This window comes from Lytechinus pictus, chromosome 12, assembly GCF_037042905.1.
Source record: "Lytechinus pictus isolate F3 Inbred chromosome 12, Lp3.0, whole genome shotgun sequence".
Taxonomy (NCBI): Eukaryota; Metazoa; Echinodermata; class Echinoidea; order Temnopleuroida; family Toxopneustidae; genus Lytechinus; species Lytechinus pictus.
Window position 1 is genome coordinate 27,233,299 of NC_087256.1, and position 72,089 is coordinate 27,305,387.

Consider the following 72,089-nt stretch of genomic DNA (forward strand, 5'->3'; position numbering starts at 1 on the left):
GGGAACAACTACAGTACATGTACAGTAATACAAAAAAAATGTCATTTCTTCTTTATGTATGTACTGTACATGTACCAACCGAGTTCTCACTAGTGCGGGTACATGTAGTCAAGGATTTTGCACATTGGACCCGACTGTAGTGTAAACCTGACTGTACATGTATTGAAGACAGGAACAATAGTACAGATCATGGGTATGCATTAGATTGGTGGTCCCAACGGTACACAATCTATATATGGACATATACATGTACAAAAGTAAAGCGTACATGTACTGTGCAGTTACATGCACAAGGATTGTGGGTCATAAACAGAGGCCACAGGTTTATTGTTTACATTATCAGACACTGTCTGTTTTATGGAGCTTTACAGTATCTCCAGTATATTTGGTGTGATGCCAATTACATTGTAAAAAATGAGGATTGTTGACTTCATACAGTGTACGGGGAAGAGAAAATATCAGGATAGGCAGAATTTTTTTTTTCTTCAAATTTTATACATGTTCCATCCTGGTAGTATACATTCCCACGTAGGCCATGCTTGTAACAAACATGTATCATTTGTATGACACAATTGACAATTGGCTTTGACATCAACTTCAAGCTGTCAAAACAAAATTAGGAAGTTTTCCGTTAAACAGTGCAAGTTCAATTTGTGCGAACTAACAAGTAGGCCTAATATGTGTAGTTTTGCATGCAAACCAAAAGCATTTTCGGTCATATAGATCTTAACTTAAAAGTGAACTATTAAAATTAAACTATGGAAAAAAAAAGGAAAATCCAATTGTTTGAAACAGAAATCTCTGAAAATTCATTTCCCCCAATTGATTGTGGGCCCGTCAGCCACTGGGCAGTGCAAGATGAACGTTGCTAGATAAAAAACCACAATGCCAAAGAGGGTAGCAGCAACTCCCATCTTTTATTAAACTTCTTTTGGTCTGACGCAGCCGGGGCTTGAACTCCCGACCTCCCACTTGTGAGGCGGATGCTCTCCTACATTGTACATGTCATTGCGCCAACACACTGCTACGTGCTACATACATGTACAAGACTTTTTGTGTAGCACTAGCAGTCTTCCAAAAAAAAAATGGGAGGCTGTACCAGGAAAATTATTCCCTAGCAAATTTCATCAAATGCAGATAGCAACATGAAGAAAATGTGTGTGAAGTACACTGCACCTGCAGTATAAAGTATACATGTACGCCTGCAGGAATTGTGTACGTGTACATGTAGGCCTGTACACACAGCATACATATGTACACATAGAGCATGGTTATCTTTGTGGGTACAATTTCCTACCAAAGTGTATATGACACAAAGTTTTGTGATCAAAATCTAATGTTTGTTCCAATGAACTCAAGTACTCAACTTAATCACATACAACCATTTTTTTTAAAGTACTGTACATGTATGTAATGGATGTTTTTTTCATCCAATGTGAAAGTTAATTGAAATGATTAGGCCTCCATGTAGGAATGATTAAATAATGTCTTGGGAACATTAACAAATGTTCTAGATGAAAGAAACGGGTGTTAAACCCTAAATAAATGTATACAGTATTCATGTCGACCATGTATTATTTTTCAAGTAATCATGTTGAGCATATATATACACCTACTCTAGCAGGCTTCAGGTTGTAAAAAAAAATTAACATTCTGAATAAAAGATGAAAACAAATTTGGTGTAAACTATATGATGTCATAAAGGCCTACATGTATGTGTAGATCTCACCTTGTGAACTTTGCCAAAAGAACCATCTCCAATCTCAGATAACAATTCCCAAGTATCATTAGGGTCTCTGTCTCGAATAATATGCAAATACTTGTCCCTTTTTGTCTTCTTTCGCTTGAAAAACTTGCTCATGGTGAAGTCTAGTCTCTAGGTCTTGGAACAAATGCCGAAAATATAAATCCCTTCTAATCCTCCTCAATGCTTGAAGTAAAGTGCACAGGGGTGCAGACATGTAACGCTGATAGGGCGTTCTTTATTTTGTACATTGACCCCATCTCAGAGATAATAGCAGAAGATGGCAAATATATGTAAATGGAAGTGGCAATATACACGTTATAAAACAGATGCCAAACGCACGTTGACAGATTACATAATAGTCTCTGCCACACTGATGCTTAACAATCGAAAATAAATTAGTGCAGTACAAGTGGGCCTACAGTATGGATGTTTCAATTTTCATATCCTTTCTCTTTCCTTTGTTTAATGCTTAAGATTTTTTTTTTCAGATGGCTGTTCAGGAGTCCAAGAGGGGGGTCAAGCAGAAGCAGAGTGGGGCAAATGAGGACCAGAAGGGGAGGAGGGGGGGGGGGTAAAGGATGGGGACAGGGAGGAGAGGATACTACATGTAGGAAGAGGAGGAAGGGGATGAGGGGAGGGGGAGGAGGAGGAGGGGGAGGAGGGAGGGGAGGAAGAGGAGGGAGGAGGGGAGGAGGGGGAGAAGAGGTGGAGATGGAGAGTGAACAGAGAAGAGAGGTGGGGATGGGGAGGGAGATGTGGCGGAGATGGGGAGGAGAATGTGGGGATGGGGAGGGGATGAGGAGGAAGTGGGAGGGAGAGGGGGAAGTGGGAGGGAGAGGGGAGAGTTGGAGGGGATGGGAGAGGAGAGGTGGGCGAGGGAGGAGGGAATGAGTGGGAGTAGAGATGAGAGGGGGTAGAGAAGAAAGGGAGATGAAGCAGAAGGAAGATTACAGTACATCCTCAATTTTGTTTATTTTTTGGGTCAAATGTGTGTACTTTTTGTATTTTTATTATGTAGGTGGTGTTTTAGGTTGAGAATCCACCTTCAAGATCAAGATTAATTTTTTTTTAAAGGAAAAAATAGTCTATATACATGTATGTGAAGGCAGAACAAAAAAGAAACAGACAAATGTGAAGTCAATACACATGATACAGTTTATAAAAGATTTTTGACCAATGCCATGGCCATTGGCATTAAAATCAAAGTATCCAGATTGTTTTAGGCTCTACTACATCAGTATGAACATGTTCAGTACATGTGCATGTTGGGTCAATAGACAACAAAAGTAATTTTTTATAATGCCTTTTATGGATGGACAATTATTATAAAATGCAATATTAAACATGCCATATGAGCCCACCACCCAACACAAGAACAGATGTACGTGTACAGGACTCCTACACACAGATAAGGCTTTATCTTTCTTGTGTATACTAAAAGTAAAAAGTTGTTGAATGTTGTATCTCAATTAAAGGTTAGAGCCTCTCATCAATCTCACCTTGTAAACTTTTCCAAATGCTCCATCCCCAAGTTCTGATAATAATTCCCAGGTTTCATTTGGATCTCTGTCTCGTATGATGTTCAAGAATTTGTCCTCCTTCCGCTTTCGCGCAAAAAATCTGCTCACGTTTTTGAACATTTTGAGTTAGTCTTCGTGGGGCACAAAAACTGTGCCACCGAATCAAGTGAGATATTCAAATTACAAACTGTTTTATCAGTGTTTATAAAATTCAAACTAAGTCAGTGTGGTTCAAAAGAATTGAAATGTATATTTCTAATTTCGATATGGATAATAGTACAACACAACATCACTCCAGCAACAGTTGGTTTTTCACTTTATTCCTTTTATTCGAGGAGATGCCGTTTACCACTGCGCCATTGATATAGCACATGAGACTCCGGAACAGGGATGCGACAATAATACGGACACTTGACTTGCACTTTCTACCGGAGCGGCGTCGGGCGAGGCCGGTTGCAAAAGTCCACCACGTCCACGGCAAGGGCTGGCTCAGCCACGTCTACCGGTACGGTACGATAATTACTGAGACAGTTCAAATAAACTCCGTTATCTTTAGGAGATAAAAATCCTCTGGAAGTCACATCGAAGACGGAGCGACGATAACATCCGATTTATATCCATGAACGAGACCGCTGCAAGTGACGAACAAATTAATTATTCCTCATACTTCAAAATGGTACCACAATAACTGGTAGACAGCCTCTGTGCACTGCGCCATATTGTGAATGTACATGAAAATGTAAACCTAGTCTTCTTCCAAAACGTTTTGAAATATGAATTTCTAATAATGCAGCCATTTTATTCACCTTTCAACTACCCCACCCTTACTATGAGTTGAATCATATCTGGGGAAACTAATCACATTGTATATTTGTTTACGTTAGTTCCTCATTATCGGGTATTTTCGTACATTAGCGTTGACAGTGTGACGACAACTAAACGTTAGTGGACTAAACATGGGTGTGGTCATAGGGCGTGGCAGGATCTGCCAGAGCCATATCTTTAGTCTGCTTGGGATGAACTTGGACCATCGGAGCGCATCGGATGCATGCTGTCCGTGTCATAGGCGGATCCAGAGGGGGCCGAGGGGCGCGCCTCCCCCCCCCCCCCCCCATCGGCGGAGCAAAAAACGGGGGGAAGAAAGAGAAAAAACAAAAAAGAAGGGGAGAGAAAGGAGGAAAAAGAGAAGGAAAATAAGAGGAGGGAGAAGTGTGAATAAAAGAAGGTCAGGAGAAGACTTGGAAAATTATTTAAAAATATATATTTCATGTCACTTTATTCAATTTTCGCTCGATCACGCTTCGCGCTCGCATAGCCTGTTCGATGAGATACATATCTTGCTCAGTAGGCTGATATGTATATAGCTTAAAGTATCAATATTTTAAGTCAATATACAAAACATATTAAAGCTCGGACATCGAGCTTTTATTTTTTTTTTGATTTACAAATTGATTTTTTAAAAGTGCTCTGTAAAATTTCCGTTTCATGGTGTAAATATCATTTGCAGCTTTTTTTGCGCTGTGCGCTCGCATTATTTGATTTGCCAAGTAGGCCTTCATATTGTCTTTGTTTATTCCATAGGTTGATTCTATAACAAACTACTTAAAATCTCCCTTTTATGACAGTTTATCAAAAATTTCGTCGCGCGAATTGCGCTCGCATTAATAATTAAAAATATATCAACTCATAAATCCTATTCATGATTACAAAAGTACTTAAAATATCCAGTTTTCAGGCCCCAAATGTCCACAAATTTCACTCACGCATTAGGCTTATTACATTAATAAATATGATAATAAAATTTTCATGAATTCCTAATAACTAAATTGTCCCTTTTCAGAAAGGAATATCGACAAGTTTCATATCGCGCTTAGGAACTTAAGGAATATAGGAAGATAGTCATCATTTTCATATGATGACAAAATGTCCTTAGGCCAAGAATGTCAAGATCCTAGGTCAAAATAATAATAAAAATATCAGCTCGCGCTTCGCACTCGCATCATTTATCAAGTGCTATCCACATACACTTCACAATTTCCCTACATAGTCCTTTAGATAATGCCTAAATTCAACCTTTTCATACCGGAATATCAAATATTTTCCTCTCGCGCTTCGCGCTCGCATTATTGATTTTCATGATAAAAATGAAATGTATTCAGAATGCCCAGATAACTCTAAAACACGCGCACACATGTTTATTGAGATACGCAGCTTGATCTTTATTCATGACATGAACAGAGTGTCCCATTTTTAGGTCTGAAACACAAGTTTTTTTCGCTCGCGCTTCGCGCTCGCATCAATTGTTTAGTTTTATATATATACCGTTCATTTAAAAAAGTGCTTAGAATGTCAATTTTTTAGGTCGGAATGTCAAAAAAATCAGCTCGCGCTTCGCACTCGCACTATTTAAATAGGGCTTATGAGATTATTACATTTTTTATGTTGTTTTAAAAGAGTAAAGCTAAGAAATGACTGTAAGGACATCGGCGTTTTGCCCCCCCCCCCCTCCAATTTTTCACGACCAAGAAAATTGGGAGAAAAGGAAAGGGATAAGTGTGAAATATAAGCCTATAATTTTTCAAGTGTTATGTCAAAATCTATCACAAACTTTGATTTTTGTAATTAAAATGTCAAAATTATTGCTTGTTCCCTTTGCTCGCTCGCTCGCAACTTCTTATTAATTTTACGCGATATGCCGCCTATCGAGCCCACTCAAAATTTTTGGCTCATTACAATACTGAGACAACCCCTTCAAAAAAACAAACAAAAATCAACTTTGAGCGGCCGATCGGGGAAAATATGGGTGAACAAAAAATTCGCCCCCTCCCTATTGGCGGGAGCTGGATCCGCCCCTGAGGGTTAGTTTTCTCCTAAGGGTCACAGTTTCTATCATCTTGGGGGCGTAAATATACAAGATATTTTAGGAGATAGAATTAACCTCTGAAATTCTGAATCGATAAAGCCATTTAGGTCCATAATTTACCATGTTAAAATCGCTTGTCAATTTGTCAATAAGAGTGCAACATTGCCACTTCTTCTGAATACATTTTTAAGAAAGTATATAATGTTGACCCACTCTGGTCCGTTTTTATTTCATCACAATTTTATTCCCATCATTTGACAAACTGGTGTTTCTCTTTATCTCTTCCCTAATATCGTTCTTCAAACTTATCTTATACGATTTTAGTGAAAGGGAAACGAGGATAAAAGGGTAAACAAAGTACAAAAAATGAAGGTGCAAAAAAGAGAGTGTATTTATGTAATTGCCTGGCCCTGGGTTTTTTTTTTCGATGTCCTATTTGATTTGATTTGATTTATTTATTTCCGTTTCACAATTGTACATAATATGATAAACATAACATAACAAGGTCGAAAATACTACAAGACAAAATATAATATATACAACATAATCATAGATTTAAGGAACACAATTCAGTAAATAAAGATATCTCAAATGACATTTGTATTTAAAAGTAAAACGGAGGGACTTGCCGAAAAAAAGCAAAGCTTGTACAAGAGACAAGCCCCTATCTTAGTTACATGACAAAATTACAACAAATAAATATTGGGTCTTAATAATAATTTTGTTTAAAAATGTATATAATATGAGCGCATATAATACGCATATACACAAAAGTCGAGTATAATTAAATTAGTTATTCAGCTTGACCTGTTTGCGACGAGTATTGCAGAATTAACATTTTTTTTCAGTTTGCGTTTAAAAATATTTACATTGGGGGATTCTTTGAAATCTTGAGGCAGAGAGTTCCAGTAGGCAGGCCCAGAGAAGACAAATGAATTCTTTGCAAATAAAGTTCTTGTTAAAGGGAGATGATAATATTGTCGTTGCCTTGTTGGGTAGCAGTCTTACGGATGTATTTTTACGGAACATATTAGAGAAAATGGCGGGAAGGTCGTCCTTGCTTAATTTGAACATAAATTGACTAAGTTCGAAAAGATATAAGTCACTTCCTTTAAAATGTTATTTAAAAAAAAAAAGATTTAAAAAAAATAAGATATCAGTATGTGATCTAAAGTGTGTTTGAAAAATTATTCTTAGAGCTTATAAGATTACTGCCTCTACAAATTTGATTAAATCTCTGATTGAAAAGAGAAAACGGGCAAATAATAATCTGCAAATCGCCGATGTTGATGTTTCATCTGTTTGTGCGCCGGAGTAAATGTTCCGGAAAAACATAAAGGCCCTATAACTTTTCAATTTTTATAAACGATTTGGATGAATAATTCTTGCTGGATCGTCCAATTTAGCTCAAAATTTTTATGTTTGGAAATTTATTCATCATAGGCATAAATGACTAATTCGAAGTACGATCATGGTAAAATAAAGAAACCCCTCTTTTTTAGTTCTCTCTTCATTTTGTTTGGAAACTGGGGATATTGCAGTTTCCTCTTTCTTATCATTCCAATCAACAATGTTCGAAATTCGGATTGCATTTTATTGTCAAGATATCAGGTTCCTATTTTAGTTCGGGGTCTAAACTCTAAATCAATTTTTTTTTTAGTTACCCTCGTCACTTTTTCGTCAAACATAGTTTCAAGTTTATTTAAATTTCTTCCAAATTGAAATGAAGGCAGAAAGGAAGAAAGAAAGAAAAAATAAAAACAAAAGAAGGTAATATAGAGAGAGTTCCAATAGAAAAAAAATGAAGACATAAAAAGAAATATGCAAATTGTTCTTGACGGTCCGAACAACATATACTCAGTAATCTGAAAAATGAAAAGCCACGAACGAAAGAGGACGCTACAGCACTTTCATTTCAAGTTCACTTTAATTTCAGAATACAATTCTCCGGGACAATTCTCTCTGAATCCCGAGCTCGTTTGAGAAAAATCTTGGTTATTACAACCACCCTTATAGTTTGATAGATTGATGGATATAAAGAAGGGACAAAATAAAACATATTGTTCTTCTATTAGAAACTAAAATGTTTATGTGCATTTATTCTTTTCAATTGTGTTCTGTAATGTTTGTGAGGATTTTTCAATCTCTATGGTTACTTCGATTTTCATTTGCGCCTTCACTGTCCACTTTTCTCTATTTTCGCCCTCCCATTGACAATACATTAACATGTTTTTTTGTTATTTTTAAATTATGATGGTGATTATCCTTATTATCCTCACTATCATATTCATGATTTTTAACTCCTATCATAGCCATTATCCTCATTTCAAAATCAGCACTTCTATCATCCTAACCACCACCATTATCACTATCAATGAATGTATCCTGCTCATCCAAACCACCACCACCACCACCACCATCATCACCATCAACATCATTATCCTCCTCCTCCTCCTCAGCATAACCCTTCTCCCCTTATCATTATCAACCTATCAGCCATTACATCAACTTTTTCAATCTGCCTGCATGACCAAATAAAACTTGATAATTAGAAAATATTGATAGACTTCCAACTTTTTTTTTTTTTTTTTTAAACAAGTGCACACCTAGTTACCAATAATGCATATAGCATTTCCATTTATTTGAAAGCATGATAAAAGAGCATTGTAGATTAAATGCCTTGCTCACGGGCATAGGTGCCGCGGCCGGGGATCGAACCCCGGACTTTTTATGTATAGCCAGGTGCCTTAGACCACTCGGCTACGGCACCATCCATTAACTTGATGTATTTGATCGATTGTAAGCATTGTCTTTGAGATTCATCTCATGCCAGATTTCATGCTGTATACATTCTCAAAATGGTTGGAACCGCTTATGTTTCAATTTAAGTGTGAGTTTTATTAAGCAGCCCATCAGACTCAACAAACAAAACAAAGAAAGAAACAAGACAAACAAGGAATTTGGAATGATGAAAATAGTCTGTAATAATTCCCAACTCAACAGAATAAAATGAACATACAAATCGGTTTCTTCATACCAGGTTTCTAAAGATTCACATCTTATTTTAGTTTGATAACATACACATAACAAATTCATCCGGACATTGTAAACTCCAGTTTGTATTCATTTCTGTTAAGTACAATTGAAAATTAAACTCTTTTGAGACATTTCATCACTGCATTTTGCACACAGATGCATACACACAATAACCTTGTGCAAACATAATGTGGCACGTGTATAACTCGTTACAACATATCTTAAAATTCTATTTAGTTGCATACCACACAATTTATTTTTGCATCTCTAATTAATGCAGATAAAGCATAAAAGCTTTGGTTAATTGTCTATAAATTCATATCTAATGTAAAAATGTATACAAGGTATTATTGTATTTGACAAGAGGCTAGAAACCCAATTTCTGAATTATTTTAAGACAAAGGAGAGAAAAAAAAAAGGGGAAAAAAATGATTGAATCAAATTTCCAGCTCACAACAAATAAAGGAAAATTATTTTATCATACAAACTGCTTCCAAACAAACTTCTAGTTTTGCTTGATAACTGTCCTTCCAGAAATCATTTATTCATCTAACCATCATTTACAACACATCACTATGGAAAATACAATCATTAAAATTCAATCTTGGAAAAGAAAAACAGTAGATAAAAACAATGGAGATTTTATAATTCCCTTTGAAGAAAAAATAAATTTGAAAAGAAAAATCAGACAAATATTTCTTTCCAAGGCAATTTGTCCAAGCTTTTAATTCATGCAGTCCAATTTCACAAGAAACAATAACGTGCCATTTTAGAGAGGCATAGTAGAATATCATGCAATGTGGGTATACTACATGTAACTCTAGAGAATTATCAATTATGCACAAATTCAAATTACTTTTCAAGCTAAAAGAGAAGTGCAAAGGTACTCTATTACATAGATTAACACCGTACAGACATTTATTTAAAGTCACTTGGATCATCTTTTAAGATGGGGATTGACAATGTAAATAGCTATAAACTTGGTAAACAAAAACACACAAAAACAGAGAAAATAAATTGATTTGATCCTATTTCAGATTAAGGGTAATTCTATTACACTTGAAGGAGAGAGTTGTGACAAGATTATAGATAAATGTAAAAAATAATATTTCAATAATAATAATACATGAATATAATGAATATTTACTTTTAACTTTATTGTATAAAGTTTAACTTTTCTTGATTTCAGATGTAGGATTTTGTAATCTATATAATTTCAAGTACGTATTCAGGTCAGATTCTTTTAAATCTTCGATAGCAATGTGGTCAGCCATACTGCAAAATTGGTATTGAAACTGGTTATTTTGGTTGCACAATACCATGAAAATACCATGTCGCTATTGAATATTAAGCGCAAGTTGTATTTATGAATCAGTGAAAAGCTATGAGGGTTCGGTTCAAATTAATTTTGACTCAACAGGTAAACAAATGCAATCAAGTTTTTAGAAGACATTGTACAAGCTCATTTTAATGTATTGATATATTCAATTTTTATTTCCTTTAAGACAATAAAAGAAAAGTTTTCTACAGACCAATGGGTTAGTTATTATATCTTTCATATTTTAAAAAAAAAATCATCAAACCCAATACTGTAAAAAGTAACTTTTTAATACAATTACTTATAACTTGATGAATTATAGAACCATACACTAATTCATGTCATTGGTTATACATCATGAAATCAATTTTCTGTGCATATTGGGAAATCACTAAATCAGAAAAGGAGAGATCTACATAACATCAAGTTTAAAATGTTTCAAAAAATGACAGGATTGTGAAAAGGCAAGTTAGATCAATGTTACATTTAACAGTGACAATTAACAGGGCAAAACAAGTGAACATTAGATATATAAATCTATATATCTTTATATAAATCTCTTCCTTTTTTTTCAAATTCTTATCTAAAGTTGGTCCATAAGGGACATAAACATGCAATAACTCTACTGATTTCAACCTGACTGAATACAATTAAAATTGTTCTCAAAACATAAACCCTTTCCTCTGCTCCTTTAAATCTGCGATGCCAACCCAAGATAGTCTTACATTATAAAACCCCAATACAACCAGAACGTGTTCATAATCATCTTTCACTTACATCACAAAACTTGAAAGAATGAACACAAACCCCAAAAACATTTTTACAAAATATAAAATGGCAAAAGATTCCCTCAAAATTGCCCTTGCAGTCTCTGCCTTTCATAAACATTTGCATTGATATTAGAACTTTGTGCTTTACATAAAAGTTGAGTAAGAAACAAAATCAAAGGTGACGATGGGTGCAAGGGCTTTAAGGTTTGATTCTTGAGCCCGAAGGGCTAATGATTGGTCGATTGGTGCTGGCGAGAGGTATGTGGGAGGGGTGTCGGAAGAGTGCGGGCAGCAGCAGCAGCTAGCGGAGATGCATCTTATTTGTTGGAAGGGTTGGCTTTGTCGTAGTCGGTCATACTCCCAGAGCGCGGCTTTACAGACATCTGGTGAAGACCTGGAATACCAACGCTGCCGACTGGAAAAGGGAGGGGAGGAAGAAGAAAAGAAGTCTTTGAATCAGTCAAGATGTCAAGGTTTGCTTCCCTTGGTTTACACGGAGAGAGTTGGAGTGTGAATGCATTCAGGGAGGGGGGGGGGGGGGAGGGGGAGCTTTATTCTCCCTTCGTTAAGACCGGGTGAGTTAGGGTGTGACTGTATTCCAGGAGGGAGATGGGTTATGGGATGGTGTTTCATTAAGCTCTTCATAAGTTACGTACGGCTTAATGCAAAACTTACCGCATGACTGGCCCATGTTCAGTCTACTACATAAGGACGTATGATTTAGCAGAATAGAATGCCAAAATGTCACTGATCCGCTCTTTTTCTTTCTTTTTTTTCTTTCTTTCTTACGTCGGTATCAATAATGCATAACGCATTTTCATCTATTAGATGCAAGATAATAGAGCAATGTAGATAAAATTGCCTTGGTCAAGGGCCATGCCAGGAATCGAACCCCGGCCTTTCATGGTATAGTCGAGTGCCTTCGACCACTTGGCCACGGCACCTCGCCTGCGTAACTTACAAACAGATTTGTGAAACATCCCACAGGGCATCTGGGAAGACATGCATTTGCATAATGGACGGACAAACTAAAACTGGAGAATTTCTTGAAAATAGATATTAACACCAAGGAGGAAATATATTGGGATAAACCATGATTATACATTAATAGAGGCGTGAGATGCACAAGAGTAGTGAAAACTAGTCGAGTGCAGGAAGAAGTGTAGATGATTTACAACTAAATGCAAAGACCAATAGATTGTGCAAAGGCACAGGGGGCGGGGACCCTACTCCTCGATAAACACATTTTCAAATCTAACAATATTTATGTCAATATCAGGTAATAAGAGAAACATCTGAGGACCGCATAAGCAAAGGTATTGAGGATTTACATCTAAGCAAGTATTTGTGTCAAACTTTTCAGCAAGGATAAATAATTTGTGATGAAACTGTGAATAATATTTGCACAATGCTTCATACTCAGAAAATACAATTGCATCCAAAAATGACATTTATTGAAGAAAATCATAAGAAAAATCAACTCATGGATTAGGGACATGTCGATCCTGACCAAATGTATTATGAAGCAGTAGCAAGGAGATGTTAGACATCTTTAGAATAATACATTTAGAGGCAATTTTTTCTTTCTTTTCTATTTAAAGTAAATATCTTTAGATGAAAAAAATTAGGATAATTTTAAATTCTATAATGAATTACATTCAAAATATCTGATAAATAATTGTTTTTTTATTAGTATCCAATATTTTACTGAAAATTGTGTAACTAAAATATTAAAGAAAAATTGATAAAAGACAATAAGATTAATGGAGTTTGGATTAAAGCAGATTAACCAAGGTGTTAAGCCTAGACTATGGGGGGGGGGGGGGGGAAGGTGTCTGGCCTAGACCAGAGGGTGGGGGGCAAGTGGTGTTTGGCCTAGACGAAGACGGGGGGGGGGGGAGATGTTTTGCCTAGACTAGAGGACACAAGTACAGCAGATAAGATAAAGGCATTGAAAAGGAAAAGCTTAGTGAATTATATTTTTTACTTGAATATACTGATCACAAGCAAAGGACAATAGGAAATCAAGTGAAACTGTATTGTACAGTCAAAGTTTTACGCACATGTTTGATATGTATTTCATATGAAAATAATTATAAAACATTGAATGATCCAATCAAACAAAAGAATTTAATGAAGATGAATGACATGTAAAAGGTGAATTAAAGATGAGTCTCTATGTAATCTTTTTAAAGGGAAGATGAGAGACAGATGACAAGGGAGTTGAGGGTTAACACAACAAAAATGAATAGAACAAAACATGTAAGCATTATGCCAGCTTAATTGGAACATAAAATGAAAATATAAGAGTAAGGTCAAGTGTGTTTATTTCATATTTTGGGCACAATGTGTCTATTTCTATCCATAATCATTTTTTTAAATTCTGTTTTGCAATGGGGATGGTCATTTCGTGTTACTCTTCTTTCAATTTCAGATTTGCTAACATGAGTATCAAAATACTATCCATCGATCATGGTGAATTTACTGATTAATGAAATATGGTCTTCACTGTGGAATAAAATATAGAGACAGTTGAAAAATGATAGCAACTGTCACTGGCGTACAGATGGGGGGCTTTCGGCCATGGACCCCTTCCCCCCCCCCAAAAAAAAAAAAAAAAAAAAAAAAACGAAAGAAAAGGGAAAGGGTGAAATCTGACATTATGATCCGAATATTATGTCAAAAACCACCACAATATTACATTTTTGTATTGAAAAGTTAAAAAAAGATATTATTTTTTTTCCCATATGCCAGGTCTGGCTCATTTCAATATAATGGAGTCTTGGCAAAAACAAAGGAAAAATAGGAAAACATGAAAAAATCAAACAAACCCCTATTCAGTCATTTATTATTATTTTTTGTTTTCTAACATTTCTCTAAATGCCATGGTCAAAGCTCGTTTGTCTTCGTGGCACTTTGGATGTTTGCCCCAGAGAGGCACTCCGACCAAGTCTTGATAGAGGAATTGAGGACACTGTTGCCATGGCGATAGATACCAAGGTGGATTACCAATGGTTTTATAAGAATGATGGTGGTGCATAATTACGGTGTTGTTGAGGAGGATGGAGATGATAAGGTTGGAGATGATTATGTGTACGATGATGGTGATGATAATGATGATGATGATGCAGATGATGAAAATAATGATGAGGAGGAGACATTTACAATGGTGATGTCAGAAAATGAAAGAAAAAACATGATGTTAATGATAAAAGGAATAACAGAATTATAATGAAAGTCAAATGAATCAGAAATAGCATGACGACATGATGAATAATGATTATAAAGGTCAACAACCATGAAGACAATGGTAATGATCAAAATATAACATAATTGGGTAATAATGAATTTGATAATTAAAAATAAAAAAATTGATAATATGATATAAACATTTTTGTATGGCAAAAAACAAAAACAAACAACAGTCATTATTGAAAACAAATCGGGAGATTTTGAAAAAGTTGCTCAATTTATCAATAAGAGAAGTGAGAAATTTACAAAAATAGCAAGCAAAAAAAATCATAAATAAAATAAAAATGTGTAATCAAATATGACATTGATAAAAAGCATGATAAAAATGTGGCAAATGAAAGATTTCATCATTCATGAAACAGATTCAATAGTCACATTTTATTGTGGAAACATTATTCGAAAGGTGGATGTACAAATAGCACAAATAAAATTTTAAAGCAATGTATGTGCATTTTTATACAAACATAATGGTGATGATTGCAATAATAATATATTCAGGCAAAGTTTCAAACAATATTTATGAGTAATAATGAATCATGATGAATAAATTATAATAAATATAGAATGACATGAAAATTAATAATTAAATATTTTGATGAGGATACATGTATGATGGTGATGTAATTGGAAATGTCAAAAAAAGGAGAAAAAATGGTGGTCACAGATTACATGCATACACAAAAAAAGAGACAGAATTTTTAGCCAGGGAGGAAGAGTGATGTTGAGAGCACACAGGTCACAGCAAATAAGAATATCAAAGATTGACACACACATATAACAATGTATAATCATGCAATACATTGTTGAGTTATTTTAAAACAAAACAAACACAGAGACAGGACAAACGGAAGATGAAATGAATAAACATTGATTAAACCCAAGTTAAGAAGATAGAGACGTAGAGCCAACCACCAGAGGGTAAATGTCAGCGATTTAATGAGAAAAAATAAAGAGAGAGAGAGAGAAAAACAGAGGTTGTCAAAGAATGGATTCAAATCAAAAGGGGGTTAAAAAAAAACAACCTCAGCAAAGGATTGCAGATTGTAATACTACAGAGGATTAGAAATGAGATATTAGCGATTCATGACATGTATGCTATATCTATGCAAATAATTGTCCACAAAAAAAAGTCAACCCAACTTCAAGATCCCAAATTTTAATGATCAATTCAAATTGCCTATCAAATAATAATAATGCAAATAATTGTCCACAAAAAAGATTCAACCCAACTTCAAGATCCAAAATTTTGATGATCAATTTAAATTGCCTACAACAGAGTTAATATCAATTGGAATTGTGAGAAAATAACATATAACATATGAATGAAGTTATAAATAAATGAAAAACTAATTATCTCTAAATGTTACGATGCACCAAAATGCTAAATAAGTTGTCAAATTGAAATATACATGTGGAGGAATGTGATATGATATGCAATAAGTGAAGATGGGTTAAGTTAATATTACACGAAAGTCACAATTTTAATCTAAACTTTCACTGTTGTGGAAATTTAAAAAAAAGTATCTCAAAACAATTAATTTATGAATGTATTCCAACTGATGCACAATGAATAATTTTAATGATTTGTTATTCTTATACTTCATATCTTTTCTCTCTCAATTGGGATAACAAAGACACATCGTAACTTCATATATCAGGCCTTATTACCCCATACAGCTTTGATTCACGACACATTGAATATCAAATAAAGAATAGCATTTGGGAGAAGAATTGCTATTATACCATAGGTAAGGAATTAGATTTCAAATCAAATGATTCACTGGGCTCTGAAGTGCTAGTTCTTCTTTAGTTTCTTCCAGTATATATCAATTAACAACAAAAAATTCTTTCTAAATGGAGCAAACATTGTGGGATATGATATTTACATGTAGATTACTACAATGGATGTCATAATTTGATTCATTTGAATTTTCACTGAGAGATGGGAGAAAAGTTTAAGTTTTCTTTCAATGTAAGCTTAGCTTTACTTCAAATGCAAACGATTTGCATTAAACAGGGGTGTGAGTGGTCACAAATAAAAAGATCTGAAAAAAGCTGAAGAGTGTTGAAAAAGCCTGAAATAGAAAGAGCTCCCATACTTTTTGTAGAGGAAGGCCAAAAATAAGCTGAAATTAAGCTGAAAATCAAAACAAAAAAAACTGAAATCAGATAAAAATCTGAACACTCACACCCCTGATTAAAGTTGCTCATATTTACAAAGCCCCCCTTCATGAAATAATTTAGAAAAGAGGTTATGACCAATGTTAGTACACAAGGGGGAAGAAAAAGCATTTGGGCTTGGGACAGGGGCCAATAATAAATACAGAACGCTACAGAAGCTGGATGTTAGAAGCTTACTAAGAAAAGGGGGCATCTAATATTGCAAGGTCACATAATTTGCGGGTTAGTTACGATTTTAGAGGAAATATCAAACTGATTCGCATTTTTTACCTATTCTATCATGACTTTCATGATATAACCTATAAAATTTCTATACAGTGGAACATGTCAAAAGACTTTTCCATAAAAGGCCACTCCATTAACAATGACTTGGAAACATTCTCAAAATCGTTACACAGAAAAGGTCCTCAAAATCAGATGTGATATATGAGAATGTCTTAAAGTTTCGCTTAATTTATGAGGGAACTGATGATCAATTCAAATTTAGTTCATCATAGAGCTGCCAATATGCAGTCTGCAGTTCATAATATTCATCATATTCACATTTTTTAATTTCATTTTCATATACAACATGCATCAGGTTGTTCATATCTCACTCAATGCAGATTCAACCCCCTCAGAGTAAAGGGTGGCTAATCCTCCCCCCCCCTATAAAGTTATTAAGTAAGAGAACAAGTTTTGATCCCTGGCTACTACTACTAATTTTCGACTCGGAGCCAGTTTTAGAGACCAACTATGGTGACTTTGCCATTACACTATGGAAACAAGGGCCTGAATTCACAAAGGTGGTGTTTAAAACCACTGGTTGATTCCATGGTTTATGCAGGTTTCATGTATAAATTACGCTTATTTACCACGTCTATTAAAAAAAATGTCTAATGCTGATGAGCGCTTTTGTCAGTGCGCGAAATTGACGCCTGTTGCCGTGGTTATCCAAGCTATTTAATTAATGAGTCCACTCTTCAAACAGTGGACTCATGAATAAAATAGCGTACTTAACCATGGCAACAGGCGTCAATTTCGCGCACTGTGACAAAAGCGCGAATCAGCATTGGACATTTTTTAATAGACGCGGTAAATAAGCGTAATTTATACAGGAAATCTGCATAAACCATGGGTTCAATCGATGGTTTAAAAAACCACCTTTGTGAATTCGGGCCCTGAAATTGATTTGCTGCTGAGCCCGTTACCATTGTTAGTTGCCACAATAGGAAACGTTACAACAGTTGAAATTTTCTTTGCAATAGGCCCTAGGAGCAGATAAGTTTCATTTCTACAATTTTATGTACATATCACAATTTTGCTCAATTACAAATTCACCCCCCCCCCCTTAAAAAAAAAAAAGAATAGGTCACTCTGAACTGTAAAGTAAAGACAAACAAAGTTAACTTTACAAAAACAAAAAATGCTGTGATTTTAAGAAAAAAAAAAGGGATCTATAGGCCGAAATTCACAAAGGTAGTTTATATACCCTGTATTGAAATAACCATTAAATAAGCTCATTGCTCATAAACACACCTGAAGAAAACATAAATGCCCCAGATTGATGTGCACGCATGGTTAAAATACCTACGTTTGGAGGTTTAAACCTTGTTAATCGGAGAAAAAAGGTGGTTTTTAAAACCATCGGTTGAACCCATGGTTTATGCAGTATTCCTGTATAAATTACGCTTATTTCCCGCGTATATTAAAAAATGTCCAATGCTGATGAGCGCTTTTGTCACAGTGGACGAAATTGACGCCTGTTACCATGGTTAAATACGCTATTTTATGCATGAATCCACTGTTTGAAGAGTGGACTCATTAATGCAATACAGTGGACTCATGAATAAAATAGCGTGGATAACCACGGCAACATGGGCGTCATGGGTTCAACCGATGGTTTTCAAAACCAGGTGGTTTAGAATCAGTAGTCTTAACCATTCATGCATTAATCATGCTTAACCCTAACTAGGCCGGGCTTTTTTGGCTGTTCTGTGGCCGGGGGGGGGGTTGATTCAACCCCCCCCTGAGATCTCAGCCGCCGATCGCGCGAGCGCCGCAAAAATTTGCACGCTGGTAGTGTGCGATGTAATCTACAAGGCTGTATGGTAAAATTTTCCAAAATAATGAGATTTCATTTTATATGAATTAATTATGCTAATTTATGCATAAATCATACTTTTTGCTCTAATTCACTAAATAAAGCTCCTAGAATGCTAATTTTTGGTAAAAATATTCTTTGTAGTATTCTTAACAATGGCAATTGAAAAAAACTTCGGTTTGGAAATCAATTTCCTATGTATTTTATTGTTTTATGAATTTCTTATGTATTTCTTTGTTTTTCAACCTTTTGTTTTTCTTTGTTTTTTTCACCAGATTTATTGCACAACTTTTTTGAAGCATAATTATGCTAAAATCAATTGCTTTCAGCTGTATAAAGTAAAAATAATCATATCTTTATGAATAAGATGAGAAAACTTAATTTGCATTGACTTTGTACACTAAATCACGTTTTGGAACAATTTTTGGTCTGACATGCACTTACAAAATGTTGCGTAATTTCGGAACCGCGTACCCGGGGGTCTTAAATTTGGTCTCAAAAGATGCGTGAGACTTAAAAGTATAAACTCTGTGAGTGGCGCGGTCAAAAAATTTCGCGCGGCGGAATGATCGCAGAAAATGTTGAGGGGGGGTTGATTCAACCCCCCCCCCCCGGCCATTTTAGGGTTAAACCAGTGGGTACAATGAGAAAGAGCACTGTAATGAATGTAGGCTTTTGTCACACAATGCTAGATTCATGCTTGTTACCAAGGTTACAGATGATGAATGAGCCTGGCATGTTCTGAATCAATGTGTACACTGTTTATGTAACACTGTTTATGTAAATCAAACAGTTCGCTCACTAATGCCGCATGAATTGTTAAAAGCGTGAATTTCGTACCATATCATAAAAGCATGCATTCATCATTGTACTATCTCTCAATATGCATCCTAAATTAGGTTTATATAATGCATGAAAATGAACACCACGGTTTCAAACCACCGATTGAAAATCATGTCCAGGACTTCATGAAAGATTTCCCTTCCCATATCATGCACCCTGTTGGCAATACTTACTGATGCCTACGCCTTGTAAGAACAACTGAAGAGATTCCGCCAGGCGGTCAGGCTACAGGGTAGAAAAGGAGAGCAAAATTATTATTCCAAATCACTGAGAGCGAAACAAATGGCGATGTACACTAAAATATTCTGCATTTATATAGCGATCATCAGATCTGGGGAATGCGTTTCATCAACATTTTTCATTCGTCGAGTAGTCAGAGCTGACAACTTTCTTTGTGTTCGTTAGCTAAGAGGCAAGAACATTCATATGTCGCTATGGAACTGTCGGGTTGAAGAGACTTTGTTGGATAATAATCTGACAATTCCTTTCATGAAACGCTCCCCTAAATGACATCTCTAAGCACTTTTACATATACTTAGTCATCGCATACTGGCTTGCCGGAATACAATGTCTGAATAATCACTGTAGACTTCTGGGCTCCGTAACACAAAGATTAGCGATCAATCGCTAAATGAACTGACCAATCTAGATGAAGTTTACACGCAAATTTTGCGCAAAATACTGATCAGAAACCAAACAGAAGTGTTCTTTCATATTTGCAATTCATCGCATACCTTTGTGTTACGGAGCCCTGGAGAGCATTCTATTAATGAGCACTCAAGTCACTAAACATTACTGAGCTAACAACATTGATGTCTTCATGCTTGGGAGCACCTGGGTTGAGAGTACCAAATTGTTGATTGATGTCTTTCAACAGGATGCCAATGCAGCAGTGAGATTTGAACATGACACCCCAACATTTCCAATTAAATAAACAAAAAATTAAAAATAATCAAATTTTAAATATGCTGACAAAGGATTCAAAGCTTTGAATAGGGTTGATGCAGAATAGGACTTTCCTTTACTTCCAATGGCATCTCTTACTAGTATCAAGATCATCAACTGAACAACTCTTTCAAGTACCTAGACTAAGAACTAAGGCGCATGGCGAAAGGTCCTTCTCCTACAGTGCCCCAACCCTTTGGAATTCCCTCCCCAGTACTCTCCGATCATAAAATACTCCTGGACTTTTCAAATCCCAACTTAAAACATTTCTCTTTCATGAATCATTCAAATAGACCTTTCCCTATACTTATGCCATATGTAATTGATTAATGTTGATGTTGTTTAAGTGTTATTCTAAGTAATTCCTTATATTGTATAATTTTATTTCTGTCAAGTGCATTGAGAGTCCTTTCAGGTCTGAAATGCACTATTTAAGAACTGCATTATCATTAGTAGTAGTAGTCGTCATGGCCAAGTTTTCAAAAACAGAATTTTGTAGACTATCATTCATAACACTCATTGATAAGATAATACATGACAAGCCTGTTTGACAAAATTATCAACATGTTAACATAACATAGCTGAATCCCCCTTCTCTCTCTTCCTTTGTCAGAAAGAGGAGAATAAACTTACATTTTCCTCCTTGATATCGCCTCCGACATCATTGGGAATCAAGAAACTGGAGTTCTTCTTCGATGGAAGGCTCTCATAGATTTTTTCCTGATCAAGAATAAACAAAAAGAAAAGAAAAATTCAGTCAAATATACAAGCTACATTCCTCAATTCACTTTTATTCATACAACCCAACCCTGAACATGGCAAATACAACAGAATAAGATATTCACGAAGATAAAAAAAAATGAAAATTAGAGATGGCTTGGAGTCTCTGGAAAAAAGTAATGCTTATAATAAGGGGTCTTCACAGTGATAAATGAATACATATATGTCGTAAATTAAAATACAAAGAATGGTAATGAGCAATGTTTTAGAAATAAAATCATGTCAAGATATTTAAAAAAAAAAAAAAATCATCATTTAATTGAGGTTATCTTTGAACATCTTTTACTAGGTCATAATTCAGTTTACTCTCTCTTGCTCCTCATATATATTTGCAAAACACCCTATACAAGGATGCCTTCATATTCTCTGTTGCTCCACACATGAAATGAGAGATCATCATTTAAGCAATACAGCTAAAGAATTCTGGAATCCTCTCGATGTATGTTGATATTTTTTCCCAACAGAAACATTGTAATATCACCACCAAAAGCCTATTCGTTCTTCTCATTACGTCCTTGGGAATACTGGCACCCCAAATGCACTTTATCCACAGGAATTATGCTTCTTTTTTTTTTTGAGGGTATGTTGTGTTTTTCTTAAACGCCACATGTGGCACATGGTTTACTTAATTAGCCACTTTTCTGTCACTTGATCTTACCTCGAGGCGTGTGAATATTTAGAATAATATGGTAAAATGGAAATAAGAAAGTTGTAGAATTTTGCAAAACTGACGAACATTCTCATCCCTACAGGCATTGATATAAAGGTAGTTTAAGATATGAATTAGAGTGCAAATTTAAGCCACAGGCAAGTTTTGAGAAGTATGAAAATGCTTTTGAAAATTTTTGAATAAATCATTAAAATATATCCAGCGGGGGCGCCGAGGACTAGAGGCTCAACTCACACCAGTGATGATGATAATAATAAAACCGTCATGACGTGATTCAGTTTGAGGTGTGAATCTGATTCAGCTACTGTATAAACCTTTCAGGCTGTAAAGAAAGGTAACACCTTGGCAAAATGCAGGAAAGGGAGATATATATAGGTACTTGTTGAAGAGGGTGACGTTAGGTTACATCAGCTTCTTCAAAATCTTGTTGCATTGAACAATTTGTGTGATTAATCAATTTTGAAATTAACAATAAGGCGTGCATTCGTCACAAACGTAGCCGGTAAATTGCAGATTAGTCTACACTTGGTTTATCTCACACTTTCTAAATTCCTTACTTTGTGTACGACCATTTTGTCTTCTAACCATTTCGTCTAATTGCCATTTAATAGCCTATTTACCATTTTGTCTATGTTAGGCTATACCCATTTCACCTTCATATCAACTCAGTCTAACACCAGTCAGTCTATATGGTTAGATGAATACTTTAGGAACACAATTTTTATTTGACAAATTGAAAATAAAATAATAATTAGACACAGTGTAAATTAGACCAACCGGGCAGAAGACTAAATGAAAATTGGACCAAGTGGGCATTAAAACAAATGTAATGAATTAGATCGAATTGATAGTAGACCAAATGGGTTTAGCCCACCTGAGAGGTAGACCAAGTGAACATGTTGAACATGCTCAACCACACTTATGCCATTTGCAACGGAAAGGTGTTTTGAAATGTCATATCCAACTCAATGACTCCTTCACTAAATAAGATGTTATCTTTATCATTTTATTATTCATATTTCACTTTTGATAATTTGGAGTGTGCATTATTCAACCCACACAAATTACACCTCAGATAATTGAAAATAACATTTATCACGATTTACACAATCGTATTTGGCTACAAGGGATAATAATTTGAACTAGTTTTGTCTATTTTCACATTTTTCTTACTGTTTCACAGACTAACACCAGAAAGTGACAAGCTAAAACTTTAAAAAGTATGACCATTAATAAACACTCATTCTTTAAAAACAATATCCGTTACGAACCCAAAATATCTTAAGTTGAATTTACATTTTCACACGCATATATTAGTAGGAATTTGCATACATAAGCAAAGACATTTGCATGATATTTGCATAGATGCACAGCAGTGTACATACCACTTCATGAGCATGAGGGGATTTCTTTCCAGTCACTAGAAGGAGGGGCAGGCTGAAATCCTTTAGATGATGGTTGATATCTGTTCGACTGCAGGAAAATATGATGGAGAAAAAAATTGTTTTTATTGCAATATTGTAGCCACTCTAGCATACATGTATCAAGGAAATAGGTCAGTATACGATCAATACTTGGGTTAATAAGTAGAGCAGTTACTAGGTATTGTTTGGTTTATTATCTTTGTATTCAATGTCATCATATTGCCATTGCAAAATAATGCATGATGAACACGTCACAACCAACACGAGTACCTCAACAATAATTGCTAATCCAGACCTCCCAATCATTTTGCTAACGAGGGATCTCAAAATATATTTTTATATTCCAAATCATTATTATATACACATATGATTCAATTCAATCTTCATCTTCAAATATACAAATATTTCCGGGTCATTCATAACTAATAAAAAAAAATGATACAGGAACCGGACTACTTAGTCAGCGGAGAAATAAATAAGTAATATGTTTTCTATACTTTGTGAGGTATCTACAACGGCTCAAGAAGAAACTGAAGTGTCCTTGAAATGACAAAACTTAGAGAAAAGGTTTACACTCCAATGACATTTGCTTTTGGTCGCAAATATCTAGATAATCAAAAACGCTTGTCACAAAGCTGTTAAAACCTTGCATCTCACACTTTGTCAAACATAGGGCAGCTTATTAGATGCTTTATTTTAAAAACATAGCAATGGTGGTAACCTCATTTTCTCTGAAAGCAGTCTAATTCCTACAGACAACTCTTTCTAGACAATAAACAATTGTTTCTAACTCTGAAATCAAGCTTATTCTGAGCTATCCTAATTTTTTTTCATTCTGAGATATAAGGTTTTATCAGCCCAGAGACAAAATACTAAAACCATGACAGATGAACAGCATGCAGCAACCCTTCTACAAGGACACGTTTACCTTCTTCTGAGGCACCATTTAATTATTTTCTAGTGATATAATCTACAGGTCTTTTTCATTACCCACATCGTCTTCATAAATTTTTCCCATCCTTTCTCATGAATTATCGATGCCCTCTCACCCTCTTATCATTGGGGCATATACACTCGGTAGATCAAACTCACACTCATGCTTGCTGCTAACTTGCATTCCCTAGCTGTGAACAAGGTCAATCCACACCAGCCCAAAGTATTCTAATCTACTCATTTAAAAACTCTTTACATATTTCAACATACACTTTATCTTAGAAAATGCCAGATACATGACCAGAGCGAAAGCAGGAAAAAAAAAAACAATTAAAAGTATTTCATGAATTGCAAGATTTTTATCAGGAATATATTTTGAGTCTTTATCAGGAATATATTTCCAAGGTTGCTGGATTTTTTTTTGTCAAAGCATATAGTGCAAGTGTATTTGATATGAGGCGAATAAATGTACATCCTGGAAAACATTTAATATGGTAAGATCATAGATTAATAACTAAACAAATTTTGAGCCAGTATGGATAGTCCCTACCCATTCATGGTAGAGATGTCATAATACAGTCAGATCATAACTAAACAAATTTTGAGCCAGTTTTAACACCCCACCCAAATTCCTGGAAAAAATGTCATCCAGTCAGACCATAGATGGACCACTTAACAAATTTGGAGCCAGTATGAACACCACCACTCCCCCCCCCCCCTCCATGCTTCCCCCTCCTGGGAAAGATTTCATACATCCAGCTTCTAATGAGTGAATAATTGAGGAATGGCTGAATAAGTGATGTCCTGAATGCGAGAAATCTCACAACCTTTGCATGCATCCCCCAAGTGAACGCTTTGTCGCTATCATGTCTATCCAAGGACCCAAACAGATTCATCATATACTTAGTCTAATACCAAGACACAATTACTGGCCCTGAATTTTTGGTTTTCAAATGATGGTTTATGCCGATTTCACATATGACTGAGTGTGATACATCAGTTATCGGTCACTTCATGAAATTTATCAAAACTTTTACATATGGAAACCATGATAGTATGATATCCATCGCTTTGCAGAAAGCATATGGTGTACATGGTAAAAGGAAGGGAGAAATGAAATGCTGTTGCTTAAGGAATGTCTCTTTCGTATTATCCAGGTAAATCTGAACTATGAAACTTGACAAACGCGATCATCAACCCAAAGATTCGATCAACATTTTATCATATCATATCATTATATCCGAGAACCACAAATCTCCCAGTATCTGTTGACATTTTTTGCACATTTTTTTAAAGAGTTCAAAGATTTTCTAAAAACAGTACAATGTATCTACACCAAGGCTGTGTTCTAGGGTTTCCTTTGAAAAACATGTCTAATCTTATAGGCTTTCCAACTCCTATCATATGTTTATGATTTCGTCATCATACATGATGTTAATGTTGTAGCGTTATGGGCCGGGCCCATTATTGTGTGATTCTAAGGGCAAAGAAATGCCCTAGATTCTTGTTTTGTTTTTTTTTTGTTTTATTTTCTTGGGGGGGGGGGGGAGATGGGGGTGCTGGGAATATTACCATCACATTCTGTTTTAATTTATAGAACAAAGAAGATATCTGCAGGTAATCTTATTCAAGGTGAACTTAAGAGCTGAAAACATGTTTTTCAATTTGTGTCTGAAAACATGTTTTCATATCTTACAAATTGTAGCAAGGCGTTTGATATGTATCAGTCCTGTATCTGATTAAGTAATATCTTTAGGGGTAAATTAGAAGCACCAATGACGGGCAAACATGCCCCACTTCCTTGATCATATAAACAGAATCAATAGTTGATATACTTTGACTACCTTCTGTTAATAGGAGCTAGCTGGTAAAGAAGTTTATTTCAATCTGATTCAGAAAGCATATCAGATTGAATGAGTAACTGCGGGCTATGCCCAGATATAAAGTGAAACAAGTCCAAATAAAAAATGATAAAGGATTACTTTTATTTAAAAAAAAAAGAATAGATCTGCAAAAGCAAATTTGAGGAATTGGCAAAAATACATGTAGTCAAAATGTCCGATATATATTCTTCTTGCAATCCATAAATGATTACGTCTCACTAGATTTCATGTTATCATGTAATTTTCAAAATTTCAAGATTGTCACAAATCAAAACTACCTTTAAAGCAAGGTCTGTCACATCTGTTCCTGGTCACACTACTAATTGTTATTTGTCTAACGAACAACCTCTCTCTGGACTCTATTAAACACAGTCCATAATTACCATCGGAGATAAGAATCATAAAGTCTGTGCTACTTGTACACATGGGCGTATTTACACCAGCCAAATCATGAAAAATACATGTTGATCATTGCGTAATCATTACGTCTTAAAAGCCATATATTTTAATATCCATCTGTGCGCAGCATGCAAGACTGTGTTGTATGTACATGAGTACACTATATACAAGCCAGACAAATGGAAGGGAGGGGCCAACTAATAAGCAAGATATCTAGCCTACAAGGCAATTGAATAACAAAGTAATTTACTTTGAAGAGCAGAATACTCCATTTCCAGCATGTTATTTTCAGCCACAAATATTTCATGATCCATATTAAGTTTAAAATGTATAATTTAGATGAATATATATATATATATATATATATTGTGTTACATGTTTCTTTATTACATTTCAATTGTTATAACTGTATTTATGATGGATTTTGTCTACTGATTTGTTGGAAATGAGAAAAAATAAAAACTGAAACTGAACTGAGTAAAAGTACTTCAGATTCTGGCAATTATTGAAATTTGAATACTGGCCCAGGCCTGAATTATCATTTTATTGGACATTCACCGCTTACCAAACAAAAAAGAGGTCTTATAATCAGAGGCGAGCAACATTATCACATTTTTATTGAAAAAAAAAATGCATATCCACCTTGCCTCAGCTCCCTGGGATAAAAGTTCTTGTAATTTGCTTTAATGCTACAAATATCTCTGTAACCATGGCGATAACCATGGCGATATCCATGCAAAAATGGTGATCATACTAAGAAGTTTCTATCAATTTTCAGGTATTTTCTTCCAGAATTATCAAGAGCATTTGCTTTCACAAAGATAAAATACAAAACATTCTAATTATGCAGGTGTAAAAATGCCTGCAAAGCATATATCATTTATGTATATGGAGCAACAAGACAATGCAATCTTGACAGCAGAAAGGTTAGAAAACTAGAAATATCACTAAGGTGAGTAATACACCGTCCCCCATGCCGTTGCCATGGAAACAGAGTTTCAAACACATTTTGAAAATGGGTCTTGTATGTCTTTACCCCAGGTGAGGTTTCGTTTTCAGATGAGGTGCAGGAAAATTTATAAAAAACATTCTTTTTAGTACTCACCAAACCGCTCATAATACTCTCAAAGACCAAAGTCTTTCAATTTCTTATTCACTACAGGAAACTGAATATCAGAGGAGCGTGTCAAATAAAAACTATTCTTTTTAGTAATCACCACACCACTCATAATACTATCAAAGGCCAAAGTCTTCCAATGTGTAATTCACTTAAGGAAATTGAATATCTCAGGAGCATTTCATAATTTGCTCTCGGCCAATCATATGCGAGGATTTGCAGTAGCTTACGACATCTGTCAGTGAAAACCACTAGCTATTTATTTCGTGAAATGCTCCCTCTGTATTGTCCTTTTGACCTATGAAGGGATCCACCCCCTTGGGGGCAGTTTAATGGTGGATTATCAAAACAAGAAATATATTCAAGCAGAGGCAGTTGCTAGGGGAAGCAAGATGCCCCAAAAGGGTTTTAGGGTAATAAAGAAGAATCACCCAACACAGATCTCTCTCGATTCAATGCTATTTGCTCCTGCAACAATTGCTCCTCTCAAACTCCAAGATTAAGCCAAATATACTGTACATCAGAATTTCAAACTTCTACTTCAAAATTGGATCCTAAACAGTCCTCACCACATTCTGTACCCAAATCTCTATCTCAATCCTAACCATTACAATATATATTCAGAAAAGTTAGTGGTGGATTGACTGTTCCCGTCCTGAGCGAATGTCGCGTTACCTTATCGGTTCATCACTGGTAATATTCTTTCTTCTCTTTTTCAATACTTCTTTAAAAAAAAAAATAAGAGAGGGTCGTTATTTCCGCCCTGTCTTGCAACCCTTCTTCATTCTTATCGCTGCTGTTCTGAGAAAAGGTTCACTATATAATGCTTTCCTTTTTTAAATATCATTTCAACTTAGAGAGACAAGAACAAGAACTCTTTTCAACAAGCTCTTCTCCCCCCCACCCCCGCTTCCCATTTTCCACTTTTTTTTACTACATGGAAATCAAGGGAGTGTGAAGAGGGTTTAGGGTGCCCCCCCCTTCCCGTTTTTACCTTCTTTTGCACTACTTGAAAATCATGGGAGTGGAAAAGGGGGGGGGGGGTGCTCCCCCCTTGTAGCAGTGTCCCTGTACAAAGTTTGTTAATATACTCACTTGCAGAAGGAGTCAATGAAGAGTCCAAGATTATGGGCATTCATCATTTTGTAGAGGTTTTCATGGTACTGCTTCACAATGTCTACATACTCCGGTGAGTGCTACATCAGGATTAAAATAAAATAAAATAAAGTTTCAAAATTATCAAAATGCACGATACTTGAGATGGACTATCACGGGGGGGGGGGGGGGGGGGGGGTGATAATCTGAAGGGATTTGTAGTAGAGAAACGTTCTAGGAAAGATGAAAAGTCATTTGCAAGCAACCCTGTTGACTGGGTCCCAGAAGACAAAGGCTTTCTATCAATTGCAAACATGAATACGACCATTCTGACTGGAGAGATGCCAACCTGATCGAGAACATTTCAGTAATTAAAGGCTGAAAATCAGTAATTTCGTAAGAAAATCAGTATTTTCACAGACTTACCATAGGACAACACGTAAACTGAAACTTTAGAAATCAGTAATTTGCAAGAAACCACCAGTATTCTTTCTCATTTTTCAGAAATAATTACTGAAAGCCAGTACTACTTGGCAGCTCTGTAATGGGGTCTTCTTGCACATTTACTTGATAGGTGCTTTCTTCGAGATTTGTCAATAAAGAATATGTGTTGGTCAATAAGTTTCCAATGAAAAAAAAATAAGTTGAAAGTCTACCAAATCATTGGTTAGAATCAATCAATATTTGACCATTATTTTGGTCAGATATATGCATGTGTATTCACCAGCAGATTGGCCATTCTGACCAAAGCTTTTTAAGAATATACCCCCAAAACAAGCCACACTCTCCTCTCTGTGAAATGCAAATGTGTTTGGACAAATCAAAATTATTACAGTGCATTTGCAAGTTGAATTCAAATGAAGCATTATGCACTTGTGTGAACATGCCCATAGTCAAGTATCACTTCAGGTTAATCTTCCCATGGACCTATTACGAATGGACATTCAACGAATCCCCTCATTTGACCCAAAGACCGTCGCCCCTAATCCTTTTATAAACAGAGCGCTGGCAGCTGACACCCATCAAGCCGGTCGTAAAACACGCTCTCACTGATGGACAGCGGAAATCAATTGTACGCTGCTCCTACCCATTGCGATGTTGTTCGTTTACTTTATCAAAAGCAACGCACAGCAGCGAACGTTAGCGCTATGAAAATGATAGCAGAAACAAGAAAACAGGCGTGCATAAACGTATTTTTTACGTACATCGCTAACAACCGGAAATGAAATGCATTGACATCACCTTGCAGATCCGCATATCTACGGCAAAAAAGCAATTGAAAATTGACAAAAAAATCTGCGGAAAAACGTTAAAATTTCATCTTTTTCGGACAGTATTGATGTCGATAGTAGCGCTTACCTTCGGTAAGAAGTTGATTTTCATTTGGGCATAAAATTCCACAGGATTGATGAAATTTAACGGGATTTTTTTTTATGGACAGACGACAATCGCACATTATAGACAGCCTTAAATAATGTACTGAAAAACCGGATATGAATTGCGCATTGCATTCTAGGTAATGTAGGGACTTTCCCTATTGGCAATCGGGGCTACAACATGACCGTCTTTGGTCGAAAGAGGGCCAGTGATCGATCGGTGACGATCATCGGCCGAAAGGAGCTTGTGTAAACAATCGCCCCGGGCGGTCGTCGTAAAAACCGCGTAAAGAGAAAGTTAAGGGTTAGACAGCAATTTTGACAGCTGGAAACAGGTGGTGGTCATAAAATGCTCTCGTTGAATGTCCATTCGTAATAGGTCCATGATCTTCCTAACCACAGAGACCCTAATCTCCATGGCCCGTATTCTGAACTCGGGTTTAAATTAAACCCTGGCTTAAAAGTTGTGGTTTAACTATGGAGAGCCAAATGGAACACAAATCTCTATTAGTACATGTTCAATTTATTAACTCTTATGACACTCAAATCATTTACAACTGTTTCCGAATGATTACTGAACTATTTTCTTCGTTATGAAAAAGCACCCCCTCAGGAAAAATCCTAGATCCGCTGCCGAGTACAGACAGATTTGTCACAAAAATATGGACTCAAAATGATGCTCTTTTTCACCAATCGGGACTGTCCTTATCGAAACCGAACAACTGGTGGGTATGTTATGGTCGCAGGATATGTCGGGGATACTTACTGTTCGTCTACCAAGATGATGCCAGAGGATATACTTCTCAGCATTGGCTGTCATCTTATGACCATGTTTCAACTGCCATGATGCTACCTATACATAAGAAAATCATCAAGACACAAAAACGACAATGAGCACTTGATATTTCTTTGACAACTGAGATGTAGTCAAGGCTGGTTCTTCCGATTCACATGGCCGCTTGAGAGAACCTCCCATAGACTTTGTGCATGTGATATGGCCACGGGCCGAGGCCGGCAAATTTTGGCCTTGACTACATTCCTGGCATTATGGATATTGTTATCCAGCCTTTCTCCCTTCAGGGTTTTTCTCTACTCTGGAGCTCTAGTCTTATCCTGTATTTCCTTTCTTTCTTTTCACCTCTCATTTTCTTTTTTCCTGTTCTCCCCTTTCTTCTGGACTTCTCTCTTCCTTTTATTTTACTTTTCTCCAATTCCATTGCTCCAACCCTGCATTCTTCTCTTCATTCTATCTATTCATGCTACCTTGCCTGCAGGTATTTAGACCTCTTCAAATGAGCCTAACAAACTGTGTTATTGTAGAACACTACTGTTTATTCTATTTTCTTTTCATGTGTTATCTATTATAGAATATTTGCGTGTTTCAGTGATGAACTTTTTTTTCCAATGCTTGATAATGTTTTTTTTTTTTTTATCCTTTTCATCATTTTTTTTTTATTGCTCTAATCACAATTGATTTGAACTGAACGTAGGAATAAAATATCAAAAGATATTATGATTTTTTTTCACTACAAATGTGGATACATGTCAAGTAGTGTATAGAAAGACATCTTCATATTTCTTTCATCAACTGTAATTGAAATAAACAGATCTCACCAAGAGATGCTTATTAAGAGGGGAAAAATCAATAGACCACTTCTTGTATACTAATTGATTCTCATTAGTCCTAATGACCATCCAATTATCAGTTTAAAGGTGCTATACCTCTATTGTTACATATACCAAAGGGCATCCCAGTAGCGGACAATAGTCCATAACTAATGATGTGAGCAGGACACTGGTCATTGTCTATGTTAACAATAAAGTTATATGTGAATGGATTTTTTTTATTTTTTATTTTTTGCTCTTTGTTAATGAGCATGTCTTTGTGGAGGACTCTCTTTCTGATCACTGATTGTAGGTCTCATGAGATTGCTTGTTGTATTTAAATCTATTATCAACCCAAATTGCATACCATACACACTGTAATCATTAATTCACACAAGCTTTAATAAAGAGACTTTACACTTAAGAAAAATAGGTCATTGTTTATAATATTTGTGATTAGGCTATGATAAATCATTGATAATCCTCAGTTTCATTTTTTTCTGGGAAAAGAGCTCTCATGGATTTTTTTTTCCATGTGAGAATTGCAACATAGGAAATAGTCCGGTCACATAAAAAAGGAAACATCAAAGAATTCATTCTCATACCGTACAACTTTTCTGTGTACAGCAGATATTCAAAATTTATAGACCCATATTGAAAATATCTCAGAACATAGAATATCCTGGTGGCCAGTCAGCATACTCAACAGATTGAGTCAGTCCTCAGTAAGCAACTAAAAAACTTTCTAGTTGGCCTTAGTATGAAATCCCCCCATGCCGATATCTTTTATTCATTACTCTCTGAGCACTTCGCACCGCTACGAGAGTGCTTGTAAGTTCTTGAACTACATGACTGGTCTCCTGGAAGTCTACAGAGATAAGAATGGCCCATTAACAGAGACAGGGTCACTGCCGATCAGGAAGGGGAGGGGGAAATCAGGGAGGACAAGGAACAAGGGTAGGTCTGCCAACTGTTCATGTACGATCACTGTAGCAAGGGGATTCATCCTCATAGCCTCTGAGCAGTTTTTCAATGTTTGATGTGATCATTGGAGGTTTGAGGATGATACGGACTGCAATGTCTGCAGTTTAATGTGTCATACCACCATGAGAAACAACACAGATAGAGACCTTGGTAGTCTCCAGGGGTGGTATTCTGGAACACTGTCATAACTTTTGTCATTTATCTCCGAGATGTGACACCGCTATGATTGTCACAAATCGGTATTCTGAACATTGTCTTTTCCCTGTCATATCTCTCTAACTTCCCGCCCATCTTTTCGGAAGTAAACCATTCAAAGTCATCGTTAGTTCCCAGTAGGAGCACTTCTAGCCAATGGGAAGGCCCCGTGGCAGGTAGGGCGTATCCCCAATACAGTTGCTGGCATCGCGCAACTACGCGTATATTGGTGCGCTTAATTACAAAGAGAGACAGGGAGCTGGGAAGGATTTTAAAAGAGAAGTAGAAAAAGAAGGAAAACAGAGAAAAAAAAAGGGGGAATTAATATGTAGGGCCTAACTAAATGTAGCATGACAAAATAATTTTGAAAATTGTCATGGATGATGAGTGAAATTAATACCACAATCTAATCTAAATAATATTATATCCTTGACATTCAGTCGGCAGGGTATCGAGATATTTGGTACTAAGAGATATGACAAAATTTATGACTGCTACCCCCCTGTCATAACTTTTGTCATATCTTTTGCTTGTATAAAAGGATTACGCGTATTTAAAGCCGTGTATTTTTGGTGCCCGCTAAAGAGAAGAGACAAAATTTATGACAATTTTTGTGACAAAAGTTTTGACGTGCACCAGAATACCGATTTTGTCATATCTCTGAGAAAAGATAGAATATGGAGAAAAGACAATGTTCAGAATACCGCCCCAGGATCATCAGGTGGCAATAGGTCAGGTGGGTGTTTCATAAAGCTGTTCGTAAGTTACGACAAACAACTGGTGACCCTTTCTTGTAGTACATGATACACCCCTATGTAGCTGACGAAGCACATAAGAACATGTTCCAGTTGTGCGTAAACAGCTTTATAAAACACCTCCCAGGAAACTGTTTCATCACTGAATGTTCCTCCCTGCCACTGTCAATTAGGTCTTCACTGGTGCCACATCCTGTTACTCAAAACTCTAGGGATAATCTTATCGGTTGTGGACGCTAGGTCAAACCTCGGGTCATACACCAGTTGGTCTAGTACTTCCTCAGAGTCAAACACCAACACGGCTAAAATCGATGTGTATGTGATTTATATGGTTTACAAACGAGTTACATTTATGTGCATGGCATTTCGTGCCGAGCATTAGTTGGTCTTATACCCTTTGGTCTAATTGTCACTTTGTCTAATAAGCGAATGGTGCAATTTCCAAGTTTTCACCAGATTATTTCTTCACTCATCATTTGGGCAACTACCAAGTTTGCCTATCCAGTTCTATACAACCAGTAATGTTTGACCAAGTGTGCATCCATTGGTTACCAAACCATTGATCAACTCACACTATAAGGGATACAGACCAAATGGTGCAGGACCAAGTTGGTTTCTTAAGAAAACATGTCATGAGATCAAGAGGTCTTCACCATCCAAGGAAGGCTAGGGGTTGCAATCATACACAGTGATGGACCGTGACCTGGAGGAGACAATGATTGGAGGGGCACTGTATTGTTTGTGAACAATGCTGTGCCCCTCCAATGCTTTGTCTCCTCTGGGTCTTGGTCTGCCACTGATCATACATTCTGGTTCACAGGTGTGGCCAAGCCAATCTTAAATCTAAGGTTCAAGTGAGAACTTCAGTCTCAATTGATGCAGGAAGTCATCATGAAGCATATATCGCTGCAACATATGCTGCACATGTACACCCAAAGTCACAACAGCTTCAAAGACATTCATCTCCAGGGGTGGTCTCCACAAAGAAGCTGCAGACAAATGATGGTTTAGAACTCTAGCGACCCTGAAAACTAAGTCTGCTAAACAAATTCCTACTGTTTTGTAGGAACCAGTTTAAGACAGTGACTGTGAACATTATCATAGACTTGGTTCAATTACATGTACCTGACTTCACGAATATCAATTTGCTCTGATTTTCTACAGGTTTGTTCTACGCTAGATGATAAACCACACTTTAATACCTCATATTAAGTGACTAATCAGTAAAAAAGTGTTGATCACTTTCTACAACATTAACATAGAATAGCATCTTATACATGAGTTCAGCTACTCTTATAGAGACAGCAGCTCCACATGCTTTCCACCAAACGTAGCAAGTTCTTTGGGATATATTCATGACAGCAGCTGAACACATTTATAATAAATGCATGAATGTGGATCATGAATATTTTAATTGTAATTAAACCTGCAAAACATTTGACTCTATCGATATTTACCTTCTCGCTTCCCCACTCTGAAAAGCCAGCTGTTGTGGTGGTGCACTCCAGCAGACATAAGGCTAGTATACGCTTTGGATATTTCATCTGCAGGTTATAAGAAGCAGGGAAAAAAGAGATTTAGGGGGTGTTGCAAGAAAATATTTGCAATCAATGGCAAATATTCTGATGCAATTTTACAATTGATTGATTACTTTTAACTATAGCAAATCAGATTACACTTCTTGTGTCAAGAAGCAGATTAGCAATCAATCACAAATTTACAATTATAAATTACAAGAGATATAATTGATTCAGGCACCGAAAATACACTTGCAATTGATTGCAAGTTTCTTGCAACGCCCCATTAGACAGACAGAGCAGGGAGAGGTTTGGAAGGAAAACAAAATGTATGGGGAAGAAGGGGAAAAAGGAGAGTAGATTGTGATGATACAGGGGGGGGGGGCTCAATGAAGAGAGATGATGAGGATGTGAAGGAAGAGCAAGGAAAATAGGAAAAAGGGAAGAGAAATACAGAAAGGAAAATAAAAAGAGTGATAGATGAAAAGAACAAGACAAAGACATAGATGCAGAAGAGGGGAAGACATGACAATAGATAAAGGAGGAAGAATGGAAGAGAGAGAAAACGGTAAAAAGGGAAGAGAGATAAAGAAAGGAAAATACAAAGAGTGATAGATGAAAAGAACAAGACAAAGACATAGATGCAGAGGAAGGGAAAAGATATGAAAATAGATAAATAAGGAAAAATGGAAGAGAGAGAGAAAGACAAAGAGATGGAGAGAGTGGTTTCAGAAAATAAAAGAAGGGCAAATAGGAGAAAAAAGAGTAGAGATTGTGACAAAGGAGTGGCCTCCGAATAGAGATTAGGAATAAATTTTAGGACAAGAATGAAAAAAATGGGTTGAATAGAAATGGAAAAAGAGTGATCAAAGGAAAGAAAGAGACAGGGAAGGAACAGAAAAAAAGAGAGATTGAAGGAGAGGATTGAGTGAAAGACAACGTGAGAATATTATTAAAGCTAATATTTCATCAAAGTCCATTTTTAATACCAACCAACAACCAATATCTATAATAACCTGTAAAGACAGAATTAAGATAAGCAGATGCATATCTGATAATGTTACGCGTACTACTACACTGTACATGCTTTAATAAAGAAGAGCATATGAAGCAATGAAAATGACATTTGGCACAGTGTCGTAAATGACAAACACTCAGCCTCATAAATGTTCATCTTTGTTACTATTATCTGATCACGATGTCTGATCTTTCATTTCAAAAGCAAGGGAATATTGCCAAAACAAACGTGTAAACGATCATTCACTAGGAATGCGAAGGACTGTGTGCATTACTTTATATTGGAGGGGAGTTGCTCAATCTGATGGAGCTTCTCAATATAACAGATATTGCTTTTTATTTCATAAACTGTTTTATATACATGTACATTGCGTCCCAGAAAAAACGAAACCGAGATTAAGCGATGATTTATCATAACTTAATTACAAATACAATAGACAAATGACCTATCAATGTAAAGCTGAGAATCTCCTCTTTTATCTGATATTACTTAGTTTATTCCCCATTCACACATGAGTGAGCAAAAACAATTTGAAGAAAGGACACCAAAAACTCATTTGGCGGGGGGGGGGGGGGGGTATCTGAATTTCAAAAAGAAAATCACATGCCTAAAAAGTTCAATATCTGCTCTTTTATTTGATACCTTAATCACAAAAAATGGTCAAGAAGTAAAAAAGTTATGTTCCCTCGAAACAATGCTTGTATTTCCATAATTGCAATAAATAAACGTGTTTTCACCGGTTTCCCACAGAAGCTATCGCATGGTTAACAAAAGACTTAATGCATGGCTGATCGTCAACAAAACGGAGTGTCAAGTGAGTTTGAACGCTAGCCTGTAGAACCTCTTAATTTTATGATATTATTGAAATTCAAGCCTTATTTCAAATAACCAGAACTTTGTTATTTCTTGACAATTTTCTGTAATTGAGGTATCAAATTAAAGAGCAGATATTGAACTTTTTAAAAATGTGGCTTTCTTTTTGATACCCAGATAACGTTTTGGTGACGTTTTGGTATCCCCTATTCAAATTGTTTTTGTTCACTCATGCGTGAATGAGGAATAATCTAAGTAATTTCAGATGAAAGAAGAGATTCTAAGCTTTACATTGGTATGTCATTTGTCTATTGTATTTGTGATTAAGTTATGATAAATCATCAATAAACCTCGGTTTCGTTTTTTGTGGGACGTACTGTATATTTCAGGGGGGAATGTTCCTGACCAACGTAATATGGTAATTTGAATTATAGACTTTGATGCACTTATATTCAGCTTCAAAATGTTATTTTAGATATTTTAATAGATGCTAATCAGGGATTTTCCTTTTTAATTTCCAAGGGCTGTCAACAGTATTTCAGAGGTGAATTTGCGAGAGCCCCATGTAATTTCATTGTATGTTACTCTTTGAGTTTCAGTAATTTGCTAAAGGCTTTTTATTTTAAATTCATTTCGTAATCTTTTTTAATTTGTTGAATGAAATCATTGCCACATTTATAAGCATTTAACACAGTGAAGCAATAAGCAGCAGCAGTAATATCTTGATGTAAAATTATAGTGATTTCTCACTGAAATAAGATACCAAAATACCTATATACTTGCAATGATCTTTTATGCTGACTTTGCACAGCCAATAGAAAAAACGAAAAAATCAATTGTACACAATATGAAAAGAAGCTGAATAAAGGAATCTCATTGTGAAGTTCAAACCATTCAGACATTCCAAATACAATGTCTAGTGATAAATCTTTGTCAATGATAGCCTATACAGAATAGTGGAGATAAGAAAATGATATAAGTGAACTGTCATCAACTTTTCAAGTTCTTGTCCCTTTCCAGTACAAATATTTGAATAGTTGTGATTTTCAGATCTGGAAAACTAAAACCAACCATCAGGGAGTCTACATGTACATGTATTTCCCTGCCAAATTCCTAGACAACCATTTTGTGTGTGAACCATTCTGTATGAGAACATCAAGAAATACTTACGGCCAACCTGAGTAGAACGTTTGCACCAGCTCCTTCACCTAGTCCAATCAACTCACGATTCTCTGGAACTCTGAACATGACAGAAACAAATATTCAAAACATACTTTTAAATCTTCCAGACTTTATATTAATTGTATGCTATAAAGGAAAAAATCTAAATACTCTCACAATACTGCATAACTATGGTTGCTTTAAAAGGTAGTTCACTCTGACGAAAAGTTTATTGTAAAAATAGCACCAAAAAATAACTAAAAATAGCTAGGGATGGTTCGAGAAAATCCATTACAGGTTAAATAATTTTGGAGGTTTTTTTTTCTATTTGTGATGATAGATGTAAGCAGCTTCCCCACATATCAGGTAATATAAAATTGATAAAATGTCATTTCCTCGAAAATTTGAAAATGATTCTAATAGTGAACCTTCAGTATATCAACAGACAAATCATTTCACACCTGCTCCTGAAAAACAAAGTCATCATGAACCATTAATAGATTTGAAATTTATGCATTTATATGTATATTACATAAAATATTATGCATCTGCTCGTAAATATATTTATGACATCACTAATCTAAAAATTAAAATACTAATAACTTTCTTGATCTTTGATGGATTCTCTTTAAACCTTCACTATTTATTTTCTCTTTTTTTTCCTGGTATTTTTAAAACAAACTTTTTGTCAGGGTGAACTCTTTAAATAATTAATTGAACAAAATGGAGACCTCAGTATAACAGGAGTGGTCTGCTCCCACTTAAGACACGCATTGCATATAATCCAAAAAGATCTTGGCCCTGCCTTGCAAAGAGTTGCAACTGATCCCATCGATATCGACTATGGAAAGCCTGCAACCCCAATACCTCCAAACTATTTTGAAATACATGTATTTTGTATTCATATATTCATCACTGCCCTGACAAATCACAGTCCCAACGGGATAGTGTATACGCTTCCTACAAGAAATAATGACACTGGTGGATTTCCATAGTTCAGTTCGATTGGATCATTCATCTCTTCGTAAGACGGGGGCCCTGAACTTCTTGGGTCAAACTACACAGTGCAATGACCACCTGTACAGTGGCTGCACTGAACAAATGGAGAGCAAGTGTTCCTTCCTGCAGTTAACATGTTTTGTGGTTGACTTTGGTTTGTAATTCAGGTTTGTGATTCTTGCTTCAATAAGATATTCCCGTAAACCCATCCTACATGAACATTAAGCGTAATTAAAAAATGTTACAAAGCATGAAAATTAAATGTGTTTCGTGGGGGCGTTTTTATTTATAATTAATTTGTTTCATTCTTGCTTCCAACAACTGCTTGAACTTAAGAGTGCATTGGGTCACATTTTCATCTGTTATTTTTATTCTTCCTTTTTTTTTTAAATGCTTCGACATAAATGTGTTTTGCAGTTGCATTTTAATTTGTAATTCATGGTTGTGATTCCGGCGTGAGAAAATGGCTTGAATCCACCCTAAGTGTAATTCTAGAAGGTTACCACAAGGGAATGGAGAGGACTTACCCTAATTCTTTGAGGATTCCCGGAATCTCATCGGCCAGCTCTTGCATCTTTGGATACCTGTACCTGCATGGACGTAAGTGACACCAAAGGAAAATATTAAGATACTGTACGTCTGGCAGTCTGGCTAATGGTTACTCTCATCGCCACACACTGCATGATCACGTCAACAAACCGACAGGGATGGATTTCATTTTTACCTCTTTTAAAAAGGAATTCTTTGATTTGAAAGAAGATTGTTCAAATAATTAAAGAGTGGGTAAATATCAGACATATCTGGTAATCTTGCTAGGGGTGGTGGTATACAAGTATTTACCATATACCGTATCCTCTTGTTTTTATGGTCTGTATCTATTTGATAAATCAATGAACATAAATATTTGCTACAAACCATGTGTATTGGGACAACCAAAAATAGGGAAAATTATAAATGAACTCCTATCCACTGCTACAATATAATAAATCCAAACTGTCACAAAAAAAACAAATAAATTATCAGTGCGTGTGGAAAATGTGTTTTCCCTTTTCAATAAATCACTGTGGTTGAGATCCTGTGAGTTAATACGATATACGTATACATGATGTACACTCTGAATACATGTCTCGGATTCTTTTCACGTCATGATACACGTAATTATTAAAGATGGTGCGATGAAGATGCACTTAATTTTTAACTCAAATGGTACTGCCTTTATTTCAAAATGATTTATAGGTCTACAATATAAAGTAAATCAACATATTAAGAAGTAAGATGCATGTATGGTAGACTTGAGAATACTTTGATCGAGTTCAGATCCTTCCCTCAAACCTACATGTATATTATGCAAATCCCTATCCACTCCCATGCCTTTTAATCTCTGCAAACTGAAAGGTTTTTATGGATTTCTATGTTGTATGTCCACGAAATCAAGTACATGTGGATTGGAAAGAAAAAAATGTGTATCTGGTTGACTCGCTAGTGTTTATCACAATCATATCTCTAGCATGTGTGTGTATCTGTATAGTGTTAGTATTCAAACAAATTTGCTGAACTCACAACTCATAATAATGGACATACATTATATCTAAAGCCAGCAAGTATTGAATATGTTCAATATCTAGTAGTAATTATAAGTCATAGTCTTTCGTAAACCCTATTGTGCCCACATCCTTCCAGCCATTGCAACCCTGGCTTGAATACCATGGCATAGCTTCTAACTCTAAATAATGGTGAATTGGGGCATTAGAACAGCGAAATCAGCTCAAACATTGGGCGACAGATATGATCTTTCAGACTTCAGCTCTCCATCAATCGCAAGGGGTGATAACATCTGAATGATATGTTACTGATTACCACTGGTGACTGATAGAGCTATCCATTGCAAGTGATGATTAACCTTTCAAACCACCATACATCACTTGGGTCATCTGCAGCAAATTATGGATAGAATCTTGCTGAAGAAAATTTCACATTCTGGAGTGGGCTTTGAGCTCACAACACATTGATTACAGGTTCAATTCCCAGGCATCGGCATATTTTCCTTCAGCAAGAATTCATCCACATTGTGCTGCACTCAATCCAGGTGAGGTGAATGGGTACATGGCAGGATTATAGCTTGAATGCACCAAGAACTGCTGATGAACCAGCAACTGAGGCTAAAGCTGGTGAAATAAAAATCGCATGCCGAATCCTTTACCCACATTGTGCTGCAATCAACCCAGGTGAGGTGAATGGGTACCTGGTAGGAATTCAATCCTTGAACCGCAGTGCGCATAACAGCTCCTCTGCTATCAAAAGCCAGGGTAATCATGCAGCATTTGTATAGCGCTTATAGACTTCTGATAAAGTAAGTGTTAAGCACGATATAAGCAAGTATAATTGTTATCCTTTGGAATAAATCTAACTGTCATTATCATCATGATTTCACAACATTTTTTAACCCTATGGGATACAGGGAAAATTCAGTTCTTGGCAGAATGTATCACAGAACTTACGCGTCAGGGAGCCTATCGGCATTGTCCTGTTGGCCGGGTGCATTGATATGGATGAAACACACTTTACCGACCATCGGGGCCATTGCTTTTGTGCTGATAAACTTGACCCATGATGTATCTGTAAAGAGGGTGAATAAAATAATTATTAAAAAAACGATTCAAAGGATGGGCTAATTTCAAGAAAAAGTCAACATTTCCAAAATCTTAAATCGGCTACATTTCAAATCTAGATCAACATTTTGGATTAAAACTCAAATAGAAGTTCATAATTGCAAACAGGGTTCATAGTCAACCGAAAAATCTGTCAAATGGTGTCCCTTTATCGGAGAATCCGAACCATACGAAGAGGGATATATATATGTGACTAAATTATTATTTTTTACTTATTTCCAATTTCACAGCAAACTATCGCTAGTTTTGTAAAACTCTTTAATGGATAATCTGAAGGTTGATCACCATTTGACATCAAATTAAAAGAAAATTGGCAAATATAAATATAAGTTGCAGGAAAGTTAGAAACAATTGTAAAATTTGCGATGCAGAACAAAGTGTAATGCAACTGTCCGCAGTTTTTTTATCCACAAAAGATTTGTATCATACATTCTAGTTTTCATTATTCGCTCCGGGAGGAGTCTTTAAGACAGGCTTCAACTGTCGATCTACACACGTATGTACATTTTACAATTCATCAAACAAGATTTATGAGTATCAATTAGCTATTGTTGAGATATTTAATGTCTGGGATATCAATACAGCTGTCAACTGAGAGAAGATTTGAGCAAAATCCATAAACAAATGAAATGTAGTACTTACGATTTAGTCCGATGTCGTGGAATGTGACAACAATATGCTTTTGGTGTACTGGATCACCCTGTAACAAAACACATTAAAAAAAAATACAAATGATAATTCAAAGCTTTAATGTATGTAACAAAAGAAACAGATATAATTTTTTTTTTCTACATATGTATCTTGATCCGGTGCGTTGGCTCAGTTGGTAGCATCCGTCTCACAACAGGGAGGTCAGGGGTTCAAACCCTGCTACCCTGTTTGGCGTTAAACGATTTAAGGGATAGAGCCTCGTCGATCTGGCGCTGCACAGCGGCTGCTGGGCCCACGATCAATTGGGCAAAGCAAATTTTCGGAGTATTTCATTTCATGTCTCTTTCGAACAATTAAAAAAAAATTATGGATTTTCATCATCATCAATTTCTATCTAGCCAAAGGCTACGAAAAATTTCATTTGACTAAATGAGGAAGAAAAAAACGATAAAAGCATATTACACTACTCAATAGAAATAGGATCTGAAAAAAAAAAGATCTAGTCTCAGCAGTAACATTTGGAGGGGTGGGGATATAAAGGGCTCCATATATGCACATAGGCCCGTATTCTGAAGTAGTCCTATTCTGAAGTCAGGTTTAAGATAGACCAGTCTAACTCTGTGCTAAAATTTATGGGGAGCCACGAATTAAAAAATTCTGTTTATATTGTATATTTCTTATGTTTACTATTTTGTTTCATTTTGCTTTCATAACAAAGAAAAATACTACAGTTTAATACCATTCCAAGACAATTATTAACAATTTGGATGTAAAATGAGTTAATAAATTGAATGTGTATTGTAAGGGATTTGTGCTCTAATTGGCTCTCCATAGTTAAACCACAACTTTAAACCATGGTTTAATTTAAACCCGAGTTCAGAATACTGGCCGTTGTCTGTAATTCCATAAAGTTATATTCACAAGCACATTGCGAACAGAAATACATAATAACTACATGTAGTCCAAAATTAGAATGTTTATTTTATTTTTTTTGTATTAAAGTCCTCAGAGCTTGGAATTTTAACACAGGAACTGTACGGCTGGCTCTATTATCCATAATCACAATGAAACAATAAATTTGTTTGATTGGCATTTATACATATATGTAGGTATACAAACATTACAGGGCAGGGCAAGGCCGATGTCTGTGATGAGCAGGATAATTTGTAAAGCACAGTTTTACATGAAGATACATCATTAAATTCTCAAGCACTATATAAAATAATTTTTGCTTGTTGTACCAAATTTGAACCATACTTTGATAATAGCCCTTTGCTACGCTCTGTTAATTCTATTCATATTTTTTCTTGGCTGGAATTGTGCTTAGCTTTGCATAGTACTACGAGTAGGTCACAAGGTCTAAATTGATATCATGAATATACAGTTATCAGGAAGCAATGCTTTACAGAAATGCCAGGAAGGAACAAATGTCGCTATTGCTTTACACATATTAATTTCAAATATCATGAAATTTTGTCAAAGTTTCTTAAACAAAACCTGCATGATAAATAATGTAAAATTTTCCACTTCGAAAATAAAGAGAGATTTGCTAGATAATCCAATATTTGTATGGAATTAGTACAAAGACAGGTGATACAGGTGTTATACATGTACCTTTATATGGTCCCAAATACAAAGTACATGTACATGTACAACTTATCAAAAGCAATAATGTTTCATAACACTACATCTATATAATCATTTTTATAAAAGTACATTTTTCAAATTGTATTTTGCTACAGGAACCTCACAAGATCCTTCATACATTGTAATAAAATAAGCACATTTAAAAATTTTCTTCCAATTCTTTCAAAAGCTACATCGAGGTTAGTCAGAATTTCTGAAGGCTCTATCAGGGTGTTACCCGATGACCAAGACAATTACTTTGTCATTGATATTGTGAGCTTGCTACCCGAGAATACACACAGTAAGGTCAGGAGGTAATAAGCAAAGTGTAAATAAAGTGTACAATGATCCTGGGATGCCAAAATTCGTATGAAAAATGGATAAAACATTTTTTTTTAATTTGAGGCGGACATTAATTTTCTGGAATAGACAATGTGTATAATACAGGGCAAAGGGAGGTTTCTATTATGAAACTTGCAGTATTTTCATTTAAAACAAAACAATACAAAAAAGGTAAGATTTGGCATAAATCTGTGCTGATAATATGCACCAGCTGTAGTGATGAATTCATGTGTCTAATATAGCCAATAAAATTTTGAAGCAAAATACATCAAACAGGCAAAATCAGAGAAACAAAGATTTTTAAAGAAGCTCTAGGAGAAAAGAAGGTTTCTGAAGTTTTTCAATTTGCATTAATTATAATCCAGAGTGAGTAATTTTCATGCGAACGCATTGCAATTTGCTTGCTCCACATTTTTTAAAGAGTGCATTAATTCTTTTGTGTCGGACCAGGTTTTCACTTTAGGATGTGCAGAACTAAGTTGGGGGTTTTTCTCTTATGACCAAAATGCTATAAATCAAATTTGGAAAGCAAAATTATTCTGTGATATAATTTCTTATCATTCAGTAGGCCTATTTCTCAATATAATCTACATATATTGACCTGTAGTTATCAAATATAGGTGGGTCTACCCATGATGAATATCTCTTGAGATCACATGAATTTAATTGACATCATATATTAAAGCTACTGTGGGCCTATCAAAATCATGCATGTGAACTTCTCACAATCTGTTTCTGAAAACCTATTTTGACCATTGACGATAATTATGCTCAGGAAAGATTCACTATAAAAGTCAACTGTACATCAATACTAAACGAAAAACAGTTATAGATGCTACACTTCTTCCATAACTTTTGCTATTTCATAGTTGTACTTGTTGTATCTCCGGGATATCTGGACTCTGGGGGAGTAATTTCTTGAACAGGAAGCAAAAACTATATACCCTCAATCAGAAAATTTCAAGACTTTCATATTTGCAATTACTTCAGAACTGGCTTGAAAAAAAAAAGAACCACATTCAATTTTCCTGCTCTACATTTCATAATGGATTGTTTCTTTGAAACTACGATTACATCCCCTCAGCGAAAGTGTGTACCTTGTTGTGTATATTACGACATCTATCAATTTGCTAAAGGTTAGTGGTTGTTAATGAAAATGTCAAAGGATTTGGAGGATTGCAGATGAATATCGCTTTGAAGCTCTGAGCTAGAAGTAGCCATTGTAAAAAAAAAACTAATTTCCCTTATCCGAATCTAGGCACTAATTTTCATACTCCATGTTTTCCCCCACAATACCCTCATCCAAGTATTTGAACCCACATGGGAAGTGACCTTTCATGCTGACTTAAGGTTTACAACAGGGACGTCACCGCCCATTCATCACAAGTGGCCGATATATGCAAAACAACACTAAGTATAAGATCTTTCTAGTTATTAATTGAATTAAGTATTGTTTTTTGAAAATGTTAGTCCTCGTTTGTACAACCAATTATTCTATCAAAGATTCTAAAGATTGGCTTCACTTTTTATAGAATTTGTGAATGTTTATTATAATAGTTATTAAAAGGGAGATTACAAAAAAAGTGAGTAAATACTCATCATTTTATGAATAAAGAGACTTGCTTATTGAATATTTTCCATTAAAATGATTATTCGAGTGAATTCACTAATTATCCACAAGCAGGTCTCATGAATTTAAAGAGCAGTGACCTCTTTACCTACACAAAAGCTCAGACATCTGACTGTTTTTAGCAAACTCAAAGTGAACGTACAGAACCTATGGTTCATGCATATAGTATGGCAACAGCAAGCTCACTCATTCTTGTGTTGCATACCAGTAATGTGGCAGGCCTTGGCCAATGGAGCATTTACAAGAAACAATACTTTGACTGACTACATGTATTTGTTATAAACTACTGAAATCCTTGCATCTGATTGGCTTAGAGCAAGATTGTCAGTGAAAATCCTTGACAAAATGCTTCATGAAAGACTTCCCAGGTGGGTGTTTCATAAAGTTGTTTGTAAGTTAAGAGTGACTTTAAAGGCGGTGCTGCACCAGCCCGAGTTTGCTCAATCTCGAGATTTAAGCCCGATCGGCCCTCTTCGCAATTAATCTCGAGATGCAAGAAACCACGTCTCCACCATCGCAAGAAAGAGCGATTCCTGCTCGAGCGAGGCATCGATGCATTGTAATCTGATGCCGTGAATAAATAATCCTGAGTGCGTCTGCACCTGCAAATTAGCGGGATAGTTCGTAAAATAGCGTTATTTTGCAAATAATCCCAAGTTGACTTGGGAATGAAATTTCAAGATTAATCCTACGAACTAGCGCGATAATTGCTTCTCCATTACAAATAATCCCGAGATTGTTCAGATCGGGATAATGTGCCGGATCAGAAATAGCGCGCTAATTTGAAAACTCGGGCTGGTGCAGACAGCCCTTAAGAACGACTGGTGATCCTTTAATATGCGCTAAACCATCGCCAATTTATTACACCATTTACTGCAAGAAGGGATCACCATTCGTTCTTAAAGTCTTACGAACAGCTTTATGAAACGGTGCCCTGATCTATTTTAAAAAAGATCTAGGATACAGACCTCATTTAGCAGCCATTGAGTTTAGCATTGTGGGCCATACATATACATGTAGTGTCACTTCTGTGTACCGCCTAAAATCTCCATACTCAGTAACTCTGTACTTTAAAGCAAAAACCCAAGCCCCCAATGAAGGATCCTGATCACAAGTTACATACAGCAGTTTAACAACCAAATCCAATCAAGACCACTGTTGCTGCGCACAGTGTTCAAAATATCCACTATCAACTTATCAGAATCATTGCTTGAAATTGTTGAAATTTGCAATTTTTAAACTGGAAATATTTTTTTATATACAGAACCCTTGGTAGTGATCTATGTTCACTGTTCTGTGGAGTGTTTCATAAAAGGACTTGCCGGATGTTTTATCCGACAGTTACCATAGCAACATTGCCTCTCAGCCAATCAAAATGAAGGAAAGTTGTCGGATCTGACAACCATCTGACAACCTGTCGGATGAAAATGTTGATGAAATACTCCCCCGTTGTCTTTGCAAGTTTATATGCATAACTTTTTTTTTACAATGACAGGAAATTTCCTTGGATGCATACAGGGATGGGGGTTTGTGGCCTTATCGCCCCCAAAACACTCCCAAGAGCCGTGGAAAACAAAAAAGAGCCCCCGAAATTCACACAGGTTCAAATGTAAAATGTCATATAATGTAACATATTTTGGCTGGTTTGCTGAAAAAAAAAAGATGTAGACTTCAATATGTTTTTATTAATTTTCACCCAATGCTATATATCTGATTCTCAGTTTATTCCCATCAGCTATTAAAAGTTGAAATGATAATCATGTTACTATAAATTAATATCCAATTGCATTTATTTGGCCTATATGTACATCTGTTAAAATATTAATAACAATGGTCACAGGAACATAAATTCCCTCCCACTGATAAGACATGGAAAGGCCACCAGACATGCACTATAGGTATTGCATAACTTACAGCATCTTTGTGAAACACCCCCCCTGGATATATAACATGAGAATCAATGATAGAGTCTGGAAATGAAGACTAGGTTACACACACACTTTGGACCCTGGATGTGTAATTTACATTTCCTTATCATCAAAGGCTGGCTATTATAAGGGGGTTTCAGACCGCCTCGAAGTTCGTCAGTTCCAGGTATTCTCTGATCGGGAAATTTACCCCGATCAGAAAATACCAGGTATTTTGGTAATGTGAAAGCAAACTACTGTAATTTCCCCGAAAGAAAATACCCGCTAAATAGTAGGTACTTGGCGAAATTACGAGAACTTTCGCTGGGATTTTTCCAAGGTCGCAGGTATTTTGGCAATGTGAAAGCAATTTACGGGAACTTTTAGCCCAGCGTGTCGTTGGGCGCGGGCGCCGTGGGTGGCTGCTGGGCTAGTGGTCTTGAATCTCGCGCCTTGCCTGCTTATTAGACCATACTGCGCATGCTCCTAACTTCAGGAATTTATCCCGTAGAGTATGTTTCAGGGCGGTGTGAATGCAGGAATAATTAAAAATTTGTATTTTCTAGCCTAAAAATGTTCTCGTAATTTAACTGGGATTCTTGTGATCGAGGCGGTTTGAAACCACCTATAGATACACAACAAAGCAGTTGACCTCACCAGGACACTGCAAATTAGACAGGAAATTATGCATGGTCTTGACTGAAGATGAGTTGATTCATGTTTACCTACAGGTGAAGTGGTGTACGTGTTTTATCTACTGGTACCAACAACCTCCATGCTTGGGGCTATTTAGCTCTGTGTCAATGCATTCATATCAGGTTCAAAGCCAGCATGAAGTATTGTCGGTTTGCTTCGTTCAAAAGACAATGTAGGCCTTCATGCTGTATTACTGAAAAGTTCAAAGCGTAAAAAAAGACCTAGATACAGTAGGTTTCTCACCATGTCTCTTCCTTTAATAATCAATTTAGTTTCATCATCTTTTTTTTTTGTAAAGCAAACAAGTGCACGATCCACCGCAAATTGTAAGTGTTCATGAAATAGTATGCCACAGATCTACTTTAGTTTGAAAACTGAAGTTCGAAGAGTTTGATATCTGTTTACTATTGCTTTGTTCCGGCAAACAGTACAGGTTTGACCTGAAAATATATGGCTACATGTATCCAAATGTGACATCATTATGATTATTTCAATTACGACTTTCCCCTTTCGTCATTCTCATCTTGAGAAGCCCTACATGTTCTAATACGCATAGGCCTATGAAATGCTCTTCAGTGTGACAGATTCAATAAGTGCTGGAGTACTTCACTATTGAGAATAAAATTATGGCTAAAATGGCTAAAAATATATATGGTTACATAACTTACAGCTAATGTATATGATTATTTCAAGTTGGACTTTCCCTTTATAACAATTCTCTTGTGTCGAAGCCCTACATGCTCAAATACGCATACTTCAAGACATGCTCTTCAGGAGAACCATCAATTTGCGACAGATTCATTATGTGCTGGAGTACTTCAGGCTAAAAATACTCTGCAAACATCCATTCTCTGCGGGGAATCCATCTCATTGTACGCTAACAGCAGTGTTAGTTCTGGCCCTTGAACCTAGTAACATGATGACAATGGAGGGTTGAAGCCACCTCCCACCTGGAAGAAAATGTAATTTGGAAGCACGGACACTCTCAGTCATTACATGCAATCAAAGGTCTAGATGGTTAGACTATTCAAACTGCTCCTGTTACTTGTTAGAAGCATGTCTATAGATATTTTGATAGTAATTTGAATCATTCATATTTATTTCCATGAGCAGCAAAAGCCAGCATGGTTGGAAATTTGGCAAAAATAATTATTTGTTGGTGTTGAATTGATTAAAATAGTATGTCTTTCAAATTTGACATTTCAGCTTTAAACATTTTTAACAGGTATTCAAATTTGATTCAGGCATGGTGGCTCAATGAATGGGAGGTCATGAGTTAGATTCCCAACTGAGTCATACCAAACACTTTATTATAAAAACGGAACTTTCTGCCTTCTAGCTTGGTGCTCAACATTTCGAGTGGAATAGGGTAATAGCGATGTTATTATAGACGGGGCTCGCTGTAAGAGTAGTTTTATAACTGAAGTGGTTGGTTACCCTGGGGAAATTAAAAAATTACTTCACAAGATAGCAAAATTTTCTCTTCACATACATAAACCACCTCCCTGATGCAATGCAATGTACTCAAATTAAGAAAAAGTCTGTGCCTTAAAGACTATTCTGAAGATTGACGAGGGTCTCATATTTGCCTTTGATGGCGACAGTTTCCCATACATTACTCCTCCTCCTTGCTAATTGGTCTGTGTTATTAAGTGACAGTGTGTGGCATGTAGTGTGTCTTGGTATGCACTGAAGACTTTGCTTCACGAGATACAAAATTTCAATACAACATTCAGTGCTAACAAGTGACTTTTTTTACCAGAGTAATAGATACAGTTCAAGGGCAAACGAAATCGACTTTATTTCAAGTCTGCATTAAAAGACAAGTCCACCCCAACAAAAAGCTGATTTGAACAGAAAGAGAATTATCAAACATGCATAACACTGAAAATTTCATCAAAATCGGATGTAAAATAAGAAAGTTATATTTTTTAAAAGTTTCGCCTAATTTCTCAAAACAATTATATGCACATCCTGTTCGGTATGCAAATGAGGGGACCGATGACATCACCCACTCACTATTTCTTTTGTATTTTATTATATGAAATATGAAATATTTTGATTTTCTTGTCTTTGTCATGTGAAACAAAGTTTCATTCCTCCCTGAACACATGGAATTCCATTAATTTAACATTTTGTGGTTCAAGCAAGGGGGTCCTAAGTGTCAAATTCATCCAAATTGAAATATTGTATAATTCAAATAACAAAAAACAAAAGAAATAGTAAGTGAGTGACATCACTAACTCTCTCATTTGCATATCACTAAGTTGAGCATAGAACTGTTTTTCGAAAAATAAGCGAAACTTTAAAATGTCATAACTTTTTTATTTTACATCCGATTTTGATGAAGTTTTCAGCGATATTCATGTTTGATTTTTCTCTATTTATTTAAATCAACTTTTTTCTGGGGTGGACTTGACCTTTAAAAGATTGGAGACATCCCCTTTAATTTTTTTTACACCAATGACATAACACAATTAATTTACATTTTCCTTCTACCTTGTACTAACCACCATTGTTTCAACTAATATTCTGATTCAATCAAGATATTCTTTATTATAAATTCCACTCCACTCCAATTAAAATAAAATAATTCATCTTTCATACACTGTAGCATTTTACATCACAGTGTATGTTGTGTATATTACCCATTTTGTGACATTAAGAAAAACTTAAATTTCAAAACCTTCTCATTTTTACACATCAGGGTTTTTTTAGGGTTTTTTTTTTTTACATTGTTACTGCAAGATGCTATTACGATTCTTCTTGATTTCCAGAGTGAGCTCAACTGGCTTGGGTGGACTTGACCTTTAAGGGGTCTACGAGTATCTATAAATCACAAGCGATCTGAAGGCAATTCAATTTACTCGACATCTAAATGTACAAGTATGACAAACAACCCTCCACAGGTTCACTGGAGAAGTACTAGGAGAATTAGCAGTCTTGTGAATAAAGAACAGAAAGATTGTGAATCACTCAAACTTTCTACGGAAATAATCTTGTATCTGTATAGCACAAATATGAATTCATTTACCAAAATAGGAAGCTTTTTTTAGGATACCACATAAAACAACCCCTATTAAAAAGTAAAACATTAGAATGAAGAGATAAAGATGATGATTATCTGCTTGTTATATATATATATATGAAGTTTTTAATATTATCATGCCTATTACCCTAATACTACTGTAGATTCTGGATTGCTCACATGCAATGCATGGACATCTTCCACTCCCTGGGGAGTGTTCCATTCACTAAACATCTGAATGCAGAATGTTATGCAAAAGGATGATGACGATGAACAACATTTGTATATAGCCCAATAAAATTGCCACATTTGTATAAAAAAAACATTCAAAGGCAACAGCTTCCCAATGATACATAGGCCCATGTCACACATTATTCACAAAGTTGCTGGAAAAAATAGGTGCCTTTATACATGTAGTTCATATTTAAAGGTCCAATGTTGTTACAATCATACATATAGCAATATCACCCCCCCCCCCCCAGGTCAAACGACTCAATTGTCCGGGGAGGGGGGTATGAAGGTTGAATAAAAGATGACTTGGACAAATTACTGCCATAATAACATCAGAAGAAGATAACGCAATGAAAATGTATCAAGGTCAAACATACATCCACACTGTTATTTTCTACAGGTAGGTCTTGAAAGGGTTCCATGACATTTGCTCCAGCGACAATTGCTCCACAGTAAATTCAACACACTTTATTACACTGCATGGAATGACCAACTCAGTCCCGGACTGAACACTATACCCTATCCTAAACCTGACCCTACACCTATAAATATAAATCCCTATTGCAACCCTAACCCCATATCTTAGACGAAATAAAGCCCGGAGCAATTGTCGCCGGAGCAAATGTCGTGTCACCCTTGAAAGATGTGCCATTGGTAGGGAAGATTACAGATCCTTGCAGACCATGAACTTGTTCTCATCTACTATTCTTTATAAACTGGTTTCCCCTAAACCAGTTAAGGAAACCAGTCTAGAAGTGTGTTTTGCTGGCATCCCCATCACCATCTTCTGATCTGGTTTCAAGAACCACTAGAGAACATATTGTAATTACACTTAAAGGTTTTATCATCATCACTTCGCACCTTCAAGGCCTGGGTGGCTCCATCCGTTTTCATCCGCTCCAGACAATGGACAAAATGGGCGAACAATGAAATCACAGTCGATGGATACAGAGCGTATGAAACACGAATCATGCAAAGAGTACAAAACCGATACATAACATTTTCCAACAGATGGCAAGAATCTTTTCCGTTTTACATCCTCTCTGCATCCTTAAGTGCAGTGGGACCAAGCCTTTATACATGTACATTGCAGGGAATAATTTTCCTGGTATCGCATCACAATTTGCTCCACATTTTTGAAAGACTGCTATGCATAAAGTCTTTTGTATAGCATATTTTTACATAGAACTGTACATTACTTTAGTTGAGAGCTTTCTCTTATGACCAAAAATGCTATTCAACTTCTTATAAAGCAAAATTATTCCCTGCATTGTATCTACATTAACTACAAAAGCCAATACCAAACCCTGAGTCAAATAGGGAGTCATTTTGTTGAAAGAAAATATGACATATGGTCATTTAAAAAAGAGGGCGCCCCCCCCCTTTTTGACAGCTAGAAAATGCTGCGCAATGATTTCTCACATGCCAACATGATTTGTAGTCATTTTTAATTGACTCATTTTCTCATTTGCTTCTTCCATTTTCATGAGCTTTTGATATCATACTGTTGACCCATTTTAGCCATTCATGAAACTTGCAATGTCAATAAACGATTGAAAATTCTCATGAAAATTCCTTTCACATTGCCACATTCACAAACATGTACATTGCACTTTCATTATGTGGTTAACTGTGAGCTACCGGAGCATATATCTTAGTGTACAGTGTATGCTACATGTATGTGCAATACCGGGTAAAAAGGGATAAGAACATCAGGATAGTGACCTTAATGACGAACATTAATACAAATAGTTCGCTGGCATTCTAATGCTTTGTCCTAATTCTTATGTTTCATTTATTGTCGCAAAATAACATTCAGTGATCTACCATCTTTCTAAGGTCAGCCTGGTAAAGTCTAATGTCCATGGAGGTTCCCTCATGAATAAAGCTTTTTCATGAATACACAACAGCTTTTTTTCAGATCAAGGACAAATTAGAATGTGCAATTCTTGTATGAAGGCCTAGGAAATGTGTCTGTCCCTTTTCAGACTTCGGTGCAATAATGCTCATCATATGTCTAAAAAAAAAAATTTCAAAGGGGGGGGGGGGGCTCGGGATGGGGGCGAGGGTTACTTACAAATCATCTCCTCCCTGCTGTAGCCCTGTAAACTATGTACTTCAAAGGTAATTCATTCGGAGTCAACAATTTCTTTTATTTATAAAATATCCAGCATTATTCTGGGGGGGGGGGGGGGGGTCTTTGAATTAAATATGGATGTGCAGTACTGTACTATACTGGTGTGCAATATCTTGGTACAATGATAGAATACAGGGACTTGTATATATATGCACTTGTAGATTTCAGTCTGTTTACTTTAAGTATTGAACTTGTTCTTCTACACACTGACCTTTCTCCGATTTATTACAGGAATCTTCGTGAGTTGCTCCTAAAGGCTGTAAACATTCCCCTTATCCGCGGCTATCAGTATCACCGGTTTTATTGCCAGATCAGAACTGCACAAGCTATTCTACTACAACAGTGTCATAAATTAAGTGTGTCTTTCCCACAAAATTGAAGTGTGCCAATTCAATATACCTACTGTATTTCATGCCGGAAATGATAGGCATATTTGTAAAGGTATTTGTATTTCTTGTTTGTTTAATCTACATGTAGTTGGGCAGATATATTAATGGAAAGTATATTCAAGGCCTCAATTTCTTTTTTTTTTTTTTTTGGGGGGGGGGGTAGTTTGTTTGTTTGTTGGGTTTTTGTTATAAAGAAGTCTTTGTTGACTATTTGAATATTGTCCTTGATACATTTTAAAAACATTGTGGGCTGCTCTCTCTCTCTCATTGCCTTTACATAGATCTATGCCATGAGTTATTTCACCCTTCCATTAATACATTCAACCTTCATGCTGTTTCAAAGAGTGGAGAGTAAAGTGACCATTTTTACAATCAACAATGTTATTTCATTGCACATCGTTTTCCTTTAAAATTTCAAGATTGATAGAATTGCATAAAAATTTTGAAAATTTTCAAGTGAAAAAAAAAAAAACACTGCAACTTTGAGGTTTCAATCACATTGCCAGTTTAGGTATTACAGTGATTATCTTCAATGAATTTGTTTATTTATAATGAATGCAAGGTATAGTCCTATGATGCAGTAAAAAATGGATTGATGAATTAAGAAGTGGCTCAATTCATATACCTGTAAGTATTTTTTTTTTTATCTCTCTCTTCCTTTCAATCTACATTTCTTTTTTTTCTTTTTTTGGGGGGGGGGGCTTCAGTGTCGATAAAAGCAAACAACAAAATGTGAAATACTATTTTTCTAATCATCAACAATTAATCATCTTTATTTTCGGTTTAACTTGTGTCTGCTTTCATTCTAGAGTCAAAATGCTTAAAAGAAAAAATATGACATACACTGTACGATTGATGTAGGCCTACGCTTGTACATGTACAAGACCTACAGTAAAATTTGACCTTGCTGCTACAAATAGAGAAGGTAATCAATATCAAGACATTGTCTCTTTCCCAGTTCATCTTTCTTTTGTTCAGTCCTTATATCCCAGAGTATCATCTCATGCCTTTTCTTTCACGTTTGATATCATTCACACTGACCTTAAAGAAAAAACAAGCAGAGAACTGGCTTATGTACAGGTAGCGTACAGATCAATGCACAACTGACAAGAGGTATAAGAATTCAATGCTTGATTGGTACCTACACCTACATCCAGTGTACGTGACAATGTAAGCATGCACAGTTGAACGTCGTAGCAGCGTGAATGTTGTATGCATGAACAGCATAGGAAGAAGACACTATATGAGAATACCCCTTTTTCTGTTTCTCTGCCATCTACAAGGTTAAACTGTGCCCTTGTTTCTTTCAAGACAGAAGACACCAATTAAAGGCACATTGGCTATCAAAACTCTGTAATAATAAAGGTCTCTGACTGCATCCAAATTCAGGTGCAAAACCACCAATGTGTGATTCCATCTAAGTTAAGGTCCATGGTATGAAACAAATGGGTTTACCTATCTCCTCCAAAATTAACTTAAAAATGGATCCTCAATTACATTCACGATGAAACCACAGTTTTGCATACAAAGCACTTTGGTCTAGTGGTTATGAATCTCGCCTTTGAATCAGAAGGTTGTGGGTTCATTACCTTGTTTATTCCCCCATTAATTATACCAATATGTAAATAATATTGTCATTATGTTTGTGATTGCAAAACCAAAAAACTCATAATAAAAAATAATCCTAGCCATGGCTTCAGCAAGAAGTTCATGGCGAACGTGACCTGTGAGAAGACTTCTCTACTTCTCTGCAAAGATAAGTTCCCTGACGTTCCACCAATGTGTGTGTGTGTGTGTAAAGCACTGTGGGCAGGTGGTTCTGAATCTTGCCTTTGAAACAGAGGGTTGCAAGTTCAAATCCCACCCAGGGTTTCAACAAGAAATTCATCCACACTCTATAGCCAGTGTGTAGACACTACTACTCTGCAGGATAAATTCCTTGAATACACTTGAGCACTGGACACAGCAGCTACGGCTGATCAGCATTGAGAGGGAACGCTGTCACTCACAGTAAGAGGGAATCAATAGACAGGCATCTGATCAATTTATCAGCCTGTTCCTGACATCAAGACCTCCACTTTACTGACTGACAAAATTCATATCCCATTACAACTGATAATAGTTACTCGTCAAAATTCTGCTATGGTGGCTCCCCCCCCCCCTCCGCTCCCCCCCCTCCCCTTCCAGCTTCCTCTTTCCCTCCCAATGACAACACCCCCCTTGTTTTTTTTTTTTACAGAATATCCAACCATTCATTAATATAGTAAATTTTCAATTAGGAAGTCCAAACAAAAAGATATCCTTTCCCTGATTAGTTTTAGTTGCTATTTCATACTTTATTTCAATGTTCTTTTTTTGTCCTTATTAAAGCTAAATGAAAGTAGTTCAGTAAAACAATGGTTTCGTGAGAAAGTCTGTAAAACCAAGGTTAAGTATTACTATATCATCGTGGATCTAGATCTGGTACAGTTACATAAACTGAACTTTGTGAAATCAAAATCTAAGCTGAAAAACGATCACACTGAAGATCGCCAACACAGATAGGCACACATGGGACAGTATATTATTATTGCTGGAGTAAAGACCCGACGGAAGTGCCAGAATCCGCGCTTATTTTGCTTATTACTCGGCAATTACACAATTTCTTCCAGAATCCTTTGGCACATATTTTTTATTCATACAAACAGACACTTGGGTGGTTATTATATTGGATTCTGTAAAAAGTCATTTTGAGATCGTTACCACAACTGGCATTTATCTTTAAGGATATGGAAATACTTAAAGGTCAAGTCCACCCCAACAAAATGTTGATTTGAATCAATAAAGAAAAATCAGACATGCACAATGCTGAAAATTTCATCAAAATCGGATGTAAAATAAGAAAGTTATGACATTTCAAAGTTTCGCTTATTTTTAACAAAATAGTTATATGAACGAGCCAGTTACATCCAAATTAGAGAGTCGATGATGTCACTCACTCACTATTTCTTTTGTTTTTTATTGTTTGAATTACACAATATTTCAATTTTTATGAATTTGACGATTAGGACCTCCTTGCCTGAACCACAAAATGTTAAAATAATGGAATTCCACGTATTAAGGGAGGAATGAAACTTCATTTCACATGACAATGACGAGAAAATCAAAATATTTCATAATTCATATAATAAAATACAAAAGAAATAGTGAGTGAGTGATGTCATCAGTTCCCTCATTTGCATACCGACCGATAACTGTTTTGTGAAATGAAGCGAAACTTTAAAATGTCATAACTTTCTTATTTTACATCCGATTTTGATGAAATTTTCAGTGTTATGCTTGTTGAATTTTTCTCTTTTTATTTGAATCAAGTTTTTGTTGGGGTGGACTTGTCCTTTAAAGATAGGCCAACATGTAGTTTACTACAGACACTGAACTACATGGGGCTGGACTTGTTCTTTTTTGGTAAATTGCCAATTCGTCAACTGCTCTCGTCCACTCACCAAATAGTCTACTTTCATTTAGTCTAATGCTATTCCGTCCATCAACATTTCGTCTAACAACCATTTGGTCCAATCCTCACTTCATCTAACTCTAATCACCATTTCGTCTATGACCATTTTGTGTCATATATCCAGTTGGTCTAATATCCATTTCATTTTCATTCATTTGGCACAATTAACACTTGGTCCAATTAGACCAAATGGTATATGGACTAAATGGCTATTGGACCAACTGGTTATTATACAAAATGGTGATTGGACGAAAGGGAAATTAGACCATGTGGATAGTGGATGAACTGATGGTAGACCAAATGATTGAAGACGAGTTGGCAATTGGATGAATTGGAAATAAACCCTTTTTTATCACAGCATTATTCCTATCCAAATAATAATCTTCCCTTCTTTTCAGTGTCCCCTGCCATTACCTTCTTCTAATCTCCCTGTAGACAAACTAAAATATAATTCTGCTATTCACTGGGGAAGTTGAACACAACCACTCTGAGTATTCATTTGTTAAAGGTCAAGTCCACCTCAGGAAAATCTCGATTTGAATCAATACAGAAAATACGAACAAGCATAATGCTGAAAATTTCATCAAAATCGGATGTAAAATCAGAAAGTTATGACATTTTAAAGTTTCGCTTATTTTCCACACAACATTTATATGCACAATTTAGTGACATGCAAATAAAGAGGGATGATGATATCCCTCACTATTTCTTTTGTTTTTTTATTATTTGAATAATACAATGTTTCAATTTTTACAGATAGGACACTAAAGACAGACTTGACTGAACTATAAAATGTTAAATGGTAATTCCACATGTTTCCACTTTGTTTCACATGGCAATGAGGAGAAAATTATAATATTTCCTATTTCAGATAATGAAATACAAAAGAAAAAGTGAGTAGTGATGTCATCAGTCCCCTCTCTTGCATACAGACCAGGATGTGCATATAACTGTTTTGTGAAATGAATCAAAATCTAAAAATGTCATAACTTTCTTATTTCACATCCGATTTTGATGTATTTTTCAGTGTCATGCTTGTTGGATTTTTCTCTTTCTATTCAGATCAACTTTTTCTTGGGGTGGACTTGTCCTTTAAATATTTTCTCAATATATTAGCAATACATATTAGATTACAAACTATTAAAGTAGTCAAAGCTACAATACATGTACAATACATGTATATTACGTTGTACATATGTTAACTAGAATGTTACTCTGAATTTATATATTTTTGGGGCATATCAAAATGTATCCAATCTAGACATGTGCACCCCACCCCCTCTTCCCCTTTTATACCCTGAGGAAAAGATGCATCAGAAGTCTATGAAGAAACAGACATTGAATTCACAGCACGTACAGAAGTATATCGAGGTGAGTGCAGTTTTTCAATGCGTGGGCGTAAACAAATTACAGCAAGCGTGGGGGAAAAATGCACCCAATTCGATGTAAAGTCCAGTTCTAAACATCTCTCACATACTACACACAATAATAAACCACGATAAAGAATATTGTACAAGCGAGTGGCCCAGGTCATACAGGTACATGTATCAAAGCTACCAACCGTCAGCAAATATATCTAGATTCATGGTAAATTCAAAGTTCACACTTGGGTTCTTTCTGTATGAAAGCAGGTAAATAGATACAGTGTAGGTTGTATCATTTCAAATATTTGTAAAGCAAGCAGCCGCTACATGGGGTGGGCGTGTCATAAACAGACAAACAGCATACTGTGCAATTATAGTGTTCAAATGTTAATGGACTTCAGGAAGTCTGAAATGAAGGAAATACAATGAAAAACATATTGTACAATCTGTAATTTACAAACAATGCTCCAACAAGCTATTAATTCTTCGTCATGTCTTTCTATTTTGGGGGGGCTATTTTTCTCCTCATTCTTTTCATTCTTTACCTACTTGAGGGAATGGGACTCCACAGTATACAAAACTGCTTTCAATGTGAGACTTGAATCATGAGGACCCCTAGATATTTGCAGATAGGCCTATATGGTTCTAGTATTATCAGGGGTGTGAGTGGTCACAAATAAAAAGATCTGAAAAAAGCTGAAGAGTGTTGAAAAAGTCTGAAATAGAAAGAGCTCCCATACTTTTTGTACAGAGGAAGGCCAAAAATAAGCTGAAATTAAGCTGGAAAAAAAAAATCTGGAATCAGATAAAAATCTAACTCTCACACCCCTGTATTATTGAACAATTCTCCCTACACCTGGTACAGTTGCCCTCTTGAAAGTTACTTTCTGGGGGGTGGGGGTGACTTTGGAGGAGAGCTAATCTCCGCTGGCTCTCTTCATTACATAGCTACATGTACATGTATGCTCAATGGGAAGAGGGGGGGGGGGTGTAACTGTTAAGGCTGGAAACATAAATGGGTGAGTAATCTTAATATGGGTTAGACCTACTCAACTCTCTACACGTACCCCCCCCCCCCCCCACCGCCCCGGCAAAAAATAAATCATTAAATCACATTATCAAAGACTTACCTGTACATAACAGTAAAAATCTCCAAAGTGCTCACTCCTGACCCGTTTTTCCTGTATAACAGAAATTAAAAAAGGAAGAGATATACAATTATTAGACAATATCGGTTGGTATCCCTTGTAATACAGTTTTTTTTTTCTAACAAGCCATACTATCAAGTATCAACTCATGATTACAATTTTCAATATTTTTTCAATCAGTACAAGTAACAACGCGATAGCTCAGTCGGTAGAGCGGGGGATTCGTATTCCGGTGACCCAGGTTCGATTCCCACTTGGTGCGCTAGTGCCCTTTGGTAAGGCATTAATCCTCATTACCCGGTCCTTCGGAGAGGACCTTAAGCCGTCGGTCCTCTGGTTGCTTGCTTACAAGCATTCATGCTTTCTTAGCAATCAGGTAAAAAAATTCCCACCAATCAATCAATCAAATGTATTGTTCATGATTCCATTTAACCTACATGTACAACTAAACAAGAATGTTATTGTTACACTCACAAAAGTAGCAACTACACTGTATACAGTGTTAACACAACAGTTGTATGAAGATACACATAATTAGCACACATACAACTTGGGGAAAAAGGGGACTTCATGCAGGAATTTCTTATCAATTATTACATAATTAGTACAGACATAAATACAGTTTCATGCTCATTTCACTCACTCAGACATGGGGAGGGGGTCATAAACTCTTTCCTATGTCTACAGAGCATGTTTACTCTTACATAATCGTCTAGATAACTTGAGTCTGGCACTGTGCTAGCTTTCAAACCCATCCAATGCACTGAAGTTCCAAGCAGGGAAAATGCATTGAAAACAAATGGACTGAACATTTTAATGTATGTTTGTTCAAGTCAGTAGGTGACCAAACATTGCGTATGCAGAGACCTACAATGTTGGCTCTTGTTTCAGGGGCTACTTTTCACAGCTTACTGCTAAATCTGAAACATTGGATAAGCTTTTAACATTGCAATAAATGGGGTTTTCCAGGGCTCATATTTTGAGTTTCCAGGGATCTTTTGAGCATTTCTTGGGTGCGATCCCTAAAGCCTGATAGACCTTCATTGTGAGGTCATAATACATTACTCTCTGTACATTGCTGAGCGAAAACTCTATACTACATGTATATGTACATACTTGTATGCACTTTCATCAATGTACAAACTATATTTCGCTTCATCAATGTTCTTTACAGATGTTTGGCATTACAGAACTCATTGCTCCTCAAACATAAAGAGCTGACACAGACACATAATATGCAGTATGGCAGAGCAGATGATCAGATACACTTCGCTATCAACGCTACATGTAATGACTCTGCTGAGATATTGGTGTCGTTCACAACCTGACCACATAGGGCCATTCTCATTTGAAAGAAGATGATTTGACTCGCGAGCTCATCGTGATATTTCCTGCTCTTGGTTCACACGTACTGGAGAAAAACATTGCGATCTTTCTGGACTCGTAAAAACATTGCAGGCTTTTCACTCTTGAACAAATCAGTCAAATCGACTAGACCACTAGTCCGCTGGGTGCAACTGATATGTCTAGCTGTGAACATTTCAGACGTACATTCTAGTAAATGACTAGATTGACAGTTGAACCCAGCTGACCCTATTCACTAGCCATTTTTGACTGATTTGTTTTTAGAGCGTTGGACACAAATACACTTGCACACACTTGTTCCCAGGTTACTTTGCGAATTCACAATTTGCAAAATTAATCAATCAATATTAATTTTGCTTTTAATATTATCTGGAGATCAGCTGAAATCCAAATGTACATGTAAAGCCTATAAACCCTAATAACCCTCACTTCAAATCCTCGTATGTCCCAAACCAAAATTCCCATCATAACTGACATGTAGGCTAAATGTACGGTAGGCCTATCGTAAATCAATGTATTCCAATAAATACAGACGTAATTAAAATGATTTTGAGAGCAGAGATACCTGGGCCCCCCCCTGTCTTACAGATAGTTGCGATTGATTCGATCAATCGCAAGTATGGAAAGCCAGCAAAGTCAATATATAAAAGGTATGTTTGTTCAAAATTTCTTGCTAGATATGATGTACATGTATATTCATAAATTTCTTGACAATTTGGTGTGTTCTCCTTTGTCTACAAAGGACATTTTGAAAATTTCCTGTTGAATAAATTATGAAACTGATGGATTTCCATAGAGTTACGATTGATTGGATCAATCGTAATTCTTTATAAGATGGGGCCCAGGGTCCCACAACACAAAGATTAGCGATTGATGACTAGTTCATTTCTATTCATGATCAATTTTATAGACATTATCATCAATGCAAATGGTAGTTTACATGTCATTAAGCCCAACAATCAATCGCTATCGAAGTTTTATGTTTACGAGAACTGAAGTCATGTTAAACATTCGGGCTCTTCTGATGAACTCTTACTGACAATCCCATACCCCGTGTTTTATACACAAGCGTGGATGGCCCACGTATGCTAATGGCACATCTCCTCCTAGTGTTTGTCAGATAGAACTCCCATCAATACTTTGCCATGTGGGTATTAAGAAGCAAGCAAGCAAGCAAACTGGATGGCATGCTGTAGGGAAGGCGGGCTAGAAAATGGCTATACCAGCCCGGCATGCCAAGCGCTCTATAAAGACTCCACGGCTGCATCATAGTACACTGCATGTGGTTTGAGAGAGGAGGGGGATGGGAAAGAAGTCACTTAAACTTGCTAAGTGGATTGCATGGAGAAGTGTCATGTGCCATTTCATCCAATAACAGATGCCTGTATCAATACTGTTAAAAGACTCACTGAGCAATACACACAGCATGAAACAACTATTAATGGCAAGGTTAACCAAGAAATACTGTTCAAACAGTGTATACACTGAACAGTAATCTACATGGGTAGTAAATTTCCCCAAGGGAAAGACAAAGTACATGTACATGATATACATGTAACTACAGATCTAATGATTTCAACTTTTTAATTATGGTAATCAATTCATTATCACCATCTATTCTATAATCATTACAGGGCAAACAGGGTCTGAAATTACTGGGCATATTTGTATGGTTTTTTTTTCATACATGCATTTTTCTATTGAAATTTAATTTAAAAAAAAAAACCCTAGTGACAATAAAGGGGGAAATTATTAGTTAACATAATTTATTCAATAAACATTTTTCAAGTTTCTAAATAGTTAACTAGTTTTCAGATGGATGCAATCATGAACATGTATAAATTATAAGCCTGCAGTACATGTACATGTATATATGTTGAAAAATAGAAAAGGTATTTTTGGTCGAAAACGGTTATTTTCACATTTTCTGCAATATGGGGAAAGGGTATGTTTCATGAAACCTGCAAAAGTATGAAATACTGGAAAATGAAACACTTGTCATCTTTGTACTCTGTGCTCAATACATGTATTTTCCTTTACAAAGTAAATTCAAAAGTGCTATGTAATGCTGATGTTGAAGTACTAGGTCAACGTTTGTAATTCTAAGGTCTACATTAATATCAAACCAGGTGTACATGTAGATCTTCAAATTAATATTGTTTTACACCAATAGACAGTTTGATGGTTTTTGATACTGTACAAAACAATAATGACATATCTCAATAACGATGAAGCAATGACACATGTCTCCAATCTGCAATCACATCAAGGATATCAATATGACTGACACAATGCAAAAAAAAATCATTTTACAGATATGATACTTTGATAGTTAACAAAGTTCAGGTTTTGTCATTCTTATTATTCAAGATCTCACTTTAATAATCCATGTTTAAGCAGGAGTAATAGAAGTATACATGTAGTATAGTATTTGAACTACATCAACATCAGTAGTAGACATTTTAACTTTTAACATACAATTGACCATACAGCTTGACAGCTTCAATATACATGTACAGCAAACATTTTATGTAGTCGTATTTAATGGAAAGGCTCATTTTTCGACTGGACCCGACCATACATGTAGATAGATACACCAATGCCTGATGTAGCTAACTGATTATTGGCCAAAATGTTTTTCATCACAGGCTCATACAGATAACGGCCCATTAAAGTATGTCAACAATCATCAGATCAAGTTTCAGGCAGTAGCTATTTTAAGAAATTAATGATTCCAACACAGCCAAGCAATGTTGCACATGTACAGTAACTGATTATACTGAAATTGCTATTATTGTTTTCTAGTCTGCATTCATATATGTATATATGTATTCTTCTCTTTCTTTCCTCTCTTCCTTATTCTTACATTTTTATTTTGTGTTCTTGGATGCAAAACCAGTTTAAAGGTGCTTCAACCAATCAAGTATTTAGCTTATATGTTGCAACACCTTTGTATGTTCATTATTTACTTGTGTTTTATATATATTTATATATTATCTGTGTATTCTTTTACATTGGTAAATTGTGAACATGCATGAATAAATAAATATAAATATATGTATGTCACGACTCCAGGGCCCTTATTAGGGCTATTTCATAATTGCTAATGATTGATTTGTTGTATCAGTGCAAGATCGCCCTTCGCGCACTGCAAAGGTGCAGAAATGCCCTTACACAATGCACTTATGCCTGCTGCTAAAGGTGTTTTTTCGTTTAGGGCGTTCTTGCACTGACATGACAAATTGTAAATTGTTCACATGGTTTGCTTTAGTTACATGTAAATGTACAATCAAATATACAATTGGTTATACATGTTACTTATTGTAAGTTGTAGGTTTCTGGGCCCAGCTTTAATATAGAGCAAGTTACTTGTATATGTGTGTTTATATCATCTACAAGTACGATCTACATCGTTTGCAAGAAAGATGCAGAGATTAGAAGAGAAAAATCTGCTGAATCGGAATAGATCCTTATCCCCCTTCACACAACTTGCTGCATAATTTATGTCAGCTGTATACCTGTGCAAGAGGGGAGTCTACATTGTATGCATGCAGATCTAGGCAGTGTTACCTTTGGCATTCACACATTTTCCATCAAGTAATACTCACTCGCTAAATCTCCTCTTCCTCGTCATAAAATGCCACATACCCTGGTAAAATATCACCAGAGTCAAAAACACGTATACAGATTGTATCAATAACTATTTTTATGTGCATTTTTTCTACGCATTCAGTTTCAATCCTGTCACGGTGATTCATGTGTACCATACATTAAACAATCAAAGTAATTATAACCTGCCAATACATCACACATTACTCCAAATTAATGACCTCCACAAAAAGTACAGCTCTATTAAAGTACCAATGCCCAAACAAAGTTCTCACATACATGTAGATGTTCATGTAAAATATTGGAATGTTGCAATTCCTCTATTGTTGTGACTTTTGAAGTATTTGTGTATTTGTGAAAAGTAAAAATCAAAAGAAATGGGATTGAATGAAATGCAGGGATTAAATTAATCAAAGTACATTGAATGCTATGGTAGTGGATGCCCTGTTGACTGACCTTGGATATTTGTTGATATAATTTATAATTATTATTATTAATATTATTATTTCTACCACTTGTGCTTAATACATGTAGCAATAGCAATAGCAATATGCCAGATGGAAAGGTCAAAATATCAGCATAGGAATGAAGAAAAGGTGCAGGGTAAAGCATGACAAATAGGAAAAAGGGCAAATTTGAAAGGGCAGAGAGTTAAAAGTTTTAATAATACAGGAGTAATTTGTGAGACTGGCACCTCTATGGCACATGGGAGATCTATATAACCCCATGATCCCACACAAATGTGTGCATCCAGTGTAGATAGCTTGAAAAAAGATATAATTTCATATTCTACAATTAATTGGTTACGGTACAACTTTACACTGCAAACCATACATGCACATGCTGTCCTTTGAGTTCATGATCAACATAATCAAAGGATAAGTATTGAGACTAACATTCAAAAAATATATTTCTTGAGCAACTAGGTACATGTACATGTACTAGATAGTAGGCTCCTCACTGACTACATGTAGGAGTCTACATAGATCTTGTCTTATACAGTAGCTCACTCGTTTGAGTGTTCAAATTTGAGGAAAGCAATAACACATGGTGCTACGTGACAGAGAGCTTCCCAAATAATCCCCAGTGGCCAACATCAAAAACTTCAAGATTCTCCTCTCCCTCTCTATTCTCCTTCATCACAATGCATGATCTCACGTTCCACACTACCCCTACCCTCTCCTTCCTTCCCCTCCGTCCTTTCCCCATCATTTCCTAGATAAGTCTCCCCATTCCTCTTTCGATTCCCTCATTTCCCTCCACCTTCACATTTCTATTCTGATTAACATTTTGCACATTCCCTCCAAAACCTGAAACATGCAATGTGCATTATTCCCAATTACATGTATGTCTGCTGTTGTCAAATACAATGTAGTTGTACTATACATGAACAGTAGGCCCTCATTTTATATTTTATTATTTGTCTCATCTATTAGATGTACATGCAAAATGCAGATAGTGATTTGTTATCAAATTCAGAAGAACCGATGTTAATTGCATTCTAAATCTATGTTTGGGTTTGTCTACAAAGTTGGGAAACAAATCATGACATTTCAGCATAACTCCAGATTAATCACTCTATACATTTATTGTTTGTAGACTTTACACTGTACTTTTGTATTAAGACCATAAATTTACTGGAATCTTTGTGCCATTTTCAATTTTTTTTTTACTAAGTTCAGAAAAACAGTGTATTGCATGTAAACAGTGCATCCATGAAGCATATTATAGAAAATTATAGTAAACTTGGGCTACTTTAGCAATTACACCTAATAATTACTAGATGAAATACGGTATTGAGGCAATGTGGTAAAAGACAAAATGAAAAGTAGACAAAAGCAGGTGTCCATGTAGAGCAATTGGCAAACTTACACACACAAAAATAAGTTGGGCATTTTGTCAAAAGGTGCGTATCATCTTCTCATGATCTATTGGAGAAAAGCCACTCACTATGTGGACTTTATATATCTGGCAGTTGGAAACAGGCCACTTTGTTTAATAAAAAAATCACAAGGATGTTGTTTCCTGGGAAATTATTCAGGCTACTTAAGAATGAGCACCTCAACCAGAAAAGAGACTGGTGAACAACAAAAAAGAAGAAATAAATAGCAGGCTGGAGCTCAGATCAGCTCTGGAAATGTCAAATGTAAATGCCCGTTCACTCCGTTCGCTCAGACTCTCTCCTCTATAGCAGATTACGGCTTTCACCCTGTGCATAATCTAGAGCAGTCTCCATTCAATTTAAGGTGGCTGTGACGCTGTGCTTATGCAATGCATGCATCTTGACCTAAAAATGATACACCCAACCAGTAGAGAATGTCTGGTTGGGGTACTGCCAAAGCAGTGACCACCAGAGCAAAATACAGTCATGAGAAAGATGTACAACATGGAACATAAAAGTAATATATCTACATTTATTATCGATGGTATATTTCAGAATAGGAATGAACATGGACCACAGAATGAGAGGATTACAAAAAAATCCTGGAACTATGATTCAAATTATATTTAGCATAATTCATATTCACATCCAACAACGCATATCTGTGCAGACACTTTCTAGATAGTGAAAATTCATTGATTTTTTCTGCTATGAATCTAATTTGTAAGACATACAAACATGTGTATTAAAATTGAGGTGAGTTTCTAGTCCCTAGTAGTTGTATATTCATTTTATTGAAGCAATAAATGATTATTTTCCAATGTAGTTTTTTTCATGATTATATTTTTACAACATATTACAGACACAACAATTCATTGGGACCTTACAGCTCAGATTTCATGAAGGCAAATCAATGTAAATCAATAACTTTAATATCTCCGAATGAGTAATCACACAGTGCTATTAAAATCAGATGGTGGTTCATTGCCATAATTTCTTTGAACCATAACAATGCAGATTGGCAGTGAAGTATGGATTATTCATTGGAATGAATTGAAATGTATTTTTATGCCAACACACACAGTATGAAAATCTTTTGCTGTCACTTGCGATCTTGTCCCACAAATATGTAATGATGTCAGTAATCTAACATCAACTGAAATTTGCATATTTATGAATCAATCTGTCATACATGTAGTTAATAAAGGGAATAATTTTCATTTTACATGTAGAAGAGGCCTGGAGGGTCACTTTATTATAGTTGTGAAACTAATTTTTTTTTTTGAAACTTTTTGTTGAATTTTAAACTTAAAATGTCAACTTTCAGCGGGTTTTTGAAAAAAAAATGTGTCCCATACATGATACAGTCAAACCGTGAAATACAAACTGGTACATGTACAACATTTAAACATATTCACTTTCATTGTCTCTCACTTCGATTATAAATTGGCTGAAATTTTCTGTTATCTTTTGTCTTTACTCAGTATAAAGATAAAACTATGATCTTAAATTGGTATTTTGTAAGGACCAACCATATATCATCTCTGATATGCCAATTCTTCTATCATAAATTTCTACCTCTATTTATAGGAATGTCTCTATTGCAGGCTAGTCTGCAAACTACAGACTCATATTTGACACTTAAAACATTTATACCACGTCTAGAGTGAAGACTAGACACCAACCTCTCTACACGTGTCTGTGTCAAAGCCAACCACAGTACATAGTGAATCTAGTCTCACTACTTCAGACTCTGCATTATGCACGAGATGCAAATTTCAAAAACCATAGTTGTGTGCCTGCAGACTGAATGCAGGCCTGCTCTTCTGTTCGAAAAAAAATGATGCTTGTGTGCTGTTGTGTGCTAAAATCTGTGTCCCTGTTCTCCCTGGCATTGCTTCTTTAAAAAAAAAAACAATCACGAATATCAAATTTAAAATGAACTTTAACACAGCTCTTTTTCACACAGATGCATCAACGAATGGAACAACCTCCCCTCGAATGTAGTCCAGAGCCCATCTGTTAAACAGCTTCAAATCCAATATGTTGAAACATTGGAACTCCAGAAAAAGGAGAAAGAGAAATTTGGCCCTAATGAAAGTTTGGTCTGTCCATGTTTAAATGCCGCACTGTGCCGTTAAAATTGTTCAGAATTATTCATGAGAAGCAATCAAGATGCAAATAATTAACTTTTATGCCTACATCCAAGTCATCCAAAAAAAAAATTCCTGTAAAGATGTGCTACAAGTAGTATGTGTAGTACAAGTGCATTTGATTTTTATATCTTGACGCACTCTGACCCCATTGAGAAATTGACCTTCCTTCTACTGTAAAAGCTCAAAGGCCAAATGCGGGACCATATTTGGCCCAGCCATGGAGGTTGTCTCGGCCCGGGCTCTGCACAGCATTTCCACTCAGAAACGAGCACAGAAAAAAATACAGTACCAAAGACTGCTCTGCCTGGCACTATACTGCGACCCATTACGTACAGCGCCACCACAACAGAATATTGAAAAGTTCAAATTTAGGCTGGCCTAGCCCTGCACTGTTAATAATGGGGTCTCTGATTCCATTGCCCCACCTCCTGGTCAAAGGATTTTTAATTGGTTGAATGAGAATGTGATGAGAGTGCTATTAAACAGCCTTTCTCATTGGACATCACTATTAAAATGCATTCCTTACACAAGGTATTGAATGGTTGTCAGAAAAAATATCTCATGCAGATTTTACTGGTCAGTGGCATCTAGAACTTAATTTTCATCTCACTGATTTTAACTGCAATAAGAATTCTTATTCCATCTGAGAAAATAGGTCCACAGATCTCAGAATACCATCCCAATTCGTGAATTTCTGTCTGTGCTTGCCTCGAGTCTGAATGAAGTCATTTTATCTTCATAACCACAAATGTCAATAATATTTTGATAATGTCAATGAGTTAATCAAAACAGAGGAAATCTTGGTGAATTTAATTTCAACTTCATTCTTCAAGTTCAAGAATCAAAATTATTTTGCCTCTCAATCATGACAGAAATCAATTGTTTCAAAAGCTCTTAGCAAACAATGATTTTATAAGTTTAGAATCATGTATATCACTGTCTTGTCAAAGGCAAAGCATAACAAACATTTTAATATTTTGGAAAGACAAATTCAACATGACTGAGCAGTCAGTGCTTCACCGTATAGTGAGTGATTGTATTACCGACCGAACTTGAATTACTGAACGCACGCATCATATGCGTCAGAAAATTTCATTAGCTCGAAACTTTCCAACATCCTTACAAACTTACTTGAATAGAAAGATGATGAAAAATGGTCAATAACACATTTTTATAGTCTTATATATATTCTCAAAATAACATGATAAAATATGGTCAAAATAGCTCATCAGTGATTTTGTTGTTTTCTCAACTTTTCCCATAGAAAACATGTTTGGCAATGTTTGGTCATACGATACCTTTTTCAAGTGTTCAAAAATATTTCACATGTGTAACTTGTACTTGGGTTTGAAACTTTGATTGGAAGCTAATACAGTAGTACCGTAAAAAGGAAAAACGATTTCTGCAAATTTTTTACAAATTAATGTAAGTTAGGTAACGGGGTACCTCGAGCGAAGTTTGTGCAGGCTCCACTCCACTTCACTACCACTACACTACGCTCCACCCACCCGAACTTCGGGACCGTGAACCTGATCTGACATTCCGAGTGACAATGGTGGGATAAAAAAGTTATTTATTGTAAAAATTAAAGAAAAATATAACGAGAAAGAAAAATAGCTTAATTTCTTACTCTACACCCTTATTTCACTCCCGGGGGGGGGGGGGGGCACTCGACCAAAAAATTGGTAGGTGTGTGCCGCGGGCGAGACAAAAACGGGGGCCTTGGAGCGGACTTATTGTAAAAAGGAGGGTCCTCGGAACGGGCCTCGGAACGGGCTTCGGAACTACAAATGCTTGTGAAAATGGGAGCCTGCACGAACTTCGCTCGAGGTAATATGGGGTTGGCTATATTTGTGTTGTGAAAGTTTGAATTTATAATATGGGAATAATGTGTGTGATATGATTGAATTCATGAAAAGTGTTCCGTTATACAATCCACTAGTCACTACCAATACATCATTGTTGGGCTATCTTGGATAACCGTCACCAGGCACATGTCATCAACTTCGACTCTTCGAGTTCGAGTCCACTCAAGGCACGCGATCATTCATACTCATAGGCTACACACACTTTACAATGAACGCAAAATCAGGACACATCGACCTCAGAGACAGAGGCTCAGTCAACAGAAGTAAAAACATCAAAATTTTAGGATGAATTTGATAACTTTATTTCATGAACAGTGTCTTACCACAGGTTCAGGGATGGAGGCCGTCGAAGCTGCATCCGGATTATCTGCCATGGCTGGACTAAGTGAAATTCTTATTTGAGAAAGCTCCACAATTTTTAGACAGAAATCGGAGATGCTCCTCACCTTAACCGAGAGCTACAGCGTGTGCAAATTGTGTGAAAATTTTGCGATTGTAAAATTAATTTCATTTATACGGTACGCGCGCGCACAGCGCAGCGCGAGAGTAGAAATCGCTCGCTGATTATAGGGCGCTAGTCATAATCATGGGGATCTACTTCTAATACTCTTAAAAA

General features: G+C 35.9%; 1 protein-coding gene across 4 annotated transcripts; it reads right to left on the bottom strand.

Moving 5' to 3' along the window:
* Positions 1 to 9,089: 9,089 nt before the first annotated feature.
* Positions 9,090 to 43,596, bottom strand: LOC129272662 (uncharacterized protein ZK1073.1-like). Of its 4 annotated transcripts, XR_010295377.1 has the most exons (13): positions 42,594 to 43,596; positions 41,781 to 41,898; positions 39,810 to 39,872; positions 38,293 to 38,362; positions 35,232 to 35,318; positions 31,002 to 31,088; positions 28,860 to 28,960; positions 23,394 to 23,481; positions 21,192 to 21,278; positions 19,787 to 19,838; positions 14,125 to 14,228; positions 10,426 to 11,669; positions 9,090 to 10,372 (listed from the first exon to the last, which is right to left on the bottom strand). XR_010295377.1 is itself a non-coding variant. In XM_064108044.1 (12 exons), the coding sequence occupies exons 2-11, from the start codon at positions 41,861 to 41,863 to the stop codon at positions 14,131 to 14,133; spliced, it is 816 nt and encodes a 271-aa protein (XP_063964114.1). In that variant the 5' UTR covers positions 41,864 to 41,898; positions 42,594 to 43,596; the 3' UTR covers positions 9,090 to 11,669; positions 14,125 to 14,130. The 4 variants fall into 4 exon arrangements, 2 of the variants coding, with proteins under 2 accessions (XP_063964114.1, XP_063964113.1); XR_010295376.1 differs by lacking the exon at positions 14,125 to 14,228; XM_064108044.1 differs by having other exon boundaries at positions 9,090 to 11,669.
* Positions 43,597 to 72,089: the final 28,493 nt, after the last annotated feature.

Coding starts and splice junctions, on each gene's coding strand:
- LOC129272662 (XM_064108043.1), bottom strand. CDS start 41,863: ATGGCCCCGATGGTCGGTAAAGTGTGTTTCATCCATATCAATGCACCC. Junction 31,089..35,231: donor CAGAGTGGGGAAGCGAGAAG/GTAAATATCGAT, acceptor TCTTATGTATAG/GTAGCATCATGGCAGTTGAA. Junction 11,670..19,786: donor CTTACAAGGCGTAGGCATCA/GTAAGTATTGCC, acceptor TCCCTTTTCCAG/TCGGCAGCGTTGGTATTCCA.